This window comes from Globicephala melas, chromosome 16, assembly GCF_963455315.2.
Source record: "Globicephala melas chromosome 16, mGloMel1.2, whole genome shotgun sequence".
Lineage (NCBI taxonomy): Eukaryota > Metazoa > Chordata > Mammalia > Artiodactyla > Delphinidae > Globicephala > Globicephala melas.
Genome location: NC_083329.1, coordinates 12138296 through 12210384, shown reverse-complemented (window position 1 = coordinate 12210384; position 72089 = coordinate 12138296). Strand labels below are relative to the sequence as shown.

Sequence of the window (72089 nt, the reverse complement as noted above, 5' to 3'; positions counted from 1 at the left end):
CCAGGGCCATGTCCCTTCCCATTGCAGGGAGGATGGGAGGCTGAATCTCCAAGTTTGAAAGGTGCTCCCCTCTAGTTTCTCAGAAGGAGACATCAAGTAGGACTGTGGTGACTTTCTTCACTTTAATCCCATGCTCACTACCCCCAGAGGCAAGGCTAGTATCATGGGTGTATGACTTGTGCAGTCACACAGGGCCCTGTGCACAGAAGGGCCCTATGCTTGGCCCTGATGTTACCATCTTGAAATTCTCAATGATTTTTTAATTAGGACCTAAACAACCATTTTTCACTGGACCCCACAAGGTATATGACCAGTCTTGCCCAGAAATCATTCCTGAGGATTATGGTATAACAATGACCCTCTGACAGACTAACCACAGACTCTCCAGTCCTGGCCATGCCCTATCCACTCGGTTAAGTGGTCAGTGAGGAAGCAAAGGGATAGTAGAAGAAATGCTGCCAAGAAGGGGGAGAAGCTGGGTGCTTTGGCCTTGTGAAACCACAAAGAAACAATGAGGCAGAAGCACAGCCACTTAAAGCAGAACCAGAATGCTACTCGGTATCCAAACTCTGCAGACGGAGTGCTGGTCTATTCTCATATTAACTCACCTGGTCTCAAAACCCAACCAGTGAACTGCGATGAGCTATTTGGGGGAGTTTTTTACAGTCATAACTTGGATTTAAGGTCAACACTAAAATGCTCTATTCTATTTTCTACTACTTTCCTTGGGTATCATACTATCTCAAGTTTAACAAACTAAAGATACAGCAAACTTCACACATCAGATCTACGAGGCTATGGTCTTACAGTACTCTGACAGGCCATTACTGAGAGAGCTCACGTCTATTCCGAAAATATCAGAATCTACCTTTTCATTAAAAGCATAGTGAACAGAGGCCATGTTAGCCTGCTGGCCTAATAAGCTAATTTATATTTATTTGCTAACATGAACCATTTGGTATAATTAAAAGAATTATCTAACACACAGGATGCTGTGATGAGAAGATGGCCTCTCACTTTGAAAATAAATGTCAAATCTTTACTTCAACATTTATTTTTGGTAAACGCTGAGTCTCTGCCTTGGCATTTAAATAGCAGCAGGAGACCTTAATCAGACCCCAGGAGGGCTCCAGGACTGGCTGGAGACAACAATTGACTTTTGTTGACTAAGAAGAAGTTCAAAGTGTAATGCCTAGTACTGTGTTTTCCCTGGGGTGGTGCCTGGAGGAAAGGGAGGGAGGAATGATTATCCAGCCATTTGGATTTGTTTGTACATTTGAACCAAAGAAGTGGCCTTCTGGTATACCTCCCTTTGTAGAAGAAGCTGTGTGAGGTCATCTAGCTCACTCTCTTTGTGTGCCCGGAGCCTGTCTCCAAAGTGCTACCAGCGCGCAGGCGCCAAGGCCAAATACACCCGCATAAACTGCAGAACCGGAAATGGGAATCAGAAACACCCAACGTATCGTCTGCTCAGATGGATTCTGAAGAAATGAGTTTTGTATTCATTTCCGAGGTTTCTTCTTCACACTGTGCCACCGAAAAAAACAACAGCAACAAAACAAAAACGCAGCATCCCCTAATTATTTATCACGCCCCTAATCAATGCTTTTCTTAGGTGGTTTCAAGCACCCTCTGTTTCGACAGGCAGAGGTTGTGCTCGTGTTGCCAAGTTCAAAATTCAGCACGAGATTAAACCGACGGTGCACCGTGCCCAGTGGCCAAGACCTCTGATTGTTGAAGATGCCTTATGCCACGTCTCTACCTGGATAGCGGAAGCCTGGCGGCCTCTGAGACCTGTCTCAGAACGATGGAAAGAACAGGTTCCTTAACTAGGACAGAAAGCCACCATTTTCCTTAAAAACGAAAACAAAACAAAATGTGTGTCACCCGCTGATTCCTGGCTCCATGACAGAGCTTCACTAAGTGCCTGGAAACACCTCCATCACCCTGGCCCCTCCTATCCAAGTGCTTCCCCAGGCCAGGACCCACCACTTCCCTCCAGAGAGCAGGCATGGCTTCCCAGGCGGGTGGGCAGGTGTCACTTGCTAACCTGCTAATTCCAAGTTACCGCCTGACAGGTGCATATTATACAGATCTCGCAGGAGGTGCTGCCTGGAGCTCTTGCCCCTTCCCGGGAGAGCGGAGCTGTTTGCTTTAATCTGCTGCAAGATGGAGAGCTCCGCCCCTGAAGAGGAGCTGGACCATTTCATTTTGTTACCACCAAACGGATGCAAGACAGGGGCCATTTGGGAAGTGAATTTTTATTTTCAACCGAGTATGTTTGGAAACTCCAATGGCATGGGGAGGCAGGGAGTTTGACAAAGAGAAAGATGCTGTTCCCCCTTCCATTAGCACCTTTCTCAGCTTCCAAAACACTGGGCTGTCCTGGAGGAGGTGATGTGGTACCAGCATGGCTCTGTGGACGTGACTGCACGTGGAGAAACAAATTCTTGTCCGGCCCCATCCTATAGGCTGCCGTGTTCCCTATGGGGTTCCAGATTGACACAGTATGTAAAGTAAATAGGTTAACCAAGAAAGAATACATTCATCAAAGGAGAGAGGAGTGTCATTTACTAAGGACATTAAGTGCCATACACTGGGCTTAACACAATTTCCTTTGGTCCTTCCTGGTTTACAGGTGACATCGACACTGAGAACATGTAATTGATTAGCCCAGACACCCAGCAAGCGTCAGTGTCAAGACTAGAACCCAAATCTCCCCGCTCAAGGGCCCACACTCCCTTTGCTCTTCCACAGTCCGCCCTGAGGATGGTGGGGCCTCCTCTGGTGACTAGAAGCTTCGTGGCCGTGTGAGCTGAGCAAGCACATGGGCCCCTCAGGAGGGCCTGAACTTGGCTTAGTGCTCTGCTGTTGCCATCTTGAAATTCTTAACACTGATTTTTGAATAAAGGCCCCTGCATTTTCATTTTGCACAGGGCCAGCAAATTACTTAGCTGGTCCTGCTTGCAGGTATAGTCTAACCTCACCTCTGACACTTTCCTGATGCACCATTTTCTCCCATCACATTAGCTGCCTCTCTGAGACCCACATCTGTGTCTTTCCTTGTTGTCCAGATATTGTTATTGGTATCTGATTGGGGAAGGGTAGAGAGTAGGAAAGAATCATGCACTGTTCACCTGTGGGTACCATGCTACTGCATTTAATCATCGTGGTAACCTGGAGATGGAGCTACTACTATCCCCATTTTATGGATGAAGAAACTTAGGCTCTGAGAAGTTAACTTACCCATAACTGATGAAGGCCAAACTGACATTTGGACCCAGATCTGACTTACTCTTCCCACTACATTATGCTTCCTTTTTCATCCCTTCTACCACTCCAACTTTGTGCCAGAACTTGGCAGACTTTTTCTGCAAAGGGCCAAACAATAAATATTTCTAAGCCTTGCAGGCTGTATAGTCCCTGTCACAGCTCAGCTTGGCCATCATAACACCACAGCAGCCATAGACAACACATTAAACAAATGGGTGAGGCTGTATTCCAATGAAACTTTGTTTACAAAATAGGTGGTGAGCCAGATTTGGCCCGTGAACTATAGCTGGCCAGCCCCTGTTTTATATCAACTGCTATTCGAAAGCCCCTCATGAATTTCAACATGGTCTTTTCTATATCTGAATTCTACAGTTTATGAGTCAGAAATCAGGCAGGAAACAGAATTCTACTCAGATATTTCAACTAAAGAGATGTTAATGTAGAAATTATTATACAGACGTAGAGGCAGGCTAAGGGACCCAGCAAGGATGTTGAGGCGCCCAGAGACCAGCAAAAGCAAGACCCTGATCCCACCTGGAAGCCACAATGGCAAGGAGGGGAAGTGGTGCCAATGAAGTCCAGGGAGAGCTGGCGCCATGGAGAAGGGCCTCCCCAGGAGGAGTTGTGGTCATGGCACAAGGCTGCCATCTCTAGAGATACGGCACCAAAGCAGAGGAGGCAAAGAAGCATCCCAACCTCTCTCTCTCTTCCTTCTCTCTGATTTTCTGCCAGAACAACCCACTGGCCAAGTCCTAGTGGAAGCCAGCCAAGAAGGGTGCCCTGGTGATGCCACCTGTCAGCCTCCTGGGACACAGAACAAGCAGTAAGCGTTGGAGAGTGAATTTGGGTGGGGCAAATAGAGAATGACCAACACTCTTATTTATTCTTTGTTCCTTCACATCCCAGTGCCCAACTGGATACTGTGTTGGATGTCCACATGTGGTTTTCAAGGGTAGCTCCTGACTCTCCAATTGGGCCATAAGACCTGGCACAGTAGTCAGCAGAGTGCTGGGTGCCCATTAGGTGTTTCTAATACGACAGCTTCCACTGGTGGTCCTGAGACACATGAACTCCTAGAACCCTTCTTTACATAACCATTGGGTTAATCCACTCTCTTAAGATTTCCCTCATTTAATTTCAGCCCCTTCAGAAAGTCCAACTTTCCTGTCCTATTGCTATCCTGCTAGGTCCCTGGCAGAGGACTTCTTTGAGAAACACCCAACGTAGGCCTTTTGTGACTCACATGGCCTTATAATTTAACTAGTTCTGAAATAACATTACCCTTGGTCTTCATGTTCATAACACTTGGGAGAATTCCTAGCAAACTTAGGTCATAATGAACCATCTGTAAATCCTTTCTCTGATTTCCAGGAATCTAGCTCTAAAGAAAAATTCTGGAATGATTATCCTCTAAAACTAGCCATTCTTAGAAATCATGAATAGATGGGACATTGAATGAAAAGCACTTAGAATAGGACCTGCTATATAATAAGAGCTTAATAACTTTAATGATTTTATTATTATAATTAATGTTTTGATTAGAGAATGCATTTAGCCGAAACAAAAATGCAATCAATACAGCTAATGGCTCCCCAATATCCCTTCTCCTCTTCTTCCTTTTAATATAAAACCACTCCCTACCCCATTCTCATCTATTCACCCAGGTAGAGACTACATTTACCAGCTTCCCTTGCAGCTAGGTAAGGCCATGTGACTAAGATCTGGCCAATGGGATGTGAGCCGTAGTGACATACAGCTTGAGTCATGCCCATTACAAAGGAGACTACTTGACTCCCAGTCTTTTTTGCCCCTATCTAGGGGCCAGAATGCAAACATGATTCTATTAAGCCAACCTCGAGCATGTCCCAGAGAACAACAATCCAGGAAATGATAAGCCAGAATAACCCTGGGACCCTGGGTGACCTCATGGAGCAGAGAAGTCTGCCTACCCTGTACCTCCCACCTCTGAACTGCTACAGTAGAGAGAGAATAAACTGTTCTGGTTTGAGCTACTGATTTTTAGAGTTTCTCTGTTACAGAAGCTTAGACCATACCCTAACTAATACATGACTTAAACACTTACGAGGTTTCTCTTTTTTTCCTCATACTACAAGAAGTCCAATGCTGTACACCTGAAACTAACACAACATTATAAATCAACTATACCCCAATAAAATTAAAATTAAAAAAAAAAGAAGTCCAGTAAACTTCTGCTGGCATTGGTTCAACAGGTTCTAGGATGTCAGGACTGAAGTCTCTGTGATTCTCTTGAACTCCAAATGGCTATTATAGCTACTGTTATAATGTCTGCATTTCTGAGGGAAAGGAGAAGGAAGGAAAAAGCAGGAAGGAAATGAAAGTCTTCCCAGAAATTCCCAGCGTGCTCATCCACTTCCACTTAATCAGCCAGATCACAATACATGGCCATTCCTATCTAAGAGCCAGGGAAGTGAGTTTTCCATTTTTCCACCTTTCTAGTAGAGGAAGTCAAGGGGAAGGGGGTTGGCATGGCCATATTGAGAGAGCCATACTATTAATATGATTATTATTATAGCAGTTCTTAGAACTTCCTGGGCTGCCCATGGAAATTCCTGACTTTTCCCAACTATGCTGCCATCCCTTCCATCAAAGGCTTTACATCTAGCTGGAGATGGGTATTGTCTTAAGCACCCCAAGTGGAAAGTGACAAGCAGAGGGTCCCCCTGAGCCTGCCCCTCCCAGCTTGCTCTCTGCAAACAGCTCTCCTTTGGAGCTCTGACATCAGACTTGTGATGAAGGAGGCTGTGTCATCTAACTGAGGAAGCCACCAGGGAAATGTCTGGTGTGTGGAGCCCATGAGTGTGCAGGACATTATGCCTTATTTACAAGATTCGTTCTTAGGCCCAGGGGAGCTTTAAGGTCTCGTGAGGGTCTCACGGTGCCCTGGACGAGGACTCAGTACAAGCCGGGCACCAGGCTGAGCGCTTTCCAGGCTTTGTCGCAGTTGCTGCTCTCCAAAGCCCTACAAAGTGGACAGTATTATTTTCCAGGTTTTCCAGATGAGAAAACTCATCTGAAAGGCTCAGAGAGGTTTAGAAGAATGGAGAGATATTAGGGGACATTTTGCTATGAATTATGCACTTCGTCTCTATATTGCTTGGACTGACTTTGGTAATGATTTCGATGAATTTGCAATGCTTTGTGAATGTCACATGGATGTGTCTTCTGGACGTGACCCTGTGCTGAGCATGGCCAGCAGGCAGTTCTTTACGCAGGTCACACTCACTGCCTCTTTTCAGGAGGAAAGAGGCAGGGATGATGACTCAGGTCTGTGCTGGGGCTGCCTCCAGTTCTGACTTCCATGAGCATGTGGTCCACGGCCACCATCAAAGTGGAGCAAGGACCCCTTTCCTAGGCAAATCCTCCCGAGTTGCTCTGTATATGCCCTCTTACCGACTTCTTCACCAAAGGCCCCACTGCCAGCTCGAAAGCATTATCACATGTGTTCAGTTTTCATAAGTTACAGATTTTCCCAACAAAATATTTACTCAGCCTTTGACCCTGTGAGTGTAAATGTTTACAACGACAAAGAACTCTAGAACAGAAACTCAGAGCCAAAGAAAGAAACACACTGCGGAAAGCCCTCCAATGAGGCACGCAGGGTTTCTCTTCCTCAGCCGGCTTTACCCCTACCCTACCCCTACCCTCTGCCCATCAGATAAATGCGCCCTAGGTCCAATTGGATTGGCGGTTATCCCCCGGAGCGCATTCTTTCTTTCTTCCCACCCAAAGAACTGTCTGACCCTCTCTCGCTGCTCTGACCCGCAAAAAAAGTGAATACAATGAATCGAGCAGAAAAACAGGCAGGAAGTCTCTACCCCCGGTTCCTGGACTACAGCCCTAGCATCCCATCAGAGTGGCCCCAGAAGTGATCTCGTGCAAGAAATGACTGAGCTTTCCAGAACTCTGACTGCAGAATCTCCAGGAAAATGGAGTAACACCACTTACCCAGGTTTTGACTGGTCGTTTCCTTCGTTTCCTTATTCCCCCATCTTTCTTATGGTGTACTCCTAAATAAACATTTTCCTCTCATTTATGTCCAGCCACCTCCCTGTAGACCTGGGGCTGCTACATTTGTCTAGATGGCTGCCAGAGAACGTTACAGTAGAAGAAGGACATGTAATGCCCCTTTGTCACAGGGTGGACACCTGTATTTACAGCCTTCCCAGCATCCTCTCTTCTAGGAACGGCTCACTGGTGTTCCCTGAGGTCCCAGTACTCCTCCACCACCCTGCATGTGGTCTGGGTGCGGCTGACGCCATCACCCACTCTAGGAATCTGGCTTATCAGAGAGTCATGTCTCCCCTGGCTGTGGGGATTGGTTTAGGGGTAGGTGTATAACCCAAGCCAGGCCAAAAGAATCAACTCCTTTCCAAGATACCTGTGCAAACTGTAGAAAAGAGGCATGCAGACCATGCCTTACAGATTTCATTCTAAATGCAAAGCGATGAGGGGAGAATCATAGAAAGTTTAAACACGTTGACTGAGGCTTTTAAGAGATGGGTATGGCTACTGTGTGAAGAACGGAAGAAACTGGGTGACGGCAGTTGCAGCCAGTGCAGTGGAGAGAAGTGAATAGCTTCAAGACATATTTTGTAGTTCAATAGCCTTCCTGCTCTCCCCATGACAGATTTATGCAGAACAAAAGGCCCTCAAATCCCCTTTGCCCACTTTTCCCCAGATGAAAACAACAGTGGGAGTTTCCTCAGCCTCGTCCCGAAAGCAGCAGCAAGTGCTTTGACCCAAACAGGATTTTGAGAAAACGTGCACAGCTGTGGCATCTGCCATCTGCCCCCACGTGGCGAAAAACGCTGTTTGCAGTCCTCCCGCCCAATCTCCTAGGGTTCATTCAGAAGATGCAAGGGAAAATGTTGGAGAGACTGGTTTAAAGATCCTCCCCAAATTTGGGGGGGGGGGGACACTTAGGGAAAAAAATACAGGGAAGCATGTTGGTTGCCTTTCTTCAGCTGATTATTCTGAAACAATAAAATGTTAGGTAGCTTTATTTATACAATTTAACATGAACCCTAGGAAGAAACTGAGTTTTCTTAACTGTTGTGGGTTAAATTATGTCTCCCAGAAAGATATGCCGATGTCCTCACCTATGATAGGTGTGAATGTGACCTTATTTGGAAGTAGGGTCTTTGTAGATGTAATGCAGAAGTGGGTTAAGATGAGCTCATACTGGAGTAGGGTGGATTTTAATCAAATATGACCAGTGTCCTTACAGGAAAAGGAGAAGAGATTCAGAGAGACACAAAGGGGTAACACCGTGTGACATGTGACATCAGAGGAATGGATTGGAGTGATGCCAAGGATTTCCAGCAACCACAAGAAGCAGCTCAGAAAGGGAGCATGGCTTTGCCTGCACCTTGATCTTGGGCTTCTAGCCTCCAGAACCGTTATGCCACCCAGTTAGCAGTATTTTTTGTGGCAGCCACAGGAAACTAACACAGTCGGGTTTTTTAATTAAAACAAGTTTTGAGTCTTTGCCAGAACTCCGAATTTGGGTTTGGGGATGTATATTCAAGATGTTTAAAAGCACCTCTTTCAGTACTTTCCAACTATGTTCATATGTAACTTTTATTTCTTAGTAAGGTCTTTGGGATCATCTGGGCAGTCATATTTGAGCCTTTTCAGGCTTTGCTGCATTAATAAAAAACTCATGTTTTTAAAAATTAAAAAGCACAATTGTAAACACTTCTATAAACACACTACAACACATAATAATTTCAAAATAGTATCCTACATCTATTTATTCAAATACTGGTTATTTGTGTGTAAATCCTTTTCTCATACCTCTCAGCTTCTTTAACCAAGGAGACATTCAAATATTGACTGAAAAATGAAAATCAATATTAGTAGCATAGGGGCTTCCCTGGTGGCGCAGTGGTTGAGAGTCTGCCTGCCGATGCAGGGGACGTGGGTTCGTGCCCCGGTCCAGGGGGATCCCACATGCCGCGGAGCGGCTGGGCCTGTGAGCCATGGCCGCTGGGCCTGCGCGTCCGGAGACTGTGTGTCCAGAGCCTGTGCTCCGCAGCAGGAGGGGCCACAGCAGTGAGAGGCCCGCGTACCACAAAAAAAAAAAAATATATATATATATATATACACATATATATATATATATTAGTAGCATATTGATAGAGGTAAATTATTTTTGTAAGGAAAAAGGGCATTCACCCAACAAACCCTTATCTAAAGACCCAAATCATAAATCTAAGGTTGGAGGGAAAATGAGGCTCCTGTCTAGTTATTCCATGCCCATCCTCTAGGTCATCTTGAGATTCTTCTCCATCCTAGTTCTTTTTTTTTTTTTAATAAGATATTTATTTATATATGGCTGCGTGGGGTCTTTGTTGCTGCGCACGGGCTTTCTCTCGTTGTGGCGAGTGGGGGCTGCTCTTTGTTGCGGTGCGCAGGCTTCTCATTGCGGTGGCTTCTCTTGTTGCAAAGCACGGGCTCTAGGTGCACGGGCTTCAGTAGTTGTGGCTCATGGGCTCTACAGCGCAGGTTCAGTAGTTGTGCACACAGGCTTAGTGGCTCTGAGGCATGTGGGATCTTCCCGGACCAGGGCTCGAACTCGTGCCCCCTGCATTGGCAAGCGGATTCTTAACCACTGCGCCACCAGGGAAGTCCCCTCCAACCTAGTTCTGTATAAGTATTATGGGTCTCAGATGGATGGATAGATAGATGATAGATAGATAGATAGACAGACAGACAACACAATAGAACTGGGAAGAAGAGCCATACATTGGGTCATGAACTAAACTCAGCTAATCTCATTTTCAGCTATGAGTGCAGACTTGGGTTTCAGGGTTACAGAATCTTACTCTCATGATTCCCTAGTTTTCCAAAGTTTTGCAGCCACTCATATATTTCCCTCTTGCTTCACTGGAGGTCCCACGGCCAAGACATTCTCCTGTTTGAAGAGCCCACAGAGAAGACGGAAATTAGGGCCAAGTATACCCTCAAGTCCCCTTGCTCCCTTTACCTCCCTGCAGCAACCCCCTCTCTCCTAACCACTCAGAGAAGCTCTTGCCGGCCTGGTGTGGTCCGAGCCAGGACGATAGGAACAGGAAGCAGCCATTTCCGCTCCCTCTGGATGCCAGCGCCTTGGCTGAAACAGGTTCACATATATAAACTCAGCCCTTCATCTTCTGCCTATTTATTATTTTTAATGGGCACCATATGCAATTCACTGACTTTTGTTTAACGTTTTTCTTTTCCTTCCTGGTCCTTCGCAAGCTATTCCCACCAAGGCAGGCGAGTAAGCACAGCTGGAAAACACACACCATCATAAGAATCTGGCTCCCCTGAAGCCTTCTCTTTGGACCCACTTTTAGCCAGGGGAAGAAGGTGCGGGGGCAGGGGAGCAGGGGTAGTGGATTGTGCCCTGGTCTGGGCTGGAGGGACTGACGTCATTTTAACTTATCAAAGGGAGCCAGGGCTATGATACATTTATGGGAAACTGCTGTCACTTCCAACTGAGTACATGCTATCTCCTTTAATTTCATGATTAGTGTCATTTCATCATTGGAAAGACCAAGCCTTTTCCTGTTCAGTGGCATAAAGCTAATGTAAAACCAAGCGTGTGGTTCCTGGAAATTTTCACACAGTGTTTTTTAAAAATTGACATGGTTCGATAGTTGGGCAATAAATTTTTTTCCTAATGAGACACTGAAAAGAAAGTGAACATTGGATGTTATGCCCAAGGAGAGTTAGTCATTGAAGATTTATGGGCAATCTGTGCAAATACTGTCCTTTTCTTCCAATGAGTTTCTAATTTTGGTTTGATAGTCTCCAGGTGTCCATATTTGCCTGTGATATTAGATGTGTAAAACTGGGTAATAGACATATATTGTCTCTCTTCCTTCTTGAACTGTACCTCTCCCATGGGCTCATTCACAGCAGAATCATATGGAATCTGTTTATACGCCAGCTCTGCTGACACTGACATATATACATGACACTAAATAAAGACTGGCCTCCAGCCACCCACACCAGCAGATAATGTGGGGAAAAAATTCTCCTTTCTACAGGTTTTCCCCAGAGAAAGCTGCCCTTCTGAACAAGGAATGCAGAGCTTCTCTGCTGAGCCTGGAATGTTTCCCCACTTGGAATGCTCAGAGGCCAGAGGGCAGACATGGCCTGTAGGAACACCTTAGGTCTTTCCTCAGTGAGGGGCCTGGCATTCATTTACTGCTAATGTTCAGATAAAACATTCCTTGCACCAGATCCCTTTGGAAGCCTGGCCGCACCAGGTCTTTTATCTTGTCCTGGGAGAAGCTATAGTGATCCCCTTAAATGTCTGCTGGCACCATTATGAACATCTGAGTGACTTCATGCAGTCTTGTTACCTTACCAAAAATATCAAATGATGGGCCAGTGAGTAAACCTCAAAGGTCTTGCTAATGGTCAGCCATGTACGCAGTGCCCAGGAGGAGCAAAGTCGTCTATTCTTTATGCTCAAGGCATCTATTGCTATCCACGTGGAGCCCTCCAAGGTGGGATGGCCAGTGTGGCCTTTCTCTCCTATTTAGCTGCTGTCTCTTCTCCTTCTGAAGCATAATGAGCCTTTTTTATCACATTAGGGGCACCTACACAACCACTCTTCTTCTGGTCCTCTGGAGTCCTCCCAAAGAAACCAGAAGACATGACAAAGGACAAGCATGCTGTGTAGACAGAAAACACAATTACTTTCTGAAGTGTCTCTGATAAGGAACAAGTGATAGAAAGTTTATAACACACATAAGGTATTCTCTAATCTGCAAAGCTCTACACACTTGGTGGTGATGGTGACGGTGGTGGTGATGGTGGTGGTGGTGATGGTGGTAATGGTGGTAGTTGTGATGGTGGTGATGATGGTAGTGGTACTGGTGGTGGTGATGGTGGTGGTGGTACTGGTGGTGGTGATCATGATGGTGGTGATGGTGGTGGTGGTGATGTTGGTGATGATAGTGGTGATGGTGGTGGTGAAGATGGTGGTGGTGATGATGGTAGTGGTGATGATGATGGTGATGGTGGTGGTGACAGTGGTGGTGGTGATGGTGGTGATGATAGTGGTGATGGTGGTGATGATAGTAGTGGTGATGGTGGTGGTGATGATGGTAGTGGTGCTGGTAGTGGTGGTGATGATGGTAGTGGTGCTGACAGTGGTGATGGTGGTGGTGATGATGGTAGTGGTGATGGTGGTGGTGGTGATAGTGGTTTGGTGGTGGTGATGATAGTGGTGATGGTGGTGGTGATGATTACGGTGGTGATAATGGTAGTAGTGATGATGATGGTGGTGATGATGATGGTGGTGATGGTGGTGGTGATGGTGGTAATCGTGGTGATGGTGATGATGATAGTATTGGTGATGGTGATGGTGATGATGATGGTGGTGGTGATGGTGGTGATGATAGTAGTGGTGATGGTGGTGGTGATGATGGTAGTGGTGCTGGTAGTGGTGATGGTGGTGGTGATGACGGCAGTGGTGATGGTGGTGGTGATGATAGTGGTGATGGTGATGATGATAGTAGTGGTGATGGTGGTGGTGATGATGGTGGTGATGATGATGGTGGTGATGGTGGTGATGATGATAGTGGTGATGGTGGTGGTGGTGATGATGATGGTGGTGGTGGTGGTGGTGGTGGTGGTGGTGATTATGGTGGTGATGGTGGTGGTGGGAGTGGCAGCCACAATGGCAGTATTTCAACATATTATCATTTCTTAATTTCAGTCCAATATTCCTCTGCTAAAGTATCCTATTGCTTAATAGAAAAATTTCTCCCACTGCCTGGTGCTGAACCACCTTCTCTACGTTTCCTGGAGCCTCTCTGATGCAGAAGGGGAGTCCTGGGATCTTTCTGGAAACTTGACTCAGCCAGCATCCTGCTCCATTCCCACACCAGTAGGAATCATGGAGGGATAACCCCCACCTGGGTTTCTTCACTCCCACTTACTCTACTCCCGGAAGGCTGAATGGATGACCAGGAAGGGCAGAGCTGACATGAGAGTACTGGGATGTGGCCCAGAGAGAGGGACTGTCACACACTGCTATGTCAATCCAGAGTCAACCACAGACCTGCCAGGCAGCTCTAGTAGACACCTTGGTGCCACCTGCTGGCTATTCCCAGTATGGCATCCTGGAGGTTAAGCTGTCCTGTGACTTCGAGGGTGACCACTCTGTACACGGCAGATGGTGGACAAGACAAGGTCCCAGCTTCACAGGCTGCCTGGAAAATCAAGGCATGTACCAACTGGGGTCTCCTGGGGAATAAATGGGAAATGTGGATCAAAACCACTTGAGAAGGGCCTTGAATGACAAGCCAACAATTTGGGGCATCAGACTGCCTGAGTATCCCAGAGTGTACCCTGTGGAGGGCCAGGGGTATGCAAAACCCCAGGAAAAACATGGCACATTTTCTGGAGCGCCTATTCTATTCAAAGACTTGGGAGGAGAAACTGCAATAATTTTGAAGACATTTTAAACTAAATGCATATATATTATGCAGAAGAATTCAAAATTCTGAAAAATTTCAAAGACAACACAGCTGCCTCAAAGACGTGTTCCATGTCAGGAGACGTCTGCAACCCCCTGGAGGTCAGGGTATCTATTTTTTTTATTATTATTTTTTATTGGAGTATAGTTGCTTTACAATGTTGTGTTAGTTTCTGCTGCACAGCAAAGTGAATCAGCTATACATATACATATATTCCCTCGTTTTTGGATTTCCTTCCCATGTAGGTCACCACAGAGCACTGAGTAAAGCTCCCTGTTCTATACAGTAGGTTCTTATTAGTTACCTATTTTATACATAATCGTGTATATATGTCAATCCCAATCTCCCAATCATCCCACCCACCCTGGTCAGGGTATCTTAATGGAAGAGGTGGAGATACGTCACAGAAAGCCTTGGAAGGGACGATGTTATGCGGGTGATTTCAGAGGGAAAAGGACTACTTCCAGCCTGGAGAGGGGCCAGGGAAGAAGAGGACGCGATTTTCAGCACCACGTCAGCGGTGCCATGATGTCACTGACATCCGAGCACCACCCTCTGATGTGCTGCTGTCAGAGGCTGAAACTCAGCTGCAATGGAAGCTCAAGGTGAAAGACACCTGCCAGCCTGAGAGAAGGCAGCCTCCCTGACCCTCTCCAGCAACATTACAACAAGGGCACTGGTGGGAAAAGCAGGCTTTGCTGGCACGGAGGGTTATTGCAAACAGATGCCACCTCCAGAAAAAAGTGGCAAATGTCTGGCACTTTGATCCAGCCCATCTCCAGTCATTCCTTGCTTCCCTCTCTTGGTATAACATGGCCTAACCCCATCTCTGTACAAAGACAGAAAGGAAGCTTTTTTTGATGCCTCATCCCTCATATCAGTCGAAAGAGCTCAGGTCTTAGGGGAATGCTTCATTGGAATTTGACCTCCTTTATCCTCAAGCATTCATGACTTGAGGTGTCTTCACTGAGAACACACACCCTGGAATGCCTTGACCATGGTCCCTGGGTTCCCCTGCACCAGCTCTGCTCACTCAGCCTCTTTTGGAAACATGCACACGTTTCCTCCATGTCTTCCCTATCCCTACCCCCACCTGTCAAATAAGAGCTTTGTTAAAGTAATCATTGTTTTCTCAGGATGACCAGGCGGGTGGCAATTTGCAAGGCTGTGCTAAGCCTGCCCATGGCTTTGATAGAATGTGAAGTCCACTGGGTGTTTAGACATAGTAGGAAGAAATGGACAAAGATGGCAACAGACCAACCACCCCGACCCGCTTCTTCAGGGAAGCGGTTTGTCTTTGCTAGGCATTTGCTTTGCTCTGAAGTATGTCAAGTCAAGCAACTGTGAAGAGTGCAGTGGGGCTGGGGGCTGGAGCTGAGTAGCTGGAGAAGTTAAAAAGAGTCTGTGGAGGAAAAGAGAGAAGACTGGGTGAAGCGGCTGAAACTTATAAAGGCTTTCGAAGAGGGTTGCCTGTGCGATGTGCAGTAGCCCTTGCCTCCTGCACCTCTGCAGACCTGCGATGAGATCTACCTCATTTATGAAGGCTTCCGGAGCTGGACTTGTGTCGAGGATGTGGGGATGCACTGAGGCAGGGAGAGGTCTAGGGGTGAGCGGGGGTGAGGGCGGAAGCTGGAAGGAAGCCCAGCTATTTGTGTGTTTACATATACACTCCAGTTTGCAATGGAAGATGCCAGCACGGGGATGAAGCCATTAAAGAAATCACGGCAGGGGATCATTGAGAAAAAAGGGAGGGCTTTCATGTTAGAAAACCCTTGGTTCACTTCTCAGTGCTTCCCTTACTCTGCGTGTGACTTTGGTCAAGTCATGGTACCTCTTTAAGACTCAGAACGGGACTTCATAAAATGGGGCTTACAATAGTACCCATCGGAGAGGATTGTTGTGAGGTTTCAATGAGATAATAAATGGAAAGCAGAAGAATCCAAGATCCTTATTACTTCCTGGCTCTGAGACACACCTTTCCCCTCTACCCAGTCTTCCATGCACGTAACCCCCCCCCCCCCACACACACACACAAGTGCACACCACCACAGGCCAGCTCTACTTTTTCATTAACCTTGATATTAATTTGTGCTTCTTGTAAAAAAAAACCTAGGGCTTCCCTGGTGGCGCAGTGGTTGAGAGTCCGCCTGCCAATGCAGGGGACACGGGTTCGTGTCCCGGTTTGGGAAGATCCCACATGCCGCACGGAGCGGCTGGGCCTGTGGGCCATGGCTGCTGAGCCTGCGCGTCCGGAGCGTGTGCTCCGCGGCGGGAGAGGCCACAACAGTGAGAGGCCTGCGTACCGCAAAAAAAAAAAAAAAAAAAAAAACCTAAAGCTCAACAAATAAGACTAGGGTCTCTTTGACCATCATCCTATGGGGCAGAGTGCTCACTAAATATCCATATGGCTCCCCACATTGCCCAGCAACCCTTGCAGTTAGCTTGGGGTCATGTGACTAGTTCTGACCAATGGGCTATAAGCAGAAGTACCACATACTCTCTCAATCTTAGCAACTATGGAGATCTCGCATTTCCAGGGGCAGAGCTACAAAGTGGAGGAGGGCTGCCTTGCTCCTCCTTTTTAGTATCTTAAGGCACTGGATGCTCTAACCCAGTGATTCTCAAACTTGAGCCTGCATCAGCGTTACCTGGAAGGTCTGTTAAAACATAGATTGCTGGGGCCCACCCCAGAGTTTCTAATTCATAGGTCAGGTGGAGAGAGCCTAAGAATTTGCGTTTCTAACAAGTCCCCAGGTGATGCTGAGGCTGCTGCTCTGGGACCACACTTTGAGAGCCACTGGTCTAGCCTATCCTGATCTAACTAATCCATGCCTTTGATCCCAACTGACCTCTCACAGACCTCAGAGGTGAAAACTCTCATTAACTTGTGTCTCCTTCCAACTTCTGTTTTATGCATTAACATACATATAGGTCTCTGTAAAAACTGTAGAGTTACTCAATTTCACATACACGGGATCATGTTAAATATATTGTTCTGCATCTAATCTCTTCTATTCAGCAATACATCTTAGAGACTTACCCATGTTAACCCACGTAGGGCTGCCGCATTCTTTTTAGTTGCTGTGTGGCATTGCATATATAGATATACTATACTATAGTACAGTATATATAGTATAGTATAGTATAGTATAGTATAGATATACTATGCTTTCTTTTTCTGTCCCTGTTGGTAGATATTTAGATTGTTTCCAACAGCTTCCAATTCAAACAACTCTGCAATGTACTTCTTCACACATATTTCCCTGTGCGTATATTAGTGTTTTTATCAAGGGTATGTACATTAAAAAATGTAATAGCTACTGTTGGCCATTTTTATTTTCTCTAGGACAAAGCTGGAATTCATGAAGAGAAGAAAAAAGAAATCTTAACAGTAAACTTTGGCTTCTGGGCTTTGGGGGCCCTCACAGTACAGTGTGACATTTCTCAAAGTTTGTTTTATAGGGGAAAAAAGAGCCTTGTGTTCAAATAAGAGTGAGCAGGTCAGAGTTAAACAGCTTTATATACGACAGGACTTCTCAGAGCCTTTAATACATGAACATGCACTACAGATTGCTGAGAGAAGCAGGTAGCCTGCAACACTTCTCAAACTGACTTGCCTTGGATACCATTCTTCATTTGGAAGTCTTGAAACTAGGGTTACTCAGCACCCACTTGAGGAAATAAGGTTATAATGGAAAGAGCTGGAGTTTGGGAAGCCATCTTGGGATTGACTCTCAACTCCACCACTTACTAGCTATATGACCTTGAACAAGTTATTTAGCCTTTCTGAACCTCCATTTATTCAACTGTAAAATAGGAGAAACAAATCCTGCAGAATTGTTGTGATTAAATGAGATAATAAATGTGAAAACGCCTGGCCTAAAAAGTGTCACAAAATATTTTCTCTACAGCCCAAGACTGGGCAAGAGGCTAGTGTCAGTTTCTTTGGCTAGGATATAAAATATTTCCCATCAGAACCTGATTGCCCCAATGTCAAGAACATTTTGTTTCTGGTGTGTGGTCCCTAGAAGACAGGATAGCGTAGAAGTTATTTAGACTCTAGAATCAAATTAGGTACAAACCCCAGCTTATCACTCACAGACTGTGTGACACTGGGCAAGTTACCTAGCCTCTCTGAGCTCAGTTCTGTCATCTATAGAAGGGGACAGTAGCAACATCCACCTCATAGAATTGCTGAGGCTGAAATGAGAGAATCCATGTCAAGCTCTTATGATGAGCACAGTGCCTGGTGCAGAGTAACAGTAAGCCCCAGGAAGGGCTATGGTATCAGTTGTTGACGTCAAGCATGCAGTGGCATAGACAACATGACTGCTAATTTCCACGTATCACATGCAGTGACCTGGTTGGAAAGTGCAGTAACAATTGGGCTCCCATCCTGCCATCCTGAGCAACAGCTGAGGTCTGACAGGAGAAGACAAGGGTCAGGAAGTACCCAGGAGAGGATAAGGTCTTTGCAGGGCAATGCAGGAAAAATATGAAATGGCTATAATTGTGCTACGCAACATTCAGATGACAAAAAGGAAAAGGCCATAATACTTTCTTTAAAAAAAAAAAAAAATTAGATATGGCTCTGAGCCCCACACGTGCCTGGATAACTAGAAATTCTATCTCAATCATGTTTCAAGAGAGGAGGTTATAAGGGTCACGTGACATCCGGGAAGGTGACGTGGTGCCCAGAAAAGGTGTCTAAGGTCTGCCCTTAGTGTATGGGGGTTGCCTTATTATCACTGCTTCCTCTGCTAAGCTTTGCTCGCATGGGTCTGGTCGTCAGCCCTGGGGCGTGGGTGAGCCCAGAGGCGCTCCCCAGCACCCTCTACACCGAGTGAGGACTTCGACACTCCCTCTCCCACTGCACCCGGACTTTGGGCTTAGTAGTCTCTCTCCACCGCAGCCCACAGCCATCTCCACATCTGGCTGCTGCATGTCAATGGAACTCAGGGCAACAGTACTTGTGAACTGCACACCCACACACACACACACACACACACACACACACACTCAAATCCAGCCCCTTCCCAGTCCTGGGGGAGCTCAAGTTCATTTTCTGACCTGAGCTACCTCTGCAACTTCACTCGGCTTCTCCAAGAGCCTAGATCCCCAAACAAAGCCAAGATGGGTCTGGGAGTTATGACCCATGTGCCCGGCAGGTGCCATTTTTGACTCTGAAACATCAGGGCAATTAGGGCAAGAGAGGCCCAGCTGGGGGCGTCTTGGAGTATATGCAGCACAGAGGAAGGAAAACGCCACTCATGCGTATGAGCTGCAAGAACAGCATGTGGGTGGGCATCTCCATAAATCACCTGCCCCAAGGCACCCACAGAGCCGACGTGTCTTTCATGTACGATGTACACAAACCATACACCAGCATTTAACTCCTATTGCTTCAGTCCTGATTTGTACTGAAATTAATAAATTTCTCAAAGATTCTCAAAGACCCAATTGGTTCCCAATTGGTTCCCAATTCCCATGATGGCACAGAACTGCAGAAAGGACATGGGCTTAAGAAAAGTGTTATTTTGAGCATGAAGGGAACGTAGTGAATATCTGGGTTTTCCTCTATTTTACTGGTTAATTTTTATTAATCTTTTTCCCCTGCTTACAAAAGAAGGATTTGTGTATTATAAAATGTCCAAAATATTACAGAAATGTTTGCTCTAAGAAGCAGAAGTCCTCCATAATCTCACCTCTCAGAGTCAAATATCAATAATGGTTTAGTGGATATTTCTCCACATTTTTCTTTTAACTTATTTTGGCTGTGCTGGGTCTTAGTTGCAGCACATGGGGCCTTTGTTGCGGCATGCAGGATCTTTAGTTGCAGCATGTGAGCTTCTTCGTTGTGGCATGCATTCAGGATCTAGTTCCCCGACCAGGGATTGAACACGGGTCCCCTGCATTGGGAGAGTGGAGTCTTACCCACTGGACCACCAGGGAAGTCCCTCTCCACATTTTTTTGTCCATGTGCATATTTTAATTACTTTTTGAAAAATAGAATGATACCATATGTGAAAACATTTTTCAAACAACAGATCTTAGACCTGCCAAAGCAAAGAGATCTACCTGCCTCATTCTTTTGAAAAGTTGCACAGTGTTTTCTTGTATGCACCATAATTTATTTAATCTGTCTGTCACTGGCTGACATTTTATCTACCCAGCTTCCTAAGTGAATCCCAAAGGGGTTAACTGGCTTGTGCCAGGTCACATGGATACTGAGAGGCAGCCCCCAGACTACCTCCTCATGCCCAAGCTAGTATTACTCCTACTCTGCTGCCCCTTGACTTTCAATTTTATTTACTCTTACTGCCACAGGCAGGAGTACGGTCTGTACTGGAGAAGGACTCTTGAACCAGCTTTTGTCCCAAGGATTCTGGAGAGGAACTGAGGACAATTGGCTGTCACAGCTAAGAGAAGGCCAGCCAGGTCCTTTCACTAAGGAATGATTTAGACACTTGCCATCCTACTGAATTAGTAAGAACATACAGACAAAGGACATAAAAGAATCTGCGGGGAAAAAAAAAAACTGGCGTCTGGTCCTTAAATCAATTTTTGATAATGAGTGTCATATATTTAAATGTTCACACATAATCATCACATTAGTATTAACTATACCATCAAAGACAATCTGATTATATAATATGCTTCTTCACGTGTCACCGCCATGAACTTGTTAATACATGTAATTATAAATGGAGAAGTAGATTGAGAGTATATTCAATAGAAGCCTCTGGAAGTCTGAGTGTGATTTCCTGCTGTTTCCCATCAACTTGCATGAGACAAAGCTAAACGATTCTCCTGGCACATGGACACCAGGCCTCACTGCCAGGCCGTCCACCCCAGGCCTCATCTCGGACCTACTTTTCCTGATTTGGGGGGGCCCTGTGATCCCTGTGTGTCACGCAGGACTCCTCTGGTTGCAAGAATCTTGTGCCCAACTCCAACCGGCATAGTGGGAAAGGGTTGGTGGGAGGGGTACCCGGAAGTCGCTGGGTGATGCCCAGATCAAAGGGGTCTAAATGAGCCAGAATCGGGAAAGCAGACGTGAGGCTGGCCCTGGGAATCTCAGGAACTGGAAGCAGCTCAAATTCTGCCCCACATGTCCACACCCCCTCACCCCCCTGGGGCCCTGACACCCACTGACCCACCGCCTGCACAGATGCCCACTCGCCCTGCAGAGGCTCCAACGCTCTATGCTAGGCCACCCTCCTCTCCTCACGCCCAGATCCCCTGCTCGCCACCCCCTGAGGGAGGGCACCCCTGCCAGGCCACATGGGCTCCCAAACTCTAGGACAGCTCTGCCACCCTCACTAGGCCACCCCTCCAGACACAAATGCCCTCAGTGCTCTCAGGACCCACCCCCGCCCAGGTACCAGGGCCCCAGACGCCCTGTGCAGACACCGCCCTTGCCTGGTCCCACCTAAGGGCATCTGGACCAAATTGCTTGGGAAGGAGTGGGAGAGGGGGAAGGACAGAAAATTTCTGACCTGAGAAAATATAATTCTATCTAAGATGAAGAAAAATGGGTATCAAAACAGTACCTAGGGTTTCCCTGGTGGCGCAGTGGTTAAGAATCCACCTGCCAATGCAGGGGACACGGGTTCAAGCCCTGGTGAGGGAAGATCCCACATGCCGCGGAGCAGCTAAGCCCGTGCGCCACAACTACTGAGCCTGCGTTCTAGAGCCCATGAGCCACAGCTACTGAAGCCCGCACGCCTAGAGCCCGTGCTCCACAGCAAGAGAAGCCACTGCAATGAGAAGCCCACGCACCGCAAGGAAGCATAGCCCCCGCTCGCTGCAACGAGAGAAAGCCCGTGCGCAGCAGCGAAGACTCAACACAGCCAAAAATAAAAATAAATAAAATAAAATAAATTTTAAAATAAAAAAGTACACACACTAGCGTGACTCTCAGAGGCAGGGACCCCAGTGTCAGGGCTGGTTTAATAGCCCTGAGCATGGCAGTGGGGTGGAGGGGGAGAAAATGGACCGTTGTGCTCGGTTGAGTGTTGATTTTCATCTGAAAAAGGGGAATATAGTAAAATGAGCTCATGTTTTATGCTGAAATCCTGTGGATTACCATAGAACTCTTCTCTCCACCCAGATGACAGTGGCACAATCTGCTCAACTTAAAACTGGACATTTACCCCCCTCAGAGTGTCCCACGGTCTCTCCAGGAGTGAAGGGCTTGTCCCTGTGAGCCCACGGCAGTCACCATGTGGCGTCTTCCTCCCCTTCCCTCTGGGGCCCGGGAGTCCGCATCTGGGTCCTTAAAGCTCCATGGAGAAGCCTCCCCAAGGCCACGGCCATCACGAACCCCAGGGCCCCTTCGAATGACCTGAGTGTTCTGCAGGTCTCCAGGTCTAGAGGCGGCAGAGCACTTCTCGATACTGTTATCTCCTTCCTTTGGCACCTGAGCCCCAAAGTGGCTCTGACTTCACCCAGAATCTAACTTATCCCAGGAAACAATTTTCCATGTTTGTATACAATGGAAACAATTGTATCTCATGGAAACAATTCTGTCTGTTCCAACGCTCATCCCTCCAACCACAGTACCTCTTCCCTAGACCGAGGGGCTGGCCGAGCAGCAGATCCTATCAACTCCCCTCCCTCCTCTGTTTATCCCACCGTCCTCTTCCCTCTCAAAAGTCCTCCTTCTTTACCCAGTAACAAAACGGATGCTCCTAGATATATCAACGGATACCAGCAGATCGCAAGGGTAGGGGAAGGATAGAACCTTATCAGTAGCACCTGAACGCCATCCAAAGATGCCTAAGACTTGAGTTAAGTAGGAGAGACTCTGAGCAATAACAGTGTAACGGAGTTTCCAAATTTCAAAGAAATCATTTGTATAAGGCTGGATACTGAAGACTTCTATCTTCAGAGTTATCAGCTCTCAGAGCCAGTTAGTGTTTTCAAGAAAGACCCAATGGATAAAGACAAAGGGACCGCTGATATTCGGTCTTCAAGACAACCACATGACTATGGTCAGAGCAGAATTGCATTCTGGGAAGTGCTTGAGCTCTGAAGTGAACCAACCTGGGTTCAGATCCTCCCTCTACCATTTACAACCTAACAGACCTCGAGCAACCCCCTTGATGTCTCTGGGTCTCTGTTTCTTTATCAACGTTGTTTGACAATATCTGTGTCAAGCCTCTGGTACATGGAAGACACTAATACACAGCAATTATTATTACTGACTAATAGTGGGGTACACAAGCTATTTTATTTTACTTACATTTTATTAAATGTATACAAAGTTGTCTGGAATATTTTTTATATTTATTTGTCAAATTGCCCTTTAAAGATCCATCCAAAATATTATACCATTTTAGAAAAAACTAAAATGATGGAAATCCAACGCAGTTTTTGGACTGTTTTCTATCTAATTGGAATTTCCATGGAGACCAGGCATCGAAAGTTCTCTCTCCCCCAACCCATGGCTGGGGGCAGTCAGGTCCCCGCCCCCACCAGGCTGCCCACAACCTAGTTGTAATATATCCGTGAGCCCCTCATGTTTCAGATCCAGCCCAGAGAATACCTTCCAGCAGCTTGTTGGCTGGGTGTTTTTCGGTGGAAATTCAGCATTTCATTCTACCATTTCAAATGGAAAACTGAAATCCAGTAATGTAACTTTTTATATTCTTTTCGACCGTGGAAAAAACCAGGGGAACTACTCAAGGAGACATTGTCCACCAAGCCATCACTGAGATGTGGACTGTCTTCCCTGAAATGACTTTCAAGGTCACTGTTTGATCTTTGACCTTGGACTGGGAGAATCACTAGGTAGGTTTTCACATAGTAGACACATACATAGGAGTTGGGTTTGGGGTGCCGCTGAGACGATACAGGGAATGGGGTGAGGGCTGGGAATCAGGGAAAAGGGAAGCAAATCTTCAGTTTCACCAAGAATCTTGCCTCCCCCAGCCCTTCTTAGCTCATCTCATTGGGTAGATCAGTTATCTTTGGCCCAGTAAGATTACCACTTTCTGCTTGGCTAATACCCAGTGCTTTACTGAAACAGAAAATGCCCTCAGCAGGGGAAGCAGAGGTAGATACATGAGATAAAACTCACTTCAAGTCTTTCGTGTCCTTGAAGGATTGTGTTCCCTCCAGTTCCTGTCTGCTTGGGTTGCTCTCCAGTGCCTGCAAACAGACATATCCATAGATTACATATATATATAAAATATATCTTCTATATAACATATTATATATAATGTGTACAATTTTCCTCCAGTTTTTATAATTGCTATCAGTGGAAGGGCTAACCCAATACATGCTACTTTGACTGGAACTGGAACTCTAGTTAGAACGATGTTTAATAGTAGAAGGCAACACTTGCACAAGACTCTTCAAATGAAGTCTTATGTGAAAGCCTACTACATTAAACAGGTGAAAGAAAAGCTAGTCCAGTATTGGCTAGGTCGGTAGAAAGTATCCAGATTCACATACACAGAAAACGGAACGTAAAGCTGGTCATATTCTTTGGGACTCTTGAAGTTTGAAAACTACCAAGAGAAAGGATGTGTGTTTTGGCTTCTGAAAGACCTCAGCTTGAATGCCAGACCTTACTAGGTATGTGTCCAGAGGTAAGTGATTTAACTTCTCTCAAGAAAGTCCCCTTGTCTGCAACATGGAGACAGTGGTACCCATTTTCTTTTTGTTTTTTTGTTTTCTTTTGGGGCCACGCTGTGCAGCTTGTGGGGTCTTAGTTCCCTGACCAGTGAATGATCCTGGGCCCTCAGCAGTGAAAGTGTGGAGTTCTAACCACTGGAGTGCCAGGGAATTCCCCCCATCTTGCTTTTTAATGAAAAGTTGTTATAAGGATTATCACAAAGTACACGAAAACCATCTTGCACATGGCCTAGTGTACAGTGGACAAAATTGTGAGCTTCTCAAATGCAGAGCTATTTTCTCCACTTTTCTAACTCACTTAGCTCCTATCCAAGGATTGTACACTTGCTTGTTGTTTTACTTGCCTTTTCTCTATTAAAAATATTTCCATGTAGGCCTCCACAGCCCTAAATCCTGAGCTGTCATTATTCTGAAATAGCTGTAGGACACAAGAGCATATTGAGAAGTATGAGGCTAAACAGAGCTTTTAATTGCAAATGGAAGATAAACGAAGATGGACTCCTGTCTATGTGTGCACATGAAAACTAACAGTTCAGATGGTGATAGGAAATCGACACTGCTACCTGCCATGCTTGATATGAATTATAAACGGATCTTCTGTAACAGCCCAAATACCTCTAAAGACATGTAATGTAACCATTCAGTAGCACACCCTTTTTTAAAAAAATAAATTTGCTTTTACTAAATGTGTAAATGGATGAATGGATAGAGGATCATGGAAGCCTTTGCCACTGTGTGTTGGTAATCTTGTTAATGAAACATCATGAAATTTTTCTAGAGGATAAAAGATGAGTCTTCTGATTTCAGCCTTAAAAGAAGGGGAAAACATTTCCTGCAACATAGCAAACCTAGGGAAAGCTGGAGAATAGCACTAATAAATATAAAAAGGGGACATTAATTAATCAGAAAACAAGAAAGGAGAAGACAGTAAATAAACAATTCTCTAGATAGTGTAATTTTTGAAAAAGAGAAAATAGATATTGATAATTAGAAATAAGTAAAGGGGTATAAGCAAAGATATGGAAGATATTTTAAATCTTAGGGAAATAATATGCATAATTCTGTGATATTAAATTTTAAAAGCTTGATAAAATGGATGGTTTTCTAAGAAACTCTAAATTGTCAAAATTGTCTTAAGAAATAAACAGGAAATCTGAGCAGATCAGCAACTCTGCAGAAAGCTACAGCACCACGAAAAGAAAAAACAACAGACCAAACGCTCTTGTGAATATAGATATAAATTTAAATTGCAAATCAAGTCAAATCGATTTTCAAGTGATAGTAACACCATTACTAAGTATGATTTGGAATAAAGGGTAGTTCAATAGCAGGAAAGCTATTAATGTAATTTATCACATCAGTAGATCAAAGAAGATACCACAGTAGGAAGAGAGGAGAGGTAGAGGCCAAGCATCAGATGCTGAAGACAGAGCCCATGGGTTGGAAACATGCCTTTTCTTCTTATGTTGTGACTTCTACCAAGCAGTCTAACTTCCCTGTGCCTCAGTTCCCTCACTGTAAAATGGATATACTAACATTATCTACTTTAGGGAGTTGCTGTGAGAAATCAATAAATTAACATTTGTGAAGTGGTTTACACCATGGCTTGGTGTTTAGTAAGCCCGATACAAGTACTTGCTTAATAAAACAAAACCCAATCATCATCTCTCTAAAGGCTGATGATAAATTTATCATCATTTCCTGTTAGAAGCTTTTGATAAACTGAATAGCAGGATATTTCCTTAACACCATAAAGAATATCTAACCCAGACTAAACAACTAACATCACTCCACTGAGACAATAAATGGACAAATACAGAAAAGGGAAAGGCTAGACTATATCCTGTGGTGTTGAATTGGAACTGGAGGTATTGGTATGAACCAATGGGTTTTAACAAATACAGATCACTCAGTATGAAAATAGATACGTACGTGTGTGTGTGTGTGTGTGTGTGTGTGTGTACACATACATCTATTTCTTAGCTCTGCCCACCCCAAGGGCTTATAAGCAATGACAATCCAGTAGCAGTAAGCTACTAGGATCCAGATATCAGTTTCTAAATACTATTATCCATTAAAATGAAACAGGGCTCCTTGGAGAAATTGCTGATTCCAGGGCAGAGACAGGGAAAGTACAAACTGAGCCTAGAACAGCTTCTGCCATAAAGAAAGGACATGCTTTAAAATGATGGAGACATGTCAAAAGTATTGGGAAGCCAGTTTAAGGGGATCTCACAGAAAACTCTGGGACAATTTGAACATCAAAATATTTAATGATAGTCATTCAGTTTTAGGCAGAAACTGGCTGAGGTAGAACCCAGGGCCTAAGCATTTTAAAGCCTAGTTATTCCGAAGAGGGGGGCTTCCGGGAAGATGGCGGAAGAGTAAGACGCGGAGATCACCTTCCTCCCCACAGATACACCAGAAACACATCTACACGTGGAACAACTACTACAGAACACCTACTGAAGGCTGGCAGAAGACCTCAGACCTCCCAAACGGCAAGAAACCCCCCACGTACCTGCGTAGGGTAAAAGAAAAAAGAATAAACAGAGACAAAAGGATAGGGACGGGACCTGCACCAGCGGGAGGGAGCCGTGAAGGAGGAAAAGTTTCCACACACTAGGAGCCCCTTCGCGGGCGGAGGCTGCGGGTGGTGGAGGGGGGAAGCTTCGGAGCCGCGGAGGAGAGCGCAGCAACAGGGGTGCGGGGGACAAAGCGGGAAGGTTCCCGCACAGAGAATCAGGGCCGACCAGCACTCACCAGGCCGAGAGGCTTGTCTGCTCGCCCGCCGCGGCGGGCGGGGCTGCGAGCTGAGGCTCGGGCTTCGGTCGGAGCGCAGGGAGAGGCCTGGGGTTGGCGGCGTGAACACAGCCTGCAGGGGGTTAGTGCGCCGCGGCTGGTCGGGAGGGAGTCCGGGAAAAAGTCTGGAGCTGCCGAAGAGGCAAGAGACTTTTTCTTCCCTCTTTGTTTCCTGGTGCGCGAGGAGAGGGGTTTAAGAGCGCTGCTTAAGGAGCTCCAGAGACGGGCGCGAGGGGCGGCTAAAAGCGCGAACCCCAGAGACGGGCATGAGACGCTAAGGCTGCTGCTGCCGCCACCAAAAAGCCTGTGTGCGAGCACAGGTCACTATCCACACCCCCCTTCCGGGGAGCCTGTGCAGCCCGCCACTGCCAGGGTCCCGGGATCCAGGGACAACTCCCCCGGGAGAACGCACGGCGCGGCTCAGGCTGGTGCAACGTCACGCTGGCCTCTGCCGCTGCAGGCCCTCCCCGCACGCCGTGCCCCTCCCTTCCCCCCGGCCTGAGTGAGCCAGACCCCCGAATCAGCGGCTCCTTTAACCCCGTCCTGTCTGAGCGAAGAACAGACGCCCTCCAGCGACCTACACGCAGAGGCGGGGCCAAATCCAAAGCTGAGCCCCTGGGAGCTGAGAGAACAAAGAAGAGAAACGGAAATCTCTCCCAGCAGCCTCAGAAGCAGCGGATTAAAGCTCCACAATCAACTTGATGCACCCTGCGTCTGTGGAATACATGAATAGACAACGAATCATCCCAGATTGAGGAGGTGGACTATGAGAGCAAGATTTATGATTTTTTCCCCTTTTCCTCTTTTTGTGAGTGTGTATGTGTATGCTTCCGTGTGAGATTTTGTCTGTATAGCTTTGCTTCCACCATTTGTCCTAGGGTTCTATCCGTCCGGTTTTTTTTCTTAATAATTATTTTTTTATTTTAATAGCTTTATTATATTTTATTTTACTTTATCTTCTTTCTTTCTTTTCTTCCTTCCCTCCTTCCTTCCTTCCTTCCTCCCTCCCTTTCTCCCTCCCTCCCTCCCTCCTTTCTTTCTTTCTTTCTACTTCTACTGATTCTTTCTTTCTACTTTTTCTCCCTTTTATTCTGAGCCGTGTGGATGAAAGGCTTTTGGTGCTGCAGTCAGGAGTCAGTGCTGTGCCTCTGAGGTGGGAGAGCCAACTTCAGGACACTGGTCCACAAGAGACCTCCCAGCTCCATATAATATCAAATGGCGAAAATCTCTCAGAGATCTCCATCTCAACACCAGCACCCAGCTTCACTCAACGACCAGCAAGCTACAGTGCTGGACATCCTATGCCAAACAACTAGCAAGACAGGAACACAACCCCACCGATTAGCAGAGAGGCTGCCTAAAATCATAATAAGGCCACAGACACCCCAAAACACACCACCAGACGTGGACCTGCCCACCAGAAAGACAAGATCCAGCCTCATCCACCAGAACACAGGTACTAGTCCCCTCCACCAGGAAGCCTACACAACCCACTGAAACAACTTTAGCCACTGGGGACAGATACCAAAAACAATGGGAACTACGAACCTGCAGCCTGCAAAAAGGATACCCCAAACACAGTAAGATAAGCAAAATGAGAAGACAGAGAAAAACACAGCAGATGAAGGAGCAAGATAAAAACCCACCAGGCCTAACAAATGAAGAGGAAATGGGCAGTCTACCTGAAAAAGAATTCAGAATAATGATAGTAAAGATGATCCAAAATCTTGGAAATAGAATGGACAAAATGCAAGAAACATTTAACAAGGACCTAGAAGAACTAAAGATGAAACAAACAACGATGAACAACACAATAAATGAAATTAAAAGTACTCTAGATGGGATCAATAGCAGAATAACTGAGGCAGAAGAACGGATAAGTGACCTGGAAGATAAAATAGTGGAAATAACTACTGCAGAGCAGAATAAAGAAAAAAGAATGAAAAGAACTGAGAACAGTCTCAGAGACCTCTGGGACAACATTAAATGCACCAACATTCGAATTATAGGGGTTCCAGAAGAAGAAGAGAAAAAGAAAGGGACTGAGAAAATATTTGAAGAGATTATAGTTGAAAACTTCCCTAATATGGGAAAGGAAATAGTTAATCAAGTCCAGGAAGCACAGAGAGTCCCATACAGGATAAATCCAAGGAGAAATACGCAAAGACACATATTAATCAAACTGTCAAAAATTAAATACAAAAAAAAATATTGAAAGCATCAAGGGAAAAACAACAAATAACACACAAGGGAATCCCCATAAGGTTAACAGCTGATCTTTCAGCAGAAACTCTGCAAGCCAGAAGGGACTGGCAGGACATATTTAAAGTGATGAACGAGAAAAACCTGCAACCAAGATTACTCTACACAGCAAGGATCTCATTCAGATTTGATGGAGAAATTAAAACCTTTACAGACAAGCAAAAGCTAAGAGAGTTCAGCACCACCAAACCAGCTTTACAACAACTGCTAAAGGAACTTCTCTAGGCAAGAAACACAAAAGAAGGAAAAGACCTACAATAACGAACCCAAAACAATTAAGAAAATGGGAATAGGAACATACATATTGAGAATTACCTTAAATGTAAATGGACTAAATGCTCCCACCAAAAGACACAGATTGGCTGAATGGATACAAAAACAAGACCCATATATTTCCTGTCTACAAGAGACCCACTTCAGACCTAGAGACACATACAGACTGAAAGTAAGGGGATGGAAAAAGATATTTCATGCAAATGGAAACCAAAAGAAAGTTGGAGTAGCAATCCTCATATCAGACAAAATAGACTTTAAAATAAAGACTATTAGAAGAGACAAGGACACTACATAATGATCAAGGGATCGATCCAAGAAGATATAACAATTGTAAATATTTATGCACCCAACATAGGAGCACCTCAATACATAAGGCAAATACTAACAGCCATAAAAGGGGAAATCGACAGTAACACATTCATAGTAGGGGACTTTAACACCCCACTTTCACCAATGGACAGACCATCCAAAATGAAAATAAATATGGAAACACAAGCTTTAAATGATACATTAAACAAGATGGACTTAATTAATATTTATAGGACATTCCATCCAAAAACAACAGAATACACATTTTTCTCAAGTGCTCATGGAACATTCTCCAGGATAGATCATATCTTGGGTCACAAGTCAAGCCTTGGTAAATTTAAGAAAATTGAAATTATTTCGAGTATCTTTTCCGACCACAATGCTATGAGACTAGATATCAATTACAGGAAAAGATCTGTAAAAATACAAACACATGGAGGCTAAACAATACTCTACTTAATAACGAAGTGATCACTGAAGAAATCAAAGAGGAAATTAAAAAATACCTAGAAACAAATGACAATGGAGACACGACGACCCAAAATCTATGGGATGCAGCAAAAGCAGTTCTAAGAGGGAATTTATAGCAATACAATCCTACCTTAAGAAACAGGAAACATCTCGAATAAACAACCTAACCTTGCACCTAAAGCAATTAGAGAAAGAAGAAAAAAAAAAACCCCAAAGTTAGCAGAAGGAAAGAAATCATAAAAATCAGGTCAGAAATAAATGAAAAAGAAATGAAGGAAATGATAAAAAAAAAGATCAATAAAACTAAAACCTGGTTCTTTGAAAAGATAAACAAAATTGATAAACCATTAGCCAGACTCATCAAGAAAAAAAGGGAGAAGACTCAAATCAATAGAATTAGAAATGAAAAAGGAGAAGTAACAACTGACACTGTAGAAATACAAAAGATCATGAGAGATTACTACAAGCAACTATATGTTAATAAAATGGGCAACCTGGAAGAAATGGACAAATTCTTAGAAATACACAACCTGCCAAGACTGAATCAGGAAGAAATAGAAAATGTGAACAGACCAATCACAAGCACTGAAATTGAAACTGTGATTAAAAATCTTCCAACAAACAAAAGCCCAGGACCAGATGGCTTCACAGGCAAATTCTATCAAACATTTAGAGAAGAGCTAACACCTATCCTTCTCAAACTCTTCCAAAATATAGCAGAGGAAGGAACACTCCCAAACTCATTCTACGAGGCCACCATCACCTTGATACCAAAACCAGACAAGGATGTCACAAAGAAAGAAAACTACAGGCCAATATCACTGATGAACATAGATGCAAAAATCCTCAACAAAATACTAGCAAACAGAATCCAACAGCACATTAAAAGGATCATACACCATGATCAAGTGGGGTTTATTCCAGGAATGCAAGGATTCTTCAATATACGCAAAACAATCAATGTGATAAACGATATTAGCAAACTGAAGGAGAAAAACCATATGATCATCTCAATAGATGCAGAGAAAGCTTTTGACAAAATTCAACACCCATTTATGATAAAAACCCTGCAGAAAGTAGGCATAGAGGGAACTTTCCTCAACATAATAAAGGCCATATATGACAAACCCACAGCCAACATCATCCTCAATGGTGAAAAACTGAAAGCATTTCCACTAAGATCACGAACAAGACAAGGTTGCCCACTCTCACCACTCTTATTCAACATAGTTTTGGAAGTTTTAGCCACAGCAATCAGAGAAGAAAAGGAAATAAAAGGAATCCAAACCGGAAAAGAAGAAGTAAAGCTGTCACTGCAGATGACATGATACTATACATAGAGAATCCTAAAGATGCTACCAGAAAACTACTAGAGCTAATCAATGAATCTGGTAAAGTAGCAGGATACAAAATGAATGCACAAAAATCTCTGGCATTCCTATACACTAATGATGAAAAATCTGAAAGTGAAATCAAGAAAACACTCCCATTTACTACTGCAACAAAAATAATAAAATATCTAGGAATAAACCTACCTAAGGAGACAAAAGACCTGTATGCAGAAAATTATAAGACACTGATGAAAGAAATTAAAGATGATACAAATAGATGGAGAGATATACCATGTTCTTGGGTAGGAAGAATCAACATTGTGAAAATGACTCTACTACCCAAAGCAATCTACACATTCAATGCAATCCCTATCAAACTACCACTGGCGTTTTTCACAGAACTATAACAAAAAAATTTCACAATTTGTATGGAAACGAAAAAGACCCCGAATAGCCAAAGCAATCTTGAGAATGAAAAACGGAGCTGGAGGAATCAGGCTCCCTGACTTCAGACTATACTACAAAGCTACAGTAATCAAGACAGTATGGTACTGGCACAAAAACAGAAAGATAGATCAATGGAACAGGATAGAAAGCCCAGAGATAAACCCACACACATATGGTCACCTTATCTTTGATAAAGGAGGCAGGAATGTACAGTGGAGAAAGGACAGCCTCTTCAGTAAGTGGTGCTGGGAAAACTGGACAGGTACATGTAAAACTATGAGATTAGATCACTCCCTAACACCATACACAAAAATAAGCTCAAGATGGGTTAAAGACCTAAATGTAAGGCCAGAAACTATCAAACTCTTAGAGGAAAACATAGGCAGAACACTCTATGACATAAATCTCAGCAAGATCCTTTTGGACCCACCTCCTAGAGAAATGGAAATAAAAACAAAAATAAACAAATGGGACCTAATGAAACTTCAAAGCTTCTGCACAGCAAAGGAAACCATAAACAAGACCAAAAGACAACCCTCAGAATGGGAGAAAATATTTGCAAATGAAGCAACTGACAAAGGATTAATCTCCAAAATTTATAAGCAGCTCATGCAGCTCAATAACAAAAAAACAAACAACCCAATCCAAAAATGGGCAGAAGACCTAAATAGACATTTCTCCAAAGAAGATATACAGACTGCCAACAAACACATGAAAGAATGCTCAACTTCATTAATCATTAGAGAAATGCAAATCAAAACTACAATGAGATATCATCTCACACCAGTCAGAATGGCTATCATCAAAAAATCTAGAAACAATAAATGCTGGAGAGGGTGTGGAGAAAAGGGAACCCTCTTGCACTGTTGGTGGGAATGTAAATTGATACAACCACTGTGGAGAACAGTATGGAGGTTCCTTAAGAAACTACAAATAGAACTACCATATGACCCAGCAGTCCCACTACTGGGCATTACCCTGAGAAAACCATAATTCAAAAAGAGTCATGTACCAAAATGTTCATTGCAGCTCTATTTACAATAGCCCGGAGATGGAAACAACCTAAGTGTCCATCATCGGATGAATGGATAAAGAAGATGTGGCACATATATACAATGGAATATTACTCAGCCATAAAAAGAAACAAAATTGAGCTATTTGTAATGAGGTGGATAGACCTAGAGTCTGTCATACAGAGTGAAGTAAGTCAGAAAGAGAAAGACAAATACCATAGCTAACACATATATATGGAATTTAAGAAAAAAAATGTCATGAAGAACCTAGGGGTAAGACAGGAATAAAGACACAGACCTACTAGAGAATGGACTTGAGGATATGGGGAGGGGGAAGGGTAAGCTGTGACAAAGCGAGAGAGTGGCATGGACATATATACACTACCAAACGTAAAACAGATAGCTAGTGGGAAGCAGCCGCATAGCACAGGGAGATCAGCTCCGTGCTTTGTGACCGCCTGGAGGTGTGGGATACGGAGGGTGGGAGGGAGGGAGATGTAAGAGGGAAGAGATATGGGAACATATGTATATGTATAACTGATTCACTTTGTTATAAAGCAGAAACTAACACACCATTGTAAAGCAATTATACTCCAATAAAGATGTTAAAAAATATATTTATTTAATGATAATAAGAAGTTATAACCTGTTGAAAAAGATAAAATCCATGAGTCCACACTTATGTAACTAAGCAAATACATACATACATATATACAGACATGGGTAGATAGATAGATAAGAAGGAAAAGCTCCTTTTTACAGAGAAAAGCCAATGAATAAACGTGGAAGAAATAATGGAATTAGAAAATCACCCTCATAGTAACCTACTGATTAAGGCGAGAATCATTAATGGATGCTTAAACCATTGAGTGAAATTGTTATTTTTGCATTTGAATATATAGTCACTAAGAATCTCTCCATAAAATACTTACAGTGTTCACTATAAATGTCAAAATACTATCTTTACAGTAGAGAAAACTAGCAAGCTCCACTTGCATCAAAGAATCAGTGTTAACATCATCAGTAATGGGTCAAATCATAGTATATGCCTCTCAGTACAACCTACAGAGGACACGCCATCTCTTTGGAAGTATTCCCGACAAAATCACACACTCTAAATCTCATCGTGAGGAAACATCAGACAAACCCAAAGGAGGGCATTCTGTTGACTTTCTTTTTTTTTTTTTTTTTTTTTGCCATACGCGGGCCTCTCACTGATGTGGCCTCTCCCGCTGCGGAGCACAGGCTCCGGACGCGCAGGCTCAGCGGCCATGGCTCACGGGCCCAGCCGCTCCGCGGCATGTGGGATCCTCCCAGACCAGGGCACGAACCCGTGTCCCCTGCATCGGCAGGCGGACTCTCAACCACTGCGCCACCAGGGAAGCCCCAAAGGAGGGCATTCTGAAAGATAAGGGCTCTAGAACCTTCAAAGCAGTCTCCCCTCACTGCCCCTCCCAGCTCTCCAAACCTGGGCCTCTGGGAGGGTAGCTCTCCACACTAGGGGTGTTGCTGCTTTGCAGAGCCGGGGAGCTGCCTCCCCCCACAGCTTTGGCCTGACATCTGGTAGAGAAAGGGGAAGCCGCACGGGTAGTCATGGCCAGGGGAAGAGGGGCTGGAGCCCTGGGCAGCCATCACAGGAGGTTTCCTTGGACCGAAAGGAAGGTTCCAGAGAGCCAGTCTGGAAGCCTCTGTGAGTCAGGGCCCTTGCTCTGGACCCTATCTGGGGCAGGTGATTCACGTACATGCGTACTCCCACCCTGCCCCCCGCCCCGAATCCTCAGCAGGCAGCCATGAGGTAGGGGAGAACTGGAGAACTACCTCGGATGAGGAACAGACGGGCAAGACAGCTTCTGTCATTCCTCCAGAGCAGCAGCTAGGACACGGAGGAGGCGGTTGCAACACCACCGTTGTCTGACTTCAAAACCACCTTCTTGGGACTGCAAAACCACCAGTGGTTAAGACTCTGCACTTCCACTGCAGGGGGCGCGGGTTCGATACCTGGTCAGGAAACTAAGATCTCACACGCCAGGAGGTGCAGCCAAAAAATTAAATAATTAAATAACAGGGCTTCCCTGGTGGCGCAGTGGTTGAGAGTCCGCCTGCCGATGCAGGGGACGCGGGTTCGTGCCCCGGTCCAGGAGGATCCCACATGCCGCGGAGCGGCTGGGCCCGTGAGCCATGGCCGCTGAGCCTGCGCGTCCGGAGCCTGTGCTCCGCAGCGGGAGAGGCCACAACAGCAAGAGGCCCACGTACCAAAAAAAAAAAAAAATTAAATAACAACACCACCACCTTCTTAATGACTCTGCCCTCTGGACTCTCCGTGAAAGTAGACTGGGGTGCAGAGGGGAGGGAGTCTTCATCGGGGACACTCCAGATCCAGAGCACGTCAATCCACTCAGCTGACAGATATTTACTGAGCCTGGGTCGTGGGTTCCGAATCAAAGGTTGGGCAGCCGATCCTAACAGACTTTCCCAAACTTGCACGATGACAGACATCAGGGGCCCAAGATACACAGACAGGTTCTGGGCCCGATCCCAGGCCCCCTGAGCCCTTGCCTAGGGGAGAGACCTGAGAATCTGCACTTTTAACCAGCATTCCAGAGACTTGCTCTCTCTGGGTTAATTTGAGAAATGGTGGCGCAGCTGTTTCCTGTTTCCTGTGCAGGTGGGGCGGGGCTGGCCTCCTTCGGAGGGTGGTTTTGCTAATCCATCATCACCAGATGCTGCTCTCCTAACAGTGAAAAGTACAAGGAGTGGGCCTAGCATGGACCCACAGGGCCTCGGGCCTGAGACAGGGCCGAGGCCGCTTCTCATCCCAGTCATTCCCAAAGTGCCACACGGCCCCCCTGAAAGCTCCTTTGGGTGGTTTCTCCAACTTAATGAGGCCAAACCAGAACCCTTGGTTTTCACACCGGACCACCTGTTCCCCCGTCTGCCCCATCTCACTCAATGGTGCCATTGTCTGCCAGGTGTCCAGACCCAAACTCTGGGAACCCTCCTTGCATCCTCTCCTTCCCTCTTCATCCCCAACATCCAACCCACCAACAAGCCCTGGCAGCGCTCCCCGCAAAGCACATCCCAAGTTTGCCGCCTCTCCATCAACTCAGCTCCCACCCAGACCAAGCCTTCCTCAGCAGCCCCTGGGCCTGGGCAAGAGACCTATTTCCTCCAGTTCTTCCTTCTCCCTCTGGGGCCTCTCATGTCACCGCCCACAGTGATCCTTTCTAAAAGGACATGAGGTCAAGTCCTTCCCTGCTTAAAACTCTTCATGGTGACCCACTGCAAATAAAATAAAATCCTAATCCCTTACTAGACTATGCTTTCCACGAGGGGAAGGAACATTTTCATGCAGTTCACTGCTCTGCCCTCCAGACCTGGAACAGTGTCCCCACTGGCTCATCAGCAGCCGTTTCCGTAATTAATTGTCTCTTACGATGACCCAGGCTGTTTCCTGTTGAGCTTTGCACCGGCGAAATAGCTGCCAAGTGTGACCGTCAGACAGCGCGACGCCCAAGTGGGAGGGGCAGAGGGTGACTCGGGAGCGAGGAGAACGACGACGTGTCTCCACGCAGCCAGGGGAGAAGGTCAGGGCCGGGGCTTCTTCATTTGACTGGGTCTCTCCCAGCAGAGGGAAAATGAGGTGCTGGCAGGGTTTATATGGTTACTGTCAAGCGTGGACCCCTTGTACGTGGACCCCTGCCCCTTTAGCAGGGCAGCTTGTCAATAAGACGCAAGGTCACAGCTTTGATGGCAAAGCAAACCCCCAGTGCTCTGGGTCTCTTTGTGGCCTTTCCAGGGCCCTAGAGAGCCCAGCTGTGCTGGGTCTATCGGCTCTCCCCACCTATGTGTGTACACAAGATGCTACACCACAAATGACCTGATTTCTGAGAACACAGATTAGGGTGGAGGGCATCCTATGTTAAGCTGTGAGTTCTCAGACTTCAGGCTTTGCAGAGACATAGATATATAGTGACATTTTCACTGATTGAGGGGTGGATGGCAAAGGGAAGTATTGATCCTAAAGTCCTGGATAGGAAGGCAAATTATAGGCCAGCAGTGCTAGAAGAAATGTCTATATCGAGAAAATTGACAATATGCCAGAGACTAATGTTAGCCCTAGGGATGTCCATAAGAAAAAATAGAGCAGATAATGGGGAATCTGGAAGGAACAGTTAACTGCTCATTCATCAGCGTTTATGGTGTGTCTCCTCTGGGCTGGCTTTCCAGGTGCCTAGGAAGAAACGCCCCTGCTCTGGAGGCCCCATAGGACACTTCTCAGAGGCTAAAACAGAGTCCACCAAGTTGTATTGTATTATCTGGGCTGGGGGCTCCTCACGGGGGGGACTGTCATTTCTGTGTGCTAGTGCAGAATCCAGTAGTGGGCGGTGGAGGTGGGGTGCCTGAAGCTTTTCCCTGGAGAAAAGGTCATCCTAGGAAAATACAACACTTTGTCACAAGATGGCACTCAAGGCTCACACAGTTTTGGACACAGTTTTGTTTGTTTGTTTTGTTTTGTTGTTTTGCTTATGTTTTGTTTTTGAGCAGCGCAGGTGCTCTTAAAGATCGTCTACATCTCACCAGAGTTTTTGGGTTTTGTTCATTTTTCAACATATGGAGGAGAATCCGGTTTTCCTAAACAGCTTTCCAGCTCTCCCCCATCAAATTCTAATTTTTCTTCAAAGCCAGAATCTTGTAAACAAGCTGTAAGATGGTCTTCTGGGTTGTCTGGGCACCAGGCTGAGTTGACTTTGTAGATGGCTGTGAAATGTGCGGGAGGTTTGACTTGTTCATATCTGGAAAGCATGCCTCTGTTCTGAGCCAGCTTGGACCGGGCTAGATACTGTTGCCTTGCTGGCCTTGAGTCAGTAGGTCTGATCCAAGTACATTCCATGACTTTCATAGGAATTATTGGGTCAAGAAATTCCTTTACAGGGGAGACTCGCTAGTGATAAGGCTGCCAGTGTATGAAGATAACAGAGAGAAAAGGAGCACCGAGAGCTGGAGAGAGAGGGACAGGAGGCTGGGGACCCATCTGAGCCCCTGGATCCCTCGTGCCTGAAGGCAGCTCTGGAGTTTCCAGCTGCAACAGCCAACGTCAGCCAATAAATTCCTTTTCCACTTAAAGCCAGTTTGAGTTGGGTTTCTCCCTCTTGATACTGAAAGAATTTTTGCTCATGCATTTGGAGAAAGGTCCTTGTCAACTGTTGTGGTTTAATCAACCAAAAGCGGAGGTGAGGTTAGGTCTCTGGGGTCAGCTGTTTGCCTTTGAACCAGGGGGTTCAGGCAGCAGCTTCAGGAAGCCCAGACACAGCCTCAGAGCTGCCCAGCACCTGGAATGCAGACGCAGTGCCGGGCACTGGACATCTCTGTGCCTGAGGAGGCTGGGGGAGTAAAACAGACTCTGAGTGCTAGCTCTGTGCAATCATGATGATAGAATGAGCGTTTCAGATGAAAACGGGATCTTGAAGAGACATCCGCACCGCAGGGTTCACTGCAGCATTATTCATAATAGCCAAAACATGGAAAACAATCTAAGTGCCCATCAATGGAGGACTGGATAAAGAAAATGGAGATATATATGAATATCATTCGGCCATGAGAAAGAGGAATATCCTGCCATTTGCCATGACATGGGTGGACCATGAGAGCATTACGCTAAGTGCAACAAGTCAGACAGAGGAAGACAGATGCTATATGATACCACTTATATGTGGAACCTAAAAAACACCAAACTCGTAGAAACAGAGGCTAGAATGTTGGTTACCAGAATGGACAGGTATAGGTCAAACGGTATAAACTGTCAGTTGTGAGATGAATAAGTTCTGGGGACCTACTGGGTGGCGTGGTGACTCTAGTTAATAATTCTGTATTACATGCTTGCAAGTTGTTAAGAGGTTAGGTCTTAAATATTCTCACTACAAAAAAAGAAATGATAGTTATGTGACATGATGGAGGTATGCGCTAAGCTACTGTGGTAATCGTTTTGCAATATAAAAGTGTATCAAATCAACACATTATACACCTTAAACGTATACAATGTTATATATCAATTATATCTCAATAAAGCTGGGGGGTGGATATCATGTAACCTTTCATGAGTAACGTGTGTCAGACCCTATTCTGAGTGCCTTACATGTGTTATTTCATTTAGTCCTCTCAGCACTTCTATGCAGTGAGTTGTCATCCCACCAACAGTAAGGAAACTGGATATTAAAGTAACTCAGACTTGGCCAAGGTCACTTGCTGGGAAGAAGGGCTGGATTTGAATCTAGGCCGTTGAGGTAAGGAGCCCAAGGGAAACTCCTTCTCAGAGCTGGGACCCAGGGCCCAAGCTGGAAATGTGACAGACTAGCTACCGACTCATCTGACCCACCGCCTCAGGACCTCACAAACCCCCAGCCAGGACAGAGCTGGTCCTGAGCATGCGGGCGATGCTGAGCCTGCAGGTGTGGACCAGCGGTTCTCCTGTGGGGACAGAAGTCATTGGCACAACTAGCTGAGCTTTGGAGTAAGACCCGTGCCCAAATCCTGGATCTGTCATTTGGCAGTGGGGCACTGAACCTCCCCGAGCATCAGTTTCCTTGTTCGTAAAACGGGACTAACAAAACTATCCACTTTACGAGATTATTGTGAGGATTCCAAGAGGTCATGCAGGTAAAGACACATAGCGCTGTGCCCAGTGCCCAGTGGCCCGTCATTAAAAGCTCATCATCAGAGTTATTCTATGTGACATGGGGAGGAAGTGATTGGGAGACTTAAAAAAGAAATCTGAGAGGCTCTGGAACTTTGAAAATGAGATACAGCGGTGGAAAAGGTGACAATTCTATAAATCAGTGGTTCTTTGCCTGGGTAGCCCATTAAAATCACTTAGGGGAGGGACTTCCCTGGGGGCTCAGTGGTTAAGAATCCGCCTGCCAATTCAGGGGACACAGGTTCGGTCCCTGGTCCATGAAGATTCCCACATGCCTCGGAGCAACTAAGCCCGTGCGCCACAACTACTGAACCTGCGCTCTAGAGCCCACAAGCCACAACTATTGAGCCCATGAGCCACAACTACTGAAGCCCGCGTGCCTAGAGCCCACGCTCCGCCACAAGAGAAGCCACCGCAATGAGAAGCCTGCGCACCACCACAAAGAGTAGCCCCTACTCGCCACAACTAGAGGAAGCCCGCATGCAGCAACAAAGACCCAACACAGCCAAAAATAAATAAATTTATTTTTAAAAAATCACTTAGGGGAGATTTTTTTTAAATCCCATGCCTGGACCACACCCCTACACCAATTACATGAGAATCCTCGGGGATGTGGCCCAAATATTGGTCTTTTTTCAAAGCGCCCCAGGTGACTACTGTCCATCCAGAATAGAGAGCCGCTGCTGCAGGGCACGAGAGTTTCATCTGGGAGAGATTGGTGAGGCCCTCACCACCTTTCTTCACGCAATAGGAACGGGTGACCTCTCCAACAGTAAAATCAAAGCTCAGGGTCCCACTCTGATAGATGAAATTTACACAAGCTTTGGACAAGTCTGTTCTCCACCCTGGGGTTGCAATTAGCAGTTCTTCCCAGCTTCAGTGACATGGTGACAGATGGATGAAATGAATACACTGGGAAATTAAACAACGAGGCAATGTTATGCCAAGAAAATTAACTTGTCCAGCCCCGTTCCTTAGCAACTGCACTCTTATTTCAGGTTTCCTCCCAAAGCCTCTGGTTGTTCACACCACTCCCTTTCATCAAAATGTGAGGCACAGTTATTTATAACTTTAATGAAAGGGCGAGAAAGGCGAGGAATGAGGCAAAAGAAGCTTCCAACCACCCCTCAAATTGCATCGGGCCTGCCCCAGACAAATAGGATCAAATTGGCAACTTGTAAACAGGGGTACTTATTTCATTTTCCTGCAGACATAGCATTTGGTACCCCTTCAAGTCTTCACAAAGCAGTCCTGCCTTTTATGAAAACACAGGCATTTGCCAATCCAATCTGGGGCTACCTGGCTAGTCATCATGTGGGAGTCATGCCCTGGATGCCAGAGCACAGACCACAGTGTCCTCAGAAGAAAATCCCTTTTGTGCATCAGGAATAGGCGCAGAGCGGGTAATTGGCTGGTTGTCAGGAGGGGGTGCAGGCCCTCTTCTTTCTGAACTGCCCAGTTGAATTGCCAAAGACCGATCCTCTTCTCAGACGAAGTCTCTCCTGGGTGACCAGCAAGACCAGGGTTTGCTGAGCTTTTCCACTTGACTGATGCAGAGTCCATGGGTCTGGGTAGCAGGAATCTCTGAGATCTAGTGCCTGGCCCAGAAACTTGGCTTCCTGTGATCTCCTAATAGGATCCAGCTGTGCTCTTGTCTGCCCTGGCCTCATCATCTTATTTATTGACCACTGTGGGCTTCTGGTCTTAAATGACTTTTTTTTTAAGTGTCTGCCAGAAATCTCTGCCTATAGGGTTTGCTCTATTGCTCTGTTTTATCCTTAAAGCTGAGGTTGTTAACCAGGGTCAAGAATTCAGTGGATCTGTGAAGTAGGATCAGAAGATTTAACATTTGTACCATCAGAGTCCTGGGAAGCAAAGACAGAGAATGAGGCCAAAAAGCAGTACAAGATATGCTGGCTAAAACTTCCAAAATTTGGAAAGACATAAACCTACAGATTCAAGCTGCTGATAAAAACAGGACAAACCTAAAGAAATCCATGCCAAGACACATCGTAATTAAACTTCAGAAAACTAGAAACAACTCAAAATCCTGAAAACAGCCACCGGAAGAAAATGACACCTAAGTACAGGGCAAAAACAGTTAGAATGGCAGTGGATTTCTCAGCAGAAACTGTGGAGGCTGGATCAAAATGGAACCATATTTTTCAGGTGATGAAAAAATAACTTAAAACTCAAAATCCTCTACATAGAAAAAATAGTCTTCAGGAATGAAGGAGAAATCAATGAAGATATTCTCACATAAAAGAAAACTAAGGGAATTTTTTGCCAGCACACCTACCCTAAAACAATGGCTAAAGGAATTTCTCTAAACAGAAAAGAAACAATAAAAGTATTCTTGGAACATTAGGAAGATCAAAACTGGTAAGAAAAAATAGAAAACTCTTGAGTTTTCTGAATTATGTTTGACAGTTGAAGCAAAAATTATAACACCGACTGATATGGTTCTAAATGTATGAAAAGAAAATATTTAAGACATATTATAAATGGGAGAGGGTAAAAGGACATAAAGGAAGTAAGTTTTCTATACTTTACTCAGACTGGTACATTCCTGACATCAGTAGACTGTGAAAAGTTATATACATATAATGTATTGGATAATACCTAGAGCAATCATTAAAGAAGCTATACAGGGACTTCCCTGGTGGTCCAGTGGTTAGGACTCCGCTCTCCCAATGCAAGGGGCCCAGGTTCATTCCCTGGTCAGGGAACTAGATCCTGCCTGCTGCAACTAGGAGAGCCCGCATGCCACAGCTAAAGATCCCATGTGCCACAATGAAGACCCAGCACAGCCAAATAAATAAAATATTGTTTTTAAAAAAAAGAAGCCATACAAAAAGCTACACTCAAAAAACACTAGAGAGAAATCAAGTATAATTCTAAAAAAAAAATTCAAGGAACCCACAGGAAAGCAGAAAAATTTAAAAATGAAAAATAGATCAAACAGAAAACAAAAAATAAAATGACAGACGTAAGCCCTAACACATCACTAATTACATTACATGTAAATAATCTAATACTCAAATTAAAAGATGGAAATTGAGAGAATAGATTAAAGACATGACCCAACTATATGCTGTCTAAACAAATCTTGCTTCAAATATAACAATATAGGCAGGTTGAAAGTAAAAGGATGGAAGAAATATATCATACAAACATCAATCAAAGGAGAGTAGGACGGCTATATTAATATCAGATAACATCATAAAGATGTCAATCCTCTGCTTCCTCTCATGCGTATTAACTGTGTAGAGGCATGGGGGGCATAGGTTATTTAGAACAAATTTGAATATATCTTCTTTTGTCTTCCAGGGAGGTGGGGAGATGAGGCGAGAAAATAAATCTCGTTTCTGCTTGTTTCCTCTCACAGTGATGAAGGATGGAGGGAGAAAAGAAATTCTAAAATTTCAGTGTTTCTCCGGATTCTCCTCTGATACTAGCGCAGGGACCTGAAGGTGTGCACAGTCCCTTCACTTAGAGCACACAAAGTAGGCTGAGCACTGCGATGTGTCTCTCAGATCTGCCTTCAGAGAAAAGGGATGTATTCCCCAGCTGCTGGGAGTGCTGCCAGGAGACAGCTCTCAGCTAGCAGTCCCCTTCAAGCGTTGCTTCTGCTGGAAAGAAAACTGCCTCCCCCAAGGTCCTGCACCCTCTAGGGACAGCTGCATCCAGTGACTAATTGGTGCCATGGTATAACGGCCCAGCCTCTTGCCCCAACTCAAGACTGAAGGACCATCCCAGCTTCAGAGTAACCTGTAGGATCAGCTGTGGCCTCTACTGACAGAGATCGCAAAGCAACTCCTCCCTATGCCGATCATGCTTCCTCAATTTCCACAGGTACTGATCCCAAGAGCACTTTCTAATAAATACCCTGTTTCGTAATCTCCAATCTGCTTCCTGGTAACCCAATTTGGAACCACTGGTGCCAGGAATGATCCAAGAAAGCAGATACTGGCGTGGAATCTCTCAGCTGTCATGAAGACCCCATCACAGGTGGTAGGTGAAGCTCAGATAGCTCTGGGCACAAGGTGGCAATGCAACTGTTAAAACTTTCACTGGTGGTGAACTAGAATGGTAAACCAACTGGGAGGATTACACAAGACGGTGCAATGTACAAGATATTCAAGAAGTCCGGAGGAGGTAGTGTCTGTGAAGACAGTGGAAGGCAGTTGACTGTCACCATTTAAAATTATAACAAAGGCTGAGACTGACTAATTGGCAATTTAAAGCTATATGTAGAATCCAGAGGGTCTTCTTGGTAGCATATGAAAAGGCTCTTGTCCTTTACCAAAGAACAGAGAAACCTGAGGACCAAACCCAGGACTTAATCGTAAGGTTAACCAAGCTCTTAACCTAAGCATGTTTACTAGGTCAAGGTCAAGGCCCTGTTGGGAAAGAATGGGATCCTGATACATGGTACAGAGATATCTGAACTAATGCACACAAAATCTTGATCTCAACGTTGAGAACAGTAATCTCAATGAAAAGTCTTGATTTCGTGTTCAGTTTCTAGACCCAGAATCCATTGACTAAAGCAAAACCTGGCTCCTGGGAAGGATTCAACAACACCAGGGCAAGTGTACATCATAGTGATTATCTCAGTCTTTCCCTAAAGGACCCTACAGCCATCTACTCAGACAACTGTACGCTGAGGAAAAAGAAATACACAAAAAGTTCAAGATTCTTGGGCACAGGATCTAAGTTCACACTGATACCTGGAGACCCAAAGCTTCATCATGCTTTGCTGGGGTCATTTGGGAGCCAGGTAATAAATGAAGTCTTGGCCGGATTTGACTCACGATAGCCCACCAGGTCCATGGATTTACCTAGTGTTCATTTTTGTGGTCCCCAAATAATTAGAATAAACTCACTTGATAGTTAGTATAATGACTACATTGGTCCCATGGTCTGTGGGGTAAAGCTATCAGAATGGGGAAGGCCATTTGAAAAACTCTGAAACAGCCCCCCTCAGCCAAAATACTAAATCAAAAGCAATACCTTATTCCAGAAGGAATAGCACATATACGTGCCACCCTTAAGGGCCTGAAGGACGTAGGGGTTGTGAGTATTCGTTATCTCCATTTTATTCACCAGTCTGGGCCCTATAAAATCTAGGTGGATCCTGGAATGACATTGGAATACTGTAAAATCAACCAAGTAGTGGTTTAAATTGCAGCTGTTGTACTGGATATGGTATCTTTGCTAGAAAAGATTAATACGGTTTATAGCCTTCGATCAGGCAAATACATTCTTTTCCTTCCCTTTCAGAACAAAAAATCAGAAACAGTTTGCATTTAATACACATTTTAAAGTCTTGTCTCAGGATTATGTTAACTTTCCTGCTTTCCAACATAATGTAGTCCAAAAATGTTGAACTAGATGAACATCCAACAAAACATCATACTGGCTCACTATCAATGACATTATGCCAAATGGATCTAACGAGCTAATTGGACCAAATGAGCAAGATAAAACTGATACATTTTGATTAGTGCCAAGCAGAGCCAGAGGACCCAAGCTTTATGAGCAAGTAGCCAGGCCCCCCATGTCATCCACCACAGCTACATCAGCACCTTTCCTTCAGTTCACGCCTATGGTCATTTGTTCATCAATGGGTCAGTTCAGTATGTTTGCAGAAGTCAAAAATAGATGGTGATTGCATTATAGCCCCTCTTAGTAATTGTCTTGAAAGACAATAGTGAGTTATGAATAGAGCTTCAGGCAGTATACCTGACCATCCACTTTGGGTGGAAAGAGAAGTTGCCCCTGGTTAGAATATATGTGGACTCACAGGTGGTGTTAAATGGCCTGATTGGATGCAGGAACCACCAGCCCCTTCAGGGATTGCCTCAAAAGAGCCAATTCATTCAAGGTCATGCCTCCTTCCCATGGCAGCCCACATCCAATGACTGACTGACACAGGGTAGGGTTCCATGCTTCCTGTCTCCAAGACCAGACATCCTAGATATTCCCATATGGTTGGCTAAGGCCTCCACTGAGACTGCCTTGCAGCTCAACTTCTTCTGACCAATTACCTCCTTCCCTTCCTTTCCCTTCCCTTTCCTCCCACAGGTTGTTGATCCTCAAAGCACTCCTTAATAAACAGACTGCATGCTAATCTCTGTATCAGAGTGTGTTTCTCAGGGAACTTAACCTGTGACACTATCTTTGAAAATGTTAAGATGAGCTCCAAGGTAAGTAGGAATTGGGGAGTGTTATGGACTGAATTGTGTCTCCCTCCCAAATTCATATGTTAAGCCCTAACCTCCAATGTGACTGTATTCAGAGATAGGGCCTTAAGAGGTAATTAAATGAGGTCATAAGTGTGCGATCCTAATCCAATATGACTGGTGTCCTTAAAAGAACAGGAAGAGACACCAAGGATGTGCACACACAAAGAAAAGGTCACGTGAGGACAAGTAAGAAGGTGGCCATCTGCAAGCCAAGGAGAGAGGCGTCAGGAGAAATCAAATCTGCTGACACCTTGATCTTGGACTTGCAACCTCTAGAACTGTGAGAAATAAATTCCTGTTGTTTAAGCCACCCAGTCTATGGTATTTTGTTATGGCAGCCTGAGCTGACTAATACACAGCCCTAGCAAACTAATACAGACAGCTAAAGGACTAAGTGGAGGAGATTCCCCAGAAGAGAGAAATAATGAGATGTGAGGGTAATCTTGATGGAAAGGAGCTGACCAATAGTTTGGAGACTGGAGCCCAAGGGGGAAAAATGAGACCAATAGGAAATTTTCATTTGGGGGATTGCTGAGGGATTTTGTGATGTTTTAAGTACTTTATAGTATTAGGGTATAAGTCCTCCTTAGGTGAGAGGCTTGAGGGTAAATCAATAAAAAGGTGCTGAGGTCCACATAGAGCTGACCCTAAACAGAGAGAATAATACATCCACAGGAGATAAGGCTCAAGGAAAACTAGGAGTTCTCTTGGGGTAGGAATTCAGAACCATATACACCAAGTGGTCATTAGAACACATGCCCTAGGAATGCTCAGAAATCTTGGAGAGCCCACTGGCCAGAATGTGGGATAGATGTCCATGTCAATTTTATTTAAATCCAAAGGAGGTTGACTTATGTTAGAATTGGGATATGATGACTCTAGTTTGGGGGCCTGTACCCCTTCCTCTATGGTTTTATCATGGTTTTCATGATTGTCCACCTATCCAAGGACAATTGTATGTTCCCAAAGACAGAGCCCATGTTTCATCTCACACCACCCAGAGAACCTAGCCAGTGTCAAAAAAAAAAAAAATAAGCAGGTGAGTATTGAATGAATGAGTGAATAAAACATCTGACAGGGGCAAGACACTCTTCTCTTTGTAGTAAGAAGATTATTCTAGGGACATTTGTGTTTGGGACTGCCCAGCCTCCACTCCCCCTTTCTGAGGGCACTCTCACTTCCTTTAGCTCCTTCTCCATGGTTCCAGACTGATAGGACTACACTCAGGTTCCTTGCCCTCTCTGATCAGGGAACAAAACCAAGTCCATCAGATGTCCTCTCCTTATAATTTTAAGCTTGAGCTGAGGGACACAGAGATTGAAAGTAGCATTCAGACTACTGGCCCCCAACCAGACTATTCCTTCTATGAACTTCTTGTTGTACTTCTTGGGTAAGTTAAACTCCCTTTTGGTAATTAAGTTTCTTCATATTAAACACTGTCTTAGTCCATTCATTTTTCTATAACAAAATATCATAGGTGGCTTATAAACTTATTTCTCACAGTTCTGGAGGCTGGGAAGTCCAAGATCAAGGGGCTGGAATATTTGGTGAGCCAGCATCATGATTCATAGATGATCATCTTCTCACATGGCAGAAGGGGAAAGAGATCTCTCTGGGACCTCTCTTATAAGGGCACTAATCCCATTCATGAGGGCTCCACCATCATTACCTAATTATCCCCTAAAGGTCCCATCTCCAAATACCATCACAATAGGGATTCGATTTCCACATATGAATTGGGGAGAGGGACACAAATATTTAGTCTATGTTAAACACATGCACAAATACCCACCTTTCAAAGGTTATTGTAAAGATAATAATTAATAGTAAACACTTCACAGAACACTTGCATAGTGGGAACTCAACATATGTGAGTCCTTCTATGCCCTTACCTTTCTCTACACCTACCAGAATCCTACGTCAGTGCAGGGCTCCAAGATGCCCCCAAATAGTGCCACGGGATATAAAACAACATCTTTGCCTTAAATAAACTTTACCTGGAACTGATCCCAACTGATCTGCTGTTATTGTAAAGGCTGGGTGAGTGAGTGTGTGTTTTCAATAAATTCTTTAGAAAAAAAACCCATCAATCAGTGGATATTAGGACTTCCCTGGTGGTGCAGTGGGTAACACTCCGTGCTCCCAATGCAGGGGACACAGGTTCAATCCCTGGTCAGGGAACAAGATCCCACATGCATGCTGCAACTAAGACCCAGTGCAACCAAATAAATAAATCGTTTTTTTTTTAATCAGTGGATATTAGCTATTCAATTGCCTGCCATTTGGTCTATTCCCATTGGCTACTTTATTCTTAATGTGTCTGAAATAAGCCTGATTCTGCATAAACTCAGTGACATGCTTATAGAGCTTAAGAAATCACTAATATTTTTCCATTTCTTCTTTATACTTTTTTGTATTATTTGTTTTAACAATAAGATTTTTGTATTATTTATAAAACCAGAAAAAATCTTTTTTAACAGAATTGAAAAAAAATCACTGAAGTATATCCCTGCTGTGTCACCAACACAGGCTGTGTGGCCTGGGAAAAGCCCCACACCCTCTCTGGACTTCAGTTACCTTAACTGTTAAATGCAGAGATGAGCCCAGATGCTCCCTCGGGGTCCTTCTCACGGTCTTGGACTCTACCTGTGTTTCAGAGTCTCTCGCCCACTGGAATAGGGTATTTTCTTTTGCAGCACTACCAGCCAGTGGGCAACCCTCAATCTTTTCCAAGTCACAGCTGGCACAGCTGTAGCCAGAGTTCTGTAATGTGGGCAGTTCTTGGACTGTCCCACAGTGAGAGGTTGCAATGAAATCCAGAGACAAGCCTTGTTCCCGTGATGTGTAAGGCTATGCCTGCCCCCTTTAGGGTCTCTTTCATCTGCTGTGGGTATCAGGCACTTGGCCTGTTCACTGAGTCTGGTTTGCTGTTGAAAGAGAGCATAGCAAGCTACTGTTCTCTGAGCAGGTGTGCTGACTGGGGGAAAGGGTGATGAGTATGCTTTGTGAGTATTAAATGCACTCAAAACAAAATCACCCTTAATGAATGGATTCATTAAGACACAGGTCTGAACTGCCTTGACAATAAGCATGAGAAATGAACAAATACTTCCTTGCCACGATCTTTCCTCTCTTAATCCAGGAAGGCTGTTTTTTATTCAGCCTTCAGCTACAGTCCCAGAGTGTCATTACCTCTTGATTAGCATAATGAGCACCTGAGTAGTAATGGCCTGACAAATTGCTCTTGTACTTTTCTGTTTAGTAGGGCATTCATTCAAGAAGCCAAAGCGTCCTCCTCCTTGCATCCAAGTGGAAAATCACCAGCATCAAAAGAACAAAAATATGGGCAATAAATGTTTGCAGGCAGGTGGGAAGGATGAAAGGGAGGGAGGGAGAGGAGAAGGGAGGGAGGGAGGGAGGGAGGAAGGAAGGGAGGGAGGGAGGAAGGAAGGGAGGGAGGCAGGGAGGAAGGAGGGAGGAAGGGAGGGAGGGAGGGAGGGAGGAAGGAAGGAAGGAAGGAAGGAAAGAAGGGAATTCCATCCCATGATAAAATTTCAGACCTCACTTGGTCAGCATCCAAAGAGGGCATGAGTTTGCTTGGAAGACCCACTGTGGGTTTGGGCTTTGTCTCAAAGCCAGCCTCTGCACAACAAGAGAACAGTTATCTGAGTGTCAAAGAATACTGCAAACTTGGAGCAACATGGATGGACCTAGAGATTGTCATACTGAGTGAAGTAAGTCAGACAGAGAAAGACAAATACCATATGATATCGCTTATATGTGGAATCTTAAAAAAATGGTGCAAATGAACTCATTTATAAAGCAGAAACAGAGTCACAGATGTAGAAAACAAACTTATGGTTACTGGGGGCAAGTGGGGGAGGGATAAACTGGGAGATTGGGATTGACATATACACACTATTATACATAAAATAGATAACTAAAAAAGACCTACTGTATAGCACAGGAAACCTTACTCAATACTCTAATGGTCTATATGGGAAAAGAATCTAAAAAGAGTGGATATATGTGTATGTATAACTGATTCACTTTGCTGTACACCTGAAACTAACACAACATTGTAAATCAACTACTAGACTCCAATAAAAATTGAAAAAAAGAGAATATGGCAAACACAGCGCTGACGGGGGCAGAGAGAGAGCATGTTCAGGCCAACCTGTCACCCTGTCGGGAAACACCTGCTTCTTGAGAGCGAGCACAGTTCAGTGAGGATGGAACCTGCGCTTTGGAGCAGTCCGCCTGAGTTTGAGACTCAGCTTTGTGACTGACTGACAAGCCGTGTGATCTTGGACAAGCTACCTAGCCTCTCTGTGACTTACTTTCCTGCCCTATAAAATGCGGTGTAGGTAGATTGCAAATGGCCATGAACACTCTGTAGCTCCTTCCATCAGGAGGTGGGGATTTTCATGGTTCCCGTCTCACGGTGTTACTATCTAGCTATAAAATTCTAGGCTACCTGGCACGAAGCAAACTTTCCATAAAATGTAGCAATAGTTATTATCATCATACTGTTACTTGTCATTATCATGTCACTTGTGTGGTGTGGGACAATGTGACAGGAAGGGGCTTTGGAACCAGACAGACCTGGATTCAATCCCAGTGCCACTCACCGACTTTGGGTAAATGACTTCTCTGAGCTTTACTTTCTTCACCTGTAAAACTGGGACAAGCAATGCCAGCCTTGCAGGGCTGTGGTGACCTTGGCACAGAGTGGGAATCTCACGGAAGGACACGACTGCCACCATGCCTGCTGCTTGGCATACCCAGGGCGGCAGGACCTGAGCGCCTGCCGTGGGCACCTCCCCAGGCCCACCTGGAGCTCCGTGGGACTTGGAGAGAACACGGGTGCACTGAGGCCCCTGCGGGGCTGCCTTCACCCTGATGGAGTCCTCATTTCTTGCTGGAAGTTGGACGGAGAAAATAATCAAAGGAGACAGTACCTTACACGTTCAAGGCGCCTGAGAAGCATCCTCCCCGATATCGGCCGATTGACTACGAATTTCAGTTCAACAACAGAGGGATGTGTTTCCTAGCAAGATTTTTTCTTTTTAACACGTCTACTAGAGCAGCACTTTTCTTTGATTGATTCCCAAACACCATTTTTTAAATATACGGTTCCACACCAAGAGGCTCTAATACAGTAGGTCTCAAGAAGGGACCGGGCCCCTGTGTTTTCTAAGAGCTGTGCAGTGATTCCGAGAAGTGCTGTGGCTGGCTGAAGGCAGAGGCAAAGGGAGGGGTGATCCTTCACCAGGCCTTCTAAACCATAAGGGCAGCGTGGCGTGGCAGGTGAGGGCTTAACTTGGAACCAGGGGATCTGGATCTGAATCCCAGGTCCCCACTGCTCGCCTTGGGACCAGGTAAGTAAGTCACTTCCCTTGCCGCCTTCACAAATGAGGATAACACCTGCCCTACTCACCTCCAGGTGCTGTGGTGCAGGTCAGATAAAATCATTCTCGGGCTTCCCTGGTGGCGCACTGATTAAGCATCTTCCTGCCAATGCAGAGGACACGGGTTCGAGCCCTGGTCCGGGAAGATCCCACATGCCGTGGAGCCACCCAACCCGTGTGCCACAACTACTGAGCCTGCGCTCCAGAGCCCACGAGCCACAACTACTGAGCCCACGCGCCACAACTACTGAAGCCCATGCGCCTAGAGTCCGTGCTCTGCAACAAGAGAAGCCACTGCAATGAGAAGCCCACGCACCACAACGAAGAGTAGCCCCCGCTCGCCGCAACTAGAGAAAGCCCGCGCACAGCAAAGAAGACCCAAGACAGCCAAAAATGAAAAATAAATAAAAATTAAAAAATATATATATATATATATATAAAGAGGAGACCGTCCTTTGCTTTTTCTGGCTCAGGTTTCCTCGCTATAGCCCCAAACATGAAAATGAAACACATCTGACCTTTCGCTGTTAGGGCCTCTTGAAAGCTCTGCATGAGATTTATCATGTCAGGGGCCCTGCGGAGATTCTGTGCAAACTCCCGTTATCCACCTCTGCCTGGCGCTTGTCTGTGAAACATTAATCGTATGAGCTCCAAGACCCCACAGTGGGCAGGAAATGCAACAAGCAGCTGCGCTTGCCACATTGTTGCAGCCTGCCCTCCGCAAGGGGATTAGCCAGGGTGTCTCCCCAATATGATTCACCGGAAAATAGACGCTTGAATCCCACCACCTCCCCTTCACTGGGGTGGAGGGAGCTTCAGATCAGAGGTATTTATAGATGATAAGGAAAAATAGAACTAAAAAAAGGCAGAATAGAAACATAGTGGGAAATGAAGAGGAATTGACTTGGAAAACAGAGAAGGACAATTCAAAACCTGTTAGAAGTGTACACATTCAATTTTCAAAATAAGGCTTTCTACTTCCAAAGACTGACTGGGAATGTACAGTCTTCTAACAAATCAAGATTGCAACTTTCATCCATCCAAATAAATATTTTACATTTTCAACGTCTGTATACTGTCTTCTCTCACTTTGCAAAAAAAATCCCTGGAAAGGTATGCACAAATCCATTTTTAAGTCTTAGTTTAGATGTACCAGAAAATTCTGTTTATGATGCTATCATGAAGGTTTTGGAATGTAGATGATTAAATTTTGTTTACAGACCCACGTGTTGAATGTTTTAAAATTTCTCAAGTCATAGGTGGAAGTGGGTGATTAAATGCTAACATTTAAATAATGATTCAGATTTATGATGATATAGAAATTAAGCATGAAATTCTCTACTCTCCCTCTGATGGACCATCGGATTTAGACACCTGCAGTCTTGGAGAACACAGAGCTTGGCGCCATGTACAGAAATGCTGTCACTACTTAGATTGGGGCCAGGGGGTCACAGGCCCTAAATGAACAGTTCACTCTTGGAATTAGCTTGAACTGACAAATTCAGATTGAGTAGCATGTTTTCCTTGGCATGATTTATCCTTGCTTTGATCCTGGCCATCCTGAGGTTGTGTGGTTACACTGTGTGTGTAGCTGGCTTAGTTTATTAATCCCACGGCTGGAGACTGTTCTACTGATTTAATGTTTATTGAGAACCCACAATGTGTGAAACACAGTACAAGCCCCATCCTGAAGAGCTTCACACAGTGAAGTCAGCCCCAGATACATCCTATGCACATAACAGACACCAGTGCCTGAAGGGAAATCAATCAGGGACTTGCCTTGGGGAATAAAGGTGCTCCTAACCTCTCATCTGCAGGGGATGGACCCTGGTTCACTCCCAGATCTAGCCACACTCTTGCCTGGGTCCCCTTGACGCCAGCTCCGTGCCTTACTTATATTTGTCAGACTACTAGGTGTTCAGGAATGCAAGCCACAGGACAGAGGTGGTGAACTAGCCTACCTGAGAAAATAAACCTAGAACTTAGCACCCCCAGTAGAAGAGCAGACTGAAAATCCACAAGAACAAAAATTCAGAAACGTTACATCAATTGGAATAGTTACCTTAGCATCTCTCACAGTTGCTATTTCCAGGTAACTGTGGCCAACACATATTGAAACACCCCCCAGCGGATTTAGTGAAATAAATCAATTGGTTGACTGCCAAAAGTAAGACTTGGAGACGACACTTGCAAAGAGGAGTACAGAACCTCCCATCAGCCTCAGAAAGGGCTAGTGCCAAGTACCAGGCTGGCTCCATTCCCAGCCTTACGACTCCTTGCAGGAAAAGGGCTGGATACTTGGTATTAACTAAAATGAACTACCATATTAAATTAAAAGTTCTACCTCAACCCTCTGTGGATTCCTCTAGGACTCTTCTGAGAGATTTGTTTGATCAGTTTGTTTTGTAGTCAGACACGTCTCCAATAGATTTCAGATAGGGTAAGAATTAATTAGTTGCTGTTCAGTTGCCAATCTGCATAATTTGTAAAGATGTTTATAAACACAATTCTCCAGCCTCTTTAGGCTCTCCATAAAGTCCACATAAATGTTAAAAAAATTTTTTTTTAACTTAAGCTGTAGGCATGATAGAAACTGGTGGGAGCTTTTCTAGTAATTAATGGGAACGCTTTCCTCTCACAGTTGACTTAAATCAAACTATCAGGGAACATTTCAATTTTTTTAACATGCCAGCAACCAGGATTTGGAATAATTCATGGTGTATAACTTTATAACGTCATTGACCTAAAATTGAATGACAATACTTTAAAAAAAAAAAACTGATTGGACTCATACAGAGCCTTACACAGAGATGTGTAAGGAAACTGTTGAATGGATACCTACATATTCTGTGATAGGATTTACCTCTATGTGCTCCACCAGGTATTGTCTAAAGGCTAATAGAGTATTCCCAAAGCTTCATGCAGATGTTTCTGAGGTTCATTAGAAAGAGAATAATTCTTAAGGCATTTAACCTTGGATGCATGTTAAAATCACCTGAAGTGCTTTGAAAAATGCTGATACCCAGTCCCCATCTCAAATCAACTGGACTCTCTGGGGATAGGACCTAGGCACTGATGTTTTTTGAAAGCTCCCCAGGTAATTCTAGGAGCAGCCAGGGCTGAGAACCAGTGACTTAAACCCTCCAGTGAAGAGACCACAATTAATCAGATTCCTCCCCCAACTACTTCCACCCCTTCCCCCAATCCCTCCCGTCTCCACACATACCCATCCAAAGAATGATCTGAGGAAACAGGAAATGTCTAGCCTTGAGTCTCCCAAACAGTAGAGCTGCTGGAAGCACAGGAACCAGTCCCTGGGATGCTGGGAGATGAGCTCATTTGGGGTGGGGAGTGACATCATGCTGTGCGTGGGTCACATTATTAGAGCACAGGTTCTTTGTTCTCTAAATCCACAGACGAAGCTGAAAGTTAGTTTTAGCGCCATTGCCAGAGGTAACGGCATCTCCCAAGTTCACCTGCCTTTTCCTTTCTCCAGCCTTTTCCTGCCCTTCCCCATGCTGTGAAAAGTCTAGTCATATAAGTACTAAAGACTCATATTGCTAACGAGCCCAACGATGAATGGAGCCACTCTTCCATTGTGCTTACTGACATCAGAGTAAAAGGGTATAATCCTTGTCATCCCCAAATCACCCCCTCTTTTCCTTCCTTTCGGGGCACACTTTAATGAGTGAATGAGCTCATTGAGAGTAACAGAAGGGGAGAGGTGGGAAAACACTTGTTCTGCTGTTTAGTGCTGGAGTAGTACTGGAATCTTCCAGTTGGTAGCTGAATGGCTGCAGACACCACTCCATGGCCTATATGCCACAAGGGCTAATCTGACAGCTGCATATCATGTATCATTTCCCAAGACTCCTGCCTTCACTGCCACTGTCATTATTCCAGCATCAATGTGGAAACCCTTGTCCTCATTTAAAGAGCTCCTGGGATGTTAACGTAAGGATTAGCAGCCTGGTATCATGGTCCTACAGTCATCACCTCTTCCCTTCACCCGGAAAGGAATTGAGTGTTTGATCTGTGCACCCTGTAGGTGGCACTTCACTCTTCTGTTCTGGATTTAAGTAAGCTTCTCCCCTTCCTTATATTCTGAGTCGATCGTGTTCCAAGTGTGTCACCACAGAGCAGGCGCTGAGCAGTCAGTTGACGGCTGTTGATCCGCTGCGAGATCAGGAAAGAGCATTACGCTACGGCACACAGCGTACACTGCGTATCCAGAAAACCAAATATTTGAGTGCCTGCCTGTGGCAAACACTGGGTGTGTATATACAAACATACACGCGGATGGGGTGTCTGTCCTATGCAGTTACATATCCCCTTAAACGATTTGAACCTTTTCCTCTTTATCCCTATTTATCTATATCTTCATCAACTAATTCAGCTCATCATTTTCAAATAGAAATTGGGGGATAAGGAGGAGGGAAAACAGTAGCAACACCTCTTGAAAGGTGGTTTGTAAGTGTTTTTGTACTATAAATTCAAGTGGATTTAAAATTAAAACCCCTTTGGCATATAAAGGTCTTATTCAGGAAATGCTGAAATCCTAGATGTAGAGTTGTAGTACATATTTCCCTGGAATCCCAGAAATTAATGGGTTCAAATTGACTAAGCAACTGTATCTCGGCTGAGCCCCTTTTAAAAGGCAACCTGAGAAGCTCTACCAACCCCAGCAAAGCCATTTTAAACCCCCTGCTCATTGCTCCTTCATCTCCCCATTGAGCAAGCAGAAGAGGAACAAGGAAGGCAGCTACGGTCCTGAAATACTGTTCTGAACCAGGAGAAGGAGCTTTGTTTGGCCTTCAAGGGCAAACGGAGGAAATAATAAATCCTCTTTTCCTCTCCCCGGCCTCCTGCAAGCAAAGCACAAGACTCTCAACAAAGCCCACTTAGCATTTTACAAAGACACAGGACAAGGAAAGACAGCTGGACAAGAAGGCTGGGCTGGAAGCTTTGCCCCTTATTGGCTTAGTATTAGCTTAGCTCTGGAATAAACTCTCCAGTCCGGCCTCGGGTGGGCATCCTCGCAGACAAGCGGACATGGAGTTCCCCAAGGCCTGGCGCAGTGGCATCAGATGAGCACGCTGACTGTCATGCTCTGGCCGTGCGGCGCGATCTTGCGGGGCCAGGTGAACAACAGTTTGCGTAGCTCCTCACGGAAGCTGTCGTGCAGCCAGGCGTAGATGAAGGGGTTGTAGCAGACCGAGCTCATGGCGAGCCAGTGGCAGAGCAGCTGCACTAACCCGAAGGCATAGGGGTCTATGGCGCGCGGGTCGAGATCCCGCAGCAGATTGAAGACGTGCAGGGGCAGCCAGCAGACGGCGAACACCACCACCACCACCACCAGCAGGCAGAAGGTGCGGCGGCGTCGCGCGCGATCCCAGTCCGCTTGGCTCGGGGTCACGCAGCCCGGCACCACGCGGTTGCGGAGCTTCACCGACACCCGGACGTAAGACAAGAGGATGACCAGCAGGGGGAGCAGGTAGGTGACGAGCAGCAGCCCCCAAGCGTAGAGCTGGCGCTGGCGCTCCTGGGACCCCCAGAACTCCTCGCAGAGGCGCACGCGGTGTGGCTTGAGCTCGACGTGGTAGGTGTGCACGGCGGCCGGCAGCGCCAGCACCGCGGACAGCGCCCAGATGGCCAGCACCGCGTAGGCGCTGAGGCGCAGCGAGATGCGCCGGCGCAGAGGGTGCACCAGCACGACGTAGCGGTCCACCGCGATGGTGGCGAGCGTGAACACAGACACATAGACGGTGACGGGCTGCAGGAAGAAGACCAGGTGGCACAGGCCGCCGCCGAACACCCAGCCGCGTGGCTCGAAAGCGTAGGCCAGCGTGAGCGGCACGCAGGCGGTGCACATGAGCACGTCCGACAAGGCCAGGTTGCCGATGAGGAAGTTGGTCACGTTGTGCAGCCGAGGCACCCGTGCGATCACCAGCACCAGCAGGCAGTTGCCCACCAGCCCCACGACCACCACGATGCTGTAGAGCAGCACAATCAGCCCCTTCAGCTGATGCACCAGCTGCAGGCTCTGGAATGGCGCGATGGCCTGCGCGCCCGGACCAGCCGCCGACCCATTGCCCACCAAGGCTCCTGAGCTCTGGTTGGCCGGAGTTGAAGCCGCCCGCAGCAGCCCAGAAAAGAAGTCAGGGGCCCCGGGACCCTGAGTCGCCAATGAGGCCATGGCCACCTGTCCAAAGAGAATCAAAGTCCGTCACTTCCCATTCTCTCTCCGCCCCCTCATACACCAACTGCGCCCCTCAACACACACACACACACACTTCAGTGACCCAAATATTCCTCTGGAATGACTGGCCACAATAAATAACAACAAAATTTAAAGTGCCGTCACCCCTACCTCTGTAAAATTAAGTCTGTGAGTTAGATGTGCACAGGTTATTTCAATGCCTTCTACTCTATTTAGAGCCCGTACAGTCCCCACAGGTCAGATCCAGGAGCACAGTCCTACCTGGTGACTGGGGCTTGGCGGATGGAAAAGCGCTCCGGGGAACGAGGGGGAGAATTCTGATGGTCCCTAGAGGTCCTCCACCCAAGACGGCCGTGCAGCCTTCTCCGCTTCTCCGCGGAACTGAAGAGATTCAAGCGTTCCCAGTGGGCTCGCGGCGCCTCCCCTCCGCCCCGCCCCCCACTCCATCGTGTCCTTGTACGGAAAAAAGGGGCGGAGCACGCACCTCCCGACTCGGTGCTTAGAGAACTGGAGAGGTGGATAGTGTGGAGAGAATAGAAGCAGAAGAGGAAGGAGCGGCCGGAAACCTGGGCCGGAGGGGCGAGGGAGAACCTCTGCTGCGGGAACTTGCTGCGCCCTGGGAGAGTCCCGCTCTGGAGGAGAGCGCAGTGGACAAGGGAGAGGAGGCGCGTGAAGCCCCGCGCTCTCGGCAGGACCTGGTGCTGTTTGAACAAGGAAGGCGCAGGGGAGGAAGTGGGTGGGAGTTGAGACGGGATGTAGGGGAAAGATGAGGGACTCGCCCTCAAGCGCTGGATCCTGCATGGAGTCCTGGCTTGCGCTAACAGAGTCGCATAGGGGGTTCTGTCAGGGATCTAAATCTTCGCCGCAGGCCTTCGGGCGCTCGCGCTCCGCGGAACCCACTGAGCCTTCCCTCCGCCTAGGCTGGCGACGCGATTCGAGAGTCACGGGTCCGACCAAGCCCAAGGAAGTGTTCAGCACCACGGACAGCTCCCACGGCCCGGGCTGCGCCGCGCGTGAGTGCCTGCCAGCGGACGACTGGGGAGTGCAGCCCCGCTCTGTGTCCTGTGCATTTGGAGAAGGAACCTGGTCCCTGGCCCGGTTCAAAGAGCTGCCTCGCCGCCTGCATCCTGGGCCGGAGCTGCAGACTTCAAGAGCTGTAGGGCGGAGTGGAGGAAGATGGGCCGGGGTCTCTGGGGGTCGGAGGGTGGTGACTTGTGATCCTGCTACGGGTCACCGCACATAGTGCCAAGGACGGCGCTGTCTTTTATCTCCCTGGGTCAGAAAATGCAGCCTCCGTGCCATTTACCTTAGACAGGCTCACTGCAATACCTGCTCGCCACTCCTCTGCTACTCCCTTCTTCTCTCCCTCTTTCTCGGCTACCAAGCTCTAATCCGTATCTGCCTGACAATACCAGTAAGGATTGTCAGTTCTGAGACCCTACCCTCTGCTTCCTTAAATAAACACCCTTAGGCCGCCTCACCACACAACACACACACACACACACACGCATGCACATACACACATATATATGCAGGATTTCTACCAGGATAACAAACATTTGAGAAACTTAAAAGTTACATACAATCTTTAGTAGTAGTATTAAGTCATCACTGAAATGTAAATTTAACCTGGACCAAGTTGGGGAAGGCAGGAAGGAGACTTTGTAGCCTCCCTCCTTTGAAGCTATCTCCTCCCTTCACATTTTCTTTCCTTTTCCCAGAGGATGGAGCTTCATTGTCCGTCTCTCATAAGCCTTTGTACTTTGTCTTCTGTCTGCAGATATTCCAGTTGGGCTGGAAAGAAGTAAAATGATTCTACTCTCCAAATTTAAGTGATTCACTCATACAGGGAGAAAAAGTCAACATTGGAACAAAAGCAATCCAATTTTATGCAACTGTATTTATTCTAAACCCACGTGTTCTGGGTTATAATCACTTTAGCTAAAGCAAGTATTATATTTTTGAAAAACGCAAAATAAAATACAATCTGTGCCTGCCTAATCCCTTACCCAGTGATTTTTCTCATCATGTTCACCAACAGGGTTATATATACCCAAGAGCAGAGGCACTCTTTTGCTTCAAAATATCTTTAACAGTGGCACAGTGGTTAAGAATCTGCCTGCCAATGCAGGGGACATGGTTCTTGCCCTGGGCCGGGAAGATCCCACATGCTGCGGAGCAACTAAGCCCATGCGCCACAGTAACTGAACCTGCGCTCTAGAGCCCGTGAGCCACAACTACCGAGCCAGCGAGCTGCAACTACTGAAGCCCGCGTGCCTAGAGCCCGTGCTCTGCAACAAGAGAAGCCACTGCAATGAGAAGCCCGCGCACCACAACGAAGAGTATCCCCCACTCGCCGCAACTAGAGAAAGCCCGCATGCAGCAACGAAGACCCAATGCAGCCAAGAATAAAATAAACAATTTTTTTTAAAAAAAGAATACTTTAAAAAAATATCTTTAACAGAGGAAATTGTGGTAACATAGTTGAAAAGGATTCGGGATGCAGTTAGGCCTATAACTAGACCCATCACTCTAGTCAATATCATTGATTATATAATACTAAAAATAGTAACATGACAAACTTATCAACAACTAGAGGCCATGTAAATGTCAGTCTTTGAAAGTTCAATATTGGGGTACCCTCCAGAGAAGAAAGTTGATCATTTGCCAAGCTCCTGATAAAATCTGGTAAGGGTTTCAGTGCTGTGAGCTTTTGCAAGATGGAAAGAAAGTGAACATCTCAGAATAGAATAGCCCATTTTAGATCTCTATTCTCTCTGGTCCTCATTGGAGTTAAGGCTAGGGTGCCTCTCAGCTAGGACATCCCAATTAAACCATACTAATGTTCAGACTTTCCTTTATTAATAGTGCTCCAGAAACCTGAGAGATCATGAATAAACAAAAAACTTTTAGGACAAATAAAGGAAAGATAGTACCTCACATAGTAAATAACAAACTATGGGATTGTATTACCTCCCCTACCCACAAAGTCTTCAATAGCCCAACAAACAAAGACCAGAGCCTTTAGCATGGCATTTCCAATCACATGCCCCCCTCTTCTGATCCGCCCTGTTTTTTTGTTTTTTTTGTTTTTGTCTGTCTCCCCACCTCTGTCTCAATCCCTATATTCAGGCCACACTAGACTGTTGGACACAGACATGTCCTCACCATCCAACATCTCTCTTGGGGTTTATTCCCTTTCTCTAGAATACTGGTTGCTTCATCCCCACACAACTTACATTCTTCACATCCTAAGGTGCCCAACTCAAAGATTACCCTGTCTTCAAAGCCTTTTCCCTTTCATGATATTTCTGTCCTTTATTACATTCTACCTTTGAAATTCTGAAAGTGTTTCCTCTGGAGCCTCCACCAGCCATGATGTAAACTCTTTACAGGCAAAGGGCCAATGTCTTGAAGCATTTTTGTACCTACATTACAACATGCCTGAACCCAGCAGATACCAAATAAATGTCCCTTTTGATTGAATGGATAAAAATAGCCCCCATTTACTGAGGGCATTTTACATGCCAGGCACTGTGCTAATTACTTCACATACATCATCCCATTTGATCCCCTCAAAACTATTGCGTTGTTTTTGGCTGTGCCACAGGGCTTGTGGGATCTTAGCTCCCCAACCAGGGATCGAACCCATGCCCTCGGCAGTGAAAGCGTGGAGTCCTAACCACTGGACTGCCAGGAAATTCCCCTCAAAACGATTATTACATTCATTTTACAAATGAGGAAAGTGGTACTTCAAGGCTAAGTAACTAACCATAATGGCACAACTAATAAGCAGTGGGGCTGGAATCTCAACTTAGATTTGCCTGACTCTGGAAGCAAACACTCCACTACTGTACTTTACTGCCTCTGAATCCATGACAGATGCACTGAAAAATACAAGTAGGTTCTGATGGGGTTGAATAAATAAAGGGAACCCCTCCCCCACTGTGGTTTATTACAGGAAGCTCTAATAAATTTGGTTACAACTCTACCTTTATTGTGTTTAAGCTAAACAGATCCTTAGGAACTTCCCTGGTGGTGCAGTGATTAAGAATCTGCCTGCCAATGCAAGGGACATGGGTTCGAGCCCTGGTCAGGGAAGATCCCACATGCCGGCGGAGCAACTAAGCCCGTGCACCACAACTACAGGGCCTGCGCTCTAGAGCCCGTGTGCCACAACTACTGAGCCCGCGCACCTAGAGCCCGTGCTCCGCAACAAGAGAAGCCACTGCAGTGAGAAGCCCGCGCACCGCAACGAAGAGCAGCCCCCGCTCTCCGTAACTAGAGAAAGCCTGAGTGCAGCAACAAAGACCCAATGCAGCCAAAAATAAAAATAAATAAAAATTTAAAAATAAATAAACAGATCTTTATGCCTCACCCAAATGTCCCTTGCTTATATCCCATGTAAGAGACAAGACCTTGGGCTGTATGAACTTCAGGAGGTGGTATTATGCTTTATGATGACAATAGGCAACAGGACGTAGAGAACAGAAGACAGAGACAACAGAGGTGAAGACTGCAGTTAGGAGTCTGAGAAAACTGCTTAAGGGCTCTGAAGATTTCATGACAGCCAAGTGCATGCGGCTACATGGCAATTAGCCCAAACTTATGAGAAACCACTAGAGGTCATCTTTTTAATTACTAGGGAGGAGAGAGCAGTTTTTGAAACTTAAGTCCAGACAATAACAGAACAGATCCTCCCCCAGACATGAGTTTTTTCTTCTAAGCCTGCCCTGTGTGTGTTGCAAGAGCCAGGCACCCCCTGGCTTCTCAGACTGAGCCAACTCAGTGTGGCAGGCTGGCCACCTACGGGAGAGGAGAGCCCGTGACAGGCAGTGTGAGAACGGACACGGCCTCACATACGAACACAAAGAAAACCCCATATGCTTCCATTAGACGACTTTGGGAAAATGCTTTTTTTCATCTCATACTCCAGACATACTAATTATTGCTTCCAGCTCTGTCACACACACACTACTCGTTTTTTAACTCTTCAGTTCAGCTTTGCCCAAACACAGAGTGGAGGCTTCAATGCTATTATTCTGACCCGAAATCATCTTTCTTTGGTTGGACTTTTCTTCTCACCCCATCAAGAATCAAAAGGGAGGGAATTCCCTGGTGGTCCAGTGCTTAAGACTCCACCCTTCCACTGCAGTGGGGGGCGGGTTCAATCCCTGGTTGGGGAACTAAGATTCCGCATGCCACGCTGTGCTGCCAAAAAAAAAAAAAAAAAAAAAAAACTCAGAAGGGAGCCCCAGACGGCCTTGTGTTCTCTAAGCCAGAGTCATCTCCGAAGTAGCATGCAGGGCATACAACTTGCATCTGTCTCATTTTAATCTGGGCCCCATTGTGGGTCGCCACTCTTGGGCCTGGATACCTAGGCCACCTCTGGGCTTTCTCTAGTCAACCTTGTGTGAGAGCTCTTGACCATGCTCTTAGCTCTGGAAGGGTGAGAAGGCACAGAAACTTGCTAGAAAGAAAACTTACTGTTAGACGATCTCACACACACGTGGAGTTCAGGGGATGGGGTAAGGCAGCCCGTTATTTTTCTCACTTGTCCTCTATCAGGCCATACTTATTTCGCGCAGACTCTGGACAGGTCCCAGGGAATCACTAGATACCAGTGGTGATCCTTGCTGGCAAGGTCTCAGAGTGGAACATCTACAAGTCATATACACTTTCCTTTTACAGTGTAGATTCCTGCTAATTACATAATTTTGTAAGCAGACTAACAAAGTCTTGTCTTTTCTCTACCTTCAACGATCCAGAAGTTAGGCTATCTCCCCAGGAAAGGAGTGGGTAACCCCCCAGAGTAACATGAGGAGTTGGGGTGTGGTAGGAAACTTCCCTGCCACACAAGAAAAGGGAATGATAAAACCTGCTAATTCAACAGTTATTTGTGATTCATCTATATGTGACAAGTCCTGGACAAGGTACATTGAGTGAAAGATGAGTATGACACACTCCCTGCCCTCACAGAGCTCACAGTCTGGGGCAGAATTTTCTAGAAACAGAGTCAGCTAGCAGAAGGAACTATGAAAATAATCTCAGGATGCTGCTACTCTAAAAAACCCAATGTTAAAACTGAAAAGCCCTGTGGCTTTAGTAAATTAGCAATCTCTGGGAGTCTTGATTTCTAATTCTTTTCAGACTTACATATTTCATTAGAGCTGTTTCTCTAATTTCTTTTTCCTTTTTTTTTTTCATAATGGTTTATACATGAATTACCCACTCAGCTAGAAATAAGGAAATAATACCGTGAGTTAGCAGTCAGGGTATTAAGAATAAAGAATATTAAGAATATTGATGGGCACATTTGCATCAATCCTGGCTGGTCTATTCCTACACCCATCTCTGGACAAGTTTCTTCAGTATCAAACACTTAAAGAAATAAACACAAACGTTGTTTTCAAACACAAAGCTTCCCACCTCCAACACACATTGAAAAGGTGATCAATATGTTAAAATAAAACATAAAAGTATTCTCTAAGCCAATCTTCCATCATAGCAAGCCAAATGTTAATCTGCTTGCTCTTGGATGGAGTGGGGCAGGTGCCCTCAATCCTTCCTGTTCTCTTTTAACCTCTTCTAGGCCCAGAATGTGAAGCCTTCCAGTTCCCTCAGAGAAGAGCTGCCTGATGTGGTCTCCCCCTGCCCGGTCTTTAACCTGCTCCCAGAAGTTCTAAAGCCCTGCACCTAGAGCCTGGAAAGAAAGGAGGACCTTCAGTCTTTGCTTCTAAACTGAATATGCACAACGTTACTAGATGAAAGGAGACTTTTTAAAGGACTCTAGGTTTTAAAGGACTTCACCACTGATAAACCTTGTGCATCAGTTAGAGCTCTTCCTTGCAAACAACAGAACCCACGCTGGTTGGTTTAAGTAGAAGAGAATGGCAGCTCAGCCCTGTAACTGCCGAGAGGACTGGGAGATCAGCCTCAAGACGCAGCTTCCAAAACCATCCTTGATGAAGAAATCTCCACCCCACATGCAAAGATGCTGTCAGTGCTGTCACCTCCACCAATGCCATTTTGCATCAGGAACTCAATCTTGCAGCCATCACCATTCCCCAAAGCCAGGCACCTCTGCGGCCACTGTGTCCAACAAAATGGGGCCCTCATTTCCTTAGGTGTCCTCAGGTCTCGCATTTCTTCTTCTTTTTTTTTTAATATTTATTTATTTATTTGGCTGCTCCGGGTCTTAGTTGCAGCACGTGGGATCCTCGTTTCAGGATGCAGGATCTTTTAGTTGAGGCATGCGGGCTCCAGTTCCCCGGCCAGGGATTGCTTCCCCTGCATTGCGAGCACAGAGTCTGAGCCACTGGACCATGAGGGAGGTCCAGGTCCCTCATTTCTAAATGAAAGTTTCACTCAGGTGTATCTGAGGGGCAGAGCCTGGATCCCATACCTGAGTTCTAATTGCAAAATATGCTGGGAGTTTGGGTTCTGACTTCCACTTTGATGGAAGATGATGAGGAATTTCCCCAAACAAGAGCAGATGACAACCAGCCATGAGTTATAACAAATGTTCACTCTACCCTATTATCAGTCTTCAACATCAATTTTAAAGACCAAAAGCTGCGGCTTCCCTGGTGGCGCAGTGGTTGAGAGTCCGCCTGCCGATGCAAGGGACACGGGTTCGTGCCCCGGTCCGGGAAGATCCCACATGCCGCGGAGCGGCTGGGCCTGTGAGCCATGGCCGCTGAGCCTGCGCATCCAGAGCCTGTGCTCCGCAACGGGAGAGGTCACAATGGTGAGAGGCCCGTGTACCGCAAAAAAAAAAAAAAAAAAAGACCAAAAGCTCTGAGGAGACCCATACGCTCTCTTAATTTGCTACCCTGCTTCTCCATCATTTTGAATGAAAATGTCAGATTAAGACGAGAGAATTAAGGATGTAAAAGTATTATGTACATTTTAGAGCATATTAATTTAATTTACCCTAATATATGTAATAACTGTGCCCCACTTTATGAGAAAAACTCCCCCCAAAAAACAGCTTCCAAAGATATAAGAAATATGGCAACACCTTATACCAGGGTTTCTCACCCTCGGCACTAGTGACATTTCGGACAGGATAAATCCTGTGTCGTGGGAGGTCGTCCTTTACATTATGAGATGTTCAGCAGCATCCCAGGCCTCTTCCCTCCAGATGCCAGTTGTACACACACCTAGTTGCAACAACCAACAATGTTTCTAGCATTACCAAATATCCCCTGTGGTGGGGATAGGAGACAAAATCACCCCTGGCTGCGAAGCAGTGCCCTACACCAATACAGCACTTTTAAAATTCCCAAAGTACTCTGCTTGGGAGTGCTACCAGCCTTCATAGTTGGCGCTCTTCAGACAGCAAGACCCCAGAGCTGTGTCTCAAAAACACTGCATTTTCTCAGATTGTCCTCTTACTGCTTCTTAAAATAGCAACAGGGCAAATGGAGAAAGATGACGTTTAAGACAAAAAGAAATCGCTACGATAAGCACAAGTTGATTGCCAACAGCAGGACAGAAATGGTCACAAAGTCCAAATAAGGAAGAGCATACAGCTCTCGGGCTTGGGTAACGGCGCCGCCACTACTAAGCGTGAGTTGTCCTATTCGCAGAAGAATCCCAGTTTTGGAAAATACAAGAAGTTCATAATAATGCCCATCTCTGAAGAACGCTGAGAAGATCCAATACGTGTGAACAAGCTGGCACACAGCTGGCTCACAGGAATGGGGGCTACTTTGGGGGAACCCTTTGTCCTGCCTTATGTCACCACCTCTTGTCAAGAGGTTTCTGGCGTGCAATTCCAACTCTTTCACTTGAATGTTACTCTGGAAGATAGTCTTTGCAATGAGAAGAATTAGCTAGTTTTTAGTCTAAAGGCTTTCCTTCATTTCATCCTTGTTTACTAAGCATACAAAGCCCAGGGTGAGACATTGCAAGAAGAATCAGAGACCCCAAGAAAAGGACAACATTGTCTAGAATTTTGCAGTCTAGTAAGAGAGACGTCTACAAAAATCACTATGCTGTATGATCATGATAAATGCTACTACCACCACCTGCTGTGAAAGGGGGACATGAACGCTCACTGGGAAATTTACTAATTGCTTTAGTGAATTAGAACTGTGTTTACCCTTATAGATCATATTTATTTTAACGCACAAGAGTCTTCAAAGTGTTCACAACATTTGTTACTCAATCATATCAACATTGCACAGGTTGCTTAAACCTGTCCTCTTTCTTATGTTTATGTCAAACATACACAACAACTTAGGGCCCATTATGAATAAGTGTTCAGGTGGCAGGAAATGAACAAGAAGTGAGTGTTCACTGTGTCTTTCTAATTACCAAAATGTTCTTCAGGCTGAAGCTTTGTGTCGGGAATCCATCCCCCTTCTTTCCCCAGCCACTGCTCAGCATCATTTCTTCCCAGGGGAGGTGCTCCCAGTAACCCCCGCGTCCCTAGCAGGCCCTGGTGTGGAGCACCTGGGTGAGGGTGCTGCATGGCACAGCTCCTTCCTCCTCCCTTTGATCGTGTATGTCTTTGAAATGTATGTCTTTTTTTTTTTTTTTTTTGTGGTATGCGGGCCTCTCACTGTTGTGGCCTCTCCCATTGCAGAGCACAGGCTCCGGATGCGCAGGCTCAGCGGCCATGGCTCACGGGCCCAGCCGCTCCGCGGCATGTGGGATCTTCCCGGACCGGGGCACGAACCCGTGTCCCCTGCATTGGCAGGCAGACTCTCAACCACTGCGCCACCAGGGAAGCCCAAATGTATGTCTTTAACAATATCCCAAGAGGTCCAGGACTGATGCTGCCAGGGCTGCCTATTTTTGATGTGATTATCCAGGGCTGGGGGGAGGTCCAGGCTGGCTGAGTTGCTGGACCTGAACTCTCTGAGACAGTCTAGGGCAGCTGTAGTACCTGCCCTTCACTTATCTAGGGTCTCTTGCCACAGGCAGTCTCACTGCAACCATCCCTGGACTTCACTCAATTCCTGAAGATCCAGGACACAGTCAGGCCACCTTCTTTAGTGACACTCTGTACAAACACCCCCTTAAAAGACATAAGGCTTGACCAACCTGCCCAAGTCAGGATCTCAGCCCATTTTATTTTTCAACTTTTGATTGGACTCTTACCAATAGCCAGACATTAGCAGCATGGATGGCATACCTAACCTTAGTCTATTAGAAGTAGAAAATATATACAAGTGCATAGATAGATAGGTAGATAAATGATAGATAGATAGATAAACATGGAGACCAAAACAAAACACTTGAAAGCCATTTCTGTTACATTCTTTTCCTAAGGCAGGGACAAGACAATTTGCTTTCCCATTTTGCTTCCTATCCCGTTTCGTTATTGACTAGAAATGGCTTTTATGGATGGTAAGAATCACCTTGCATGTGCATTGTGCCATTTAGCGGTGAAGGGCTCTTTGTGGTCACATTTACATGGAAACCATGACCTTATGGAAGCCCCTCATTTGGGTTTCCATTAATATGTGTCTCCTGACAAAGCACAGTGATGAGCCAGACTGCACCTCATTACGTCCACCTCCGAATTATTATGTACACATAGCTAAGTTCATTCTGGTGTTGCTATCTAACGTGACGGCCCCTTCCTGGTTTTTTTTTAGACAAAGCACAGAACTGCTATGGTCCTCGCAGTGTTTTTCAAGTTTTTCAAGCATTGTTCACGTGTCTGTGTGTGTGTGCGCACACACACACACACACAGCTTTTAGGGATGGCAGTCTGGCAGTTAGAATGTCTAGGATGAGTGTGTCTTCCCTGTGTTTTATCTTAGCAAGTGGGTCCCTGTCACCAGGGAAACAGCCCTGGCTTTCATCTGTGAGGACATCGTGAGCAGTGTCTCAGCAAAGGGGGAAGAACAGAAATGTATTATTCTCCTCCCAAAGACTACCTTCATCAGAATCAACTCTGGCCCTTATTAAAAATGCAGACTGAGGGAATTCCCTGGTTACCCAGTGGTTAGGACTCAGCACTTTCACTGCCGTGGGCCAGGGTTTGATCCCTGGTCGGGGAACTAAGATCCCGCAAGCCCGGAGGCAGGGCCAAAACACAAATAAAAAATGCAGATTGACGGACCAAAAGACAGACCCATTAAATCAGAATTGCTGACGGTGAGACCTGGGAAAAAGAAGCTATCACAAGTACTGCGGGTTCTTCTGATGCACACTCAAGTGTGAGAACCACTGTCCTACAATCTGCCATGCGTAATCCTGGCTCCCTAGTTCCCCAAAGTTGACTGGGATGCCAGCCAGGGGGCACGAAGCGGCTGCCAAATGCAGCCTGTTTTCCTGCCACAGAAGCCCAACCGTGGATTTCAGCCCTCACACTCTCCTTACATGAAAGACACTGGAAGACAATTGTATTGTACTAGCTCGGTGGTTTCTCTATATCACATCTTTTTCAAGTTACTTTTTTTTTTTTTTTTTTTTGCGGTACGCGGGCCTCTCACTGTTGTGGCCTCTCCCGTTGCGGAGCACAGGCTCTGGACACGCAGGCTCAGCGGCCATGGCTCACAGGCCCAGAAGCTCCACGGCATGTGGGATCTTCCCGGACCGGGGCACGAACCCGTGTCCCCTGCATCGGCAGGCGGACGGACTCTCAACCACTGCGCCACCAGGGAAGCCCCTCAAGTTACTTTTAATGACATAAGTAGCATCTGAACACATTCTCCTGTTTAACAGACATAAAACAGAGAAGCCTAAAACCCCACTCTCTCCCTCAGAGGTTACACGTGTCCTTTCTCTGTGTGTTTACATGCATATATCTGCACCCGGAGAAAAGTACTGATGGACATTTAGGTTGTTTGCCACTTTTTGTTATTACAAACCTCACTATAATAAAGATAATAAAGATGTTCCAGATGTCGGTCAAAGAGTACAAACTTCCAGCTATAAGATGAATAAATTCTGGGTGTCTGATGTACGGCATGGTGATTATAGTTAATAATACTGTATTATATACTTGACAGTTGATAAGAGGCTACATCTTAAATTTGTTCTCACCACAAAAAAGAAAGGGTAATTATGTGACGTGATGGAGGTGTTAGCTAACACTATAGTGGTAATCATTTTGTGATATATATCAAATCAACTAGTTGTGCACCTTAAACTTACACAGGGCTATATGTCAACTATATCTCAATGATGCTGGAAAAAAGATTCCATATACTTATATTTGGGTTGAGAGTAAAGCATATTGTGAGTGATGATGTTTTCTAGCTGACCAACATATTCTCATATTGCTCTATATTCATTAGTTATTTTGCAAAAACTCAAGATTCACATTCAGAGAAATTAAAATAAAATAAACATGTTCCCGAATGCCTTCTTAGGGAGATTTCTCCAAGGGGCCATTCAGCAAAGGAAAATTTAGAAGTCACAAGGTGTGACCCAATTTAAACTTATTAGCACTGCAGGGGACTCTCTTCTGCTTCATGAATTATAACAGCTTATTAACTACAGCACGAGTTCTTACAATGGCCAGGTGAGGGTGGAAAGGGAATGCAGCATTTTCCATGGATGTTGGGAAAACCCCCAAACACCCCAACCTGGTTTTTCCTGCATGTTCCCCTTCCTACAGCCCATCGCCAATCAGGGCCTCACGATGGCCGCTGGGAAGGACAAATTCTCCTGGGGCAGGGGTGTGGTTGGGGGAACACTGGCTCAGCCGGCAGGAGCTGTGTAAAGTGCACGCGTCGGCCTAAGTAAGGTACTGCTTTCCACTTGGCTCTGGGCTCAGCAGAGGGATCTCTACTTTAATATGTTGTTGAAATGAGGCACCCGTGGGGTACATCACTGAAGCTCATAACCCCATGACGAATAATGTCTGAGGCCAAAATCTAAGCCAGTGGAGCTCTGGACCAGGTGGAGTCCAAAGGACAGGCTGGGATCGTCACCAGCCAGGATTTTGTAGGAGCGAGCTGGGATGAGGAGAAGCAGACAGCTTGAAGAGGTATAAGAGGAAGGCAAGCCTCATGCTCCTGGACCATGACTCAGGACACCGGCTGCAAATCCCACACGGAAAGTAACTACCGGAGTCACCCAGAGCAAGCCCTACCCAACTCGGGATCTCTGTGTCCTCATCGGTAGAGCAGGTTGGGGAAGGAGAACTAGACAATCCCAAAGGTCTCCACAAGCTCTGATAGTCCAGGAGCCCAAGTCTGTGGTCCTGAGAGAGTCACGTCAACTATCCACACACCTGGATGCCATCACTCACTTGTCTGCACACACCTGGATGACATTATCTGTCCACACATCTGGATGACACCACTTGTCGCTGGTTCCTCCTTAATGAAAGACGGTCTACCTTCTAGCCAATGCACCTGGACATCCTTTCACAGCTTCACTTTTGTTTTTCTCTCCACACACTGGCCTTCTTACAAATCTAGGAAATAACCTTAGGCCCCTGGAGTCGAACTTCCCTGAGGGAAGATTCTCTGAAGGAAATAATTTAGTCCATGTGTACCCCTCACAACATTTCAGCTCTCAAGACATGAGCAGCATGAGGAAAGTCAGCCTGTGTAATTGCTGCAGGCTTCAGAGTTTAGTTAAGTTACATTTTGTTTGATTCTCATGATTCACCAGATCCAATCAAAAGAACTACATATTCAGGGCCTTCCCTGGTGGCGCAGCGGTTAAGAATCCGCCTGCCAATGCAGGGGACATGGGTTCGAGCCCTGGAGGATCCCACATGCCATGGAGCAGCTAAGCCCGTGCGCCACAACTGCTGAGCCTGTACCCTGGAGCCCGTGAGCCACAACTACTGAGCCCACGAGCCACAACTACTGAAGCCCACGAGCCGCAACTACTGAAACCCACGCGCCTGGAGCCCATGCTCCGCAACAGGAGAGGCCACCGCGGTAAGAGGCCCACGCGCTGCACTGAAGACTAGCCCCCGCTCGCCGCGACTAGACAAAGCCTGAGCGCAGCAACAAGAACCCAATGCAGCCAAAATAAATAAATAAATAAATAAAATTATTTTAAAAAAAGAAAAAGAAAAAGAATTACGTATTCATTCTCACTCTTCATGTGTTTTCCGGCCGTGTGAAGTCTCTGCTGGTTACGATGATGCTTTTTCATGCAAGATTTTTTAACAATCGTAGTAGTCTGTCTACTGTTCTCCCAGCTACTTCCCTCTCATATCACAAGTTTCAAAAACA

General features: G+C 45.7%; 1 protein-coding gene across 1 annotated transcript; it reads right to left on the bottom strand.

Moving 5' to 3' along the window:
- Nucleotides 1-56166: 56166 nt before the first annotated feature.
- On the bottom strand, nucleotides 56167-58234 carry PRLHR (prolactin releasing hormone receptor). Its single transcript, XM_060286571.1, has 2 exons — nucleotides 58186-58234; nucleotides 56167-57906 (listed from the first exon to the last, which is right to left on the bottom strand). The coding sequence occupies exon 2, from the start codon at nucleotides 57898-57900 to the stop codon at nucleotides 56788-56790; it is 1113 nt and encodes a 370-aa protein (XP_060142554.1). The 5' UTR covers nucleotides 57901-57906; nucleotides 58186-58234; the 3' UTR covers nucleotides 56167-56787.
- Nucleotides 58235-72089: the final 13855 nt, after the last annotated feature.

Bases quoted from the DNA above. Each gene is read 5' to 3' on its own strand.
- PRLHR (XM_060286571.1), bottom strand. From the start codon at position 57,900: ATGGCCTCATTGGCGACTCAGGGTCCCGGGGCCCCTGACTTCTTTTCT.